The sequence below is a fragment of the Hemiscyllium ocellatum genome, chromosome 9, assembly GCF_020745735.1.
Source record: "Hemiscyllium ocellatum isolate sHemOce1 chromosome 9, sHemOce1.pat.X.cur, whole genome shotgun sequence".
NCBI classification, from domain to species: Eukaryota; Metazoa; Chordata; class Chondrichthyes; order Orectolobiformes; family Hemiscylliidae; genus Hemiscyllium; species Hemiscyllium ocellatum.
The window spans coordinates 48,498,058-48,570,146 of record NC_083409.1 but is presented as its reverse complement, the minus strand read 5'-3'; the positions used below and the strand labels follow the sequence as shown (position 1 = coordinate 48,570,146).

General features: G+C 41.1%; 2 protein-coding genes across 3 annotated transcripts; one reads left to right on the top strand and one right to left on the bottom strand.

The window, feature by feature from the left end:
- Positions 1-24,613: 24,613 nt before the first annotated feature.
- yipf1 (Yip1 domain family, member 1) lies at positions 24,614-59,060 on the bottom strand. Its single transcript, XM_060830262.1, has 10 exons — positions 58,515-59,060; positions 55,851-55,929; positions 42,864-43,027; positions 42,231-42,311; positions 41,425-41,512; positions 40,694-40,810; positions 35,127-35,293; positions 33,442-33,624; positions 27,166-27,275; positions 24,614-24,786 (listed from the first exon to the last, which is right to left on the bottom strand). Exons 2-9 carry the CDS (start codon positions 55,879-55,881, stop codon positions 27,174-27,176), a joined length of 933 nt encoding a protein of 310 aa, XP_060686245.1. The 5' UTR covers positions 55,882-55,929; positions 58,515-59,060; the 3' UTR covers positions 24,614-24,786; positions 27,166-27,173.
- dio1 (iodothyronine deiodinase 1) lies at positions 58,742-71,692 on the top strand. 2 transcript variants are annotated; one of them, XM_060830263.1, is made up of 4 exons: positions 58,747-59,629; positions 61,885-62,028; positions 62,748-62,947; positions 71,360-71,692. In XM_060830263.1, exons 1-4 carry the CDS (start codon positions 59,245-59,247, stop codon positions 71,423-71,425), a joined length of 795 nt encoding a protein of 264 aa, XP_060686246.1. In that variant the 5' UTR covers positions 58,747-59,244; the 3' UTR covers positions 71,426-71,692. The 2 variants fall into 2 exon arrangements, with proteins under 2 accessions (XP_060686247.1, XP_060686246.1); XM_060830264.1 differs by lacking the exon at positions 61,885-62,028 and having other exon boundaries at positions 58,742-59,629.
- The last annotated feature ends 397 nt before the right edge of the window (positions 71,693-72,089 follow it).

The window sequence follows — 72,089 nt, the reverse complement described above, 5'->3', positions numbered from 1 at the left end:
TAAAAAATTTAAAATGCAAATTTTAAAATACCGTGGAGAGAAAAATCACAAGTGGGAGAATGGAGAAACTATGCTCTTCTGGCCCCCACAGCAATCACTGATACAGTGTAAATATCACCTTGTCAACTGGGCAGCCTTTCACTTTTCTGTTAATTGCTTCAATCAGTTCTCACTGCAGCCACTTCCAGTCACCTTTCCATGCATTTTTGGAATGCTGTCCAGACGAAGAGGTTTTACAATATTGAACAGCAGTTTACATTGTGATGCTGCTGCTCCTTTAACAAGGCTATGTTGTCCTTGGTTTTTTTCAAGAGGGGCTGTAAAAGGCAGACGTTCCGATCTGTCATGTTAAAGGGACTTTGCTAATGGCTAACAGATACTGCCTAAGGTAGTAATTGATGCAGAAGGAAGTAATTGATAAATTTCAATAAGATACATTCAGACACACTGGTGATGCCAACGCTTGCACAAGTCGACAGCAGAGTGCCTTTATTATGCCTTATCACAGAATTGTATGTAGATTGGTGTTCTCTAATACTGTTAGCAGTCCATTAACTATTCTTTTCATTGTAAATATTATCTCCCTTTCTGTATTTTTTTCTTTGAAATATGAAGCAGAAGCTTTGGAAAAGTTGTGCCTTTTAAGAAACTCTTCCATGCAGCAATTCAAATTTTGGTATCCCAGTTTGTGATCGGTAAAGAGTTAGAGACAGATTTGCAATATTATTCCCAGGCACAACTGGGGAAAAAGCAGGGGGAAGTATGAAGTGCAGCCAAGAACAAAGTTTATCAAAGGTTAGATCTTGCTTCCAGATGTGTTGCATTGGATTGCATGGAACACCAGAGGGCAATCCTACAGAAGGACATTCCTGGGTATGCACCAACAGTAGTTAGGGGTATTACATAGCTTGCGTAGACGTTCCATAGAATGTCTCCAAGTTTGCAGGTGATTCATTTCAGTATTTCTTCAGTGGCATTACAATCTCTACTGTGCAGTGTGTGGACTGTTCTATGCACTCTGCAGAAAGGATGTCACCAACTCTGGTAACTTTGAATGAAATACAAATAGGTGAGCTGTAACCTCTTAATTTTATCTGACTTCAATGTGGAACACATTGAAATGAACTCTGATGTTAAACAGGTCATTGAACTGAGCTCCTATTAGCACTTGGAAACAAAGGTGGCTCAATGCAAGTTGTATATACCACCTATTTGCAGGATGATGGCACATCTAGTCACATGTCATAAACTGAGCCAGTGCCAGGAATAGTGTACGAAAGGATATTGGATCAGACAGTCCAAGTAGCAGCTTGGACATTGTAGTGTCTGGTTAACTCTGAATTGTTAGAGGAATACCCTGGGTTGTATGGATGAGTGCAACTCAAACAACATTTCACTATCCAGGACAAAACAGCTCAGTAGCACCACATCCACATGCATTCACTCCTTTTTCCACAACATGTAGTAGCAGCATTGTGTACCATTTACAAGATGCCTGACTTAAATTCAGCAAGACTTGGCACTTCCCACAATCGCTACCACCACCTACAACAGATACACTGGAATGACGCTGCTTGTAAGTTCTTTTCCAAACCACTCAGCATCCTGGCTTGAAACTATAATCACTCTTTTCATTGAGTCAAAATCCTGGAAGTCCTTCCCACATGGCATTGTGGATCTACCTACCCCAAATGTACTGTAGCAGTTCACCACCAGCTTCTCTGAGGCAGTCAGGGACCAGCTAGTAATACCCACATCTGCTGAGTGAATAAAATAACTAGCCACAAGCATCTCTAGCACCCTGATGTGAGCATCAGATTTTCATCACTGTGGCTGAAACTACTGAGGGAATCATCTCCTGGAAGCAGTAGATCGGAAGAAGAGAACCATTAAGAGCACAGTAGGGAAATACGTGTGTGAAATTATCCAAAATGCCAGCATGAGAAGGTGTTTAAAACTAATATCGCTAAAAGAGGACAATTGCTTGTATTCAAATTTCACCGTGATATTCAGCCATCAGTTGCAGTCAGCATCAGTGAATTATTGTCAAAATTTGGAGTTCCTTGCAGGATGGAGAGTTAAGATGATTAATGATGAAGGACTGTTTATGTGCATGAAACATGAATTTACTGGTTCTGATTTTACTTTCGTTGAAAGGGCCGGTTCACAAGCTGAGATCTAATGGCTCTGATTGTTTGACCTTATTCCAACGTCTCCTGCCTTCTCTTGTTCATTTTCCTCTGATATTAACTCCTTAAATGCTAGATGTTACATGATGGGATCGTTCAGAATATAAAAAAAAAGCAATAGTCCAAGAGATGCAACAGATTTGTTATTGCAGAAAACTCCCAGATTTTTCAAGGCACTTATTACAACTCACAGATGACTTGCTTGTACTGCCCTAGCACACTTTTGGCTATCATTCTGAACATCTTTCATCTGAGGTTTGAAACTGTCATACAGCTGTCATCAGTCATGGCAATAACAAGTAGTCCTTACCATTTAATAGACATCTGTGAACCTGCTGACCTCTCTCACAAAAGCATGGCAATGTTTGCTGGACTTTTTCAGGATGTAAGTAAAATGGCTACTCTGAGTGTGGTCAAACCAATGTCACATATAATGTAACATTATCATCCTCATTTTTGTTTCGATTCCTCTAGAAATTAACCTCTATGTGTTTTCACACCTTCTCAACTTATGTTGCTACTTGTAGTGATATACCTATAGAACATAGAACATAGAAGGATACAGCGCAGTACAGGCCCTTCGGCCCTCGATGTTGCGCCGACCGAGTCCTACCTAACCTATACTAGCCCAATAACTTCCAAATGCCTATCCAATGCCCGCTTAAATGAACATAAAGAAGGAGAGTTCACCACTGATACGGGCAGGGCATTCCATGAACTCACAACCCGCTGTGTGAAGAATCTACCCCTAACATCTGTCCTATACCTACCACCCCTTAATTTAAAGCTATGTCCCCTAGTAACACCTGACTCCATTAGCGGTAAAAGGTTCTTAGTATCTACCCGATCTAAACCCCTAATCATCTTATACACTTCTATCAGATCTCCCCTAAACCTTCTCTTCTCCAATGAGAACAGCCCCAAGTGCCTCAGCCTTTCCTCATACGATCTTCCTACCATTCCAGGCAACATCCTGGTAAACCTCCTCTGCACTCGTTCTAAAGCTTCCACATCCTTCCTATAGTATGGCGACCAAAACTGCACACAATACTCCAGATGAGGCCTCACCAGAGTCTTATACAACTGCAACATGACCTCAGGACTCCGGAACTCAATTCCTCTGCCAATAAAGCCCAGTACACCATATGCCTTCCTCACAGCACTATTTACCTGGGTGGCAACTTTCAGAGATCTGTGTACATAGACACCAAGATCCCTCTGCTCATCCACACTACCAAGTAGCCTACCATTAGCCCAGTAATCCATCATCTTGTTATTCCTACCAAAGTGAACGACTTCGCACTTAGCTACATTGAATTCCATTTGCCACATTTCCGCCCAGCTCTGCAACTTATCTATATCCCGCTGTAACCTACCACTTCCTTCCTCACTATCCACAACTCCACCGACTTTCGTGTCATCCGCAAACTTGCTTACCCAGCTTTCAAGTCCTTCCTCTAGATCATTTATAAAGATAACAAAAAGCAATGGTCCCAAAACAGATCCTTGTGGTACACCGCTAGTAACTGCGCTCCAAGATGAACATAATCCATCAACTACTACCCTCTGTCTCCTTCCAGCCAGCCAATTCCTAATCCAAACCTCTAATGTATCCTCAATGCCATACCTCCGAAGTTTTAGCATTAGCCTACCATGGGGAACCTTATCGAACGCCTTACTAAAATCCATATACACAACATCTACTGCTTTACCCTCATCCACTTCCTTAGTCACCTTCTCAAAGAACTCAATAAGGTTTGTGAGGCACGACCTGCCCTTCACAAAACCATGCTGGCTATCCCTGATCACGTTATTCCTACCCAGATGTTCATAAATCTTATCCCTTACCATTCTCTCTAAGACTTTGCCCACCACTGAAGTCAGACTCACTGGCCTATAGTTACTAGGGCTATCCCTACTCCCTTTCTTGAACAATGGGACCACATTCGCTATCCTCCAGTCCTCTGGTACTATTCCCGTTGACAATGACGACATAAAAATCCAGGCCAATGGCTCTGCTATCTCCTCCCTAGCTTCCCATAGGATCCTGGGGTAAATGCCATCAGGCCCAGGAGACTTATCTATATTCATCCTTTCCAATATTCCCAAAACCTCTTCCCTGCATATTTCCAGGGCATCCATTCTAATTATTTGTGATTCCATATTCACATCAGCAACAGTGTCCTGTTCCTGAGTGAATACTGATGAAAAGTACTGATTTAATGTCTCTCCAATCTCCTCCGCCTCCACACACCACATCCCACTACTATCCTTGACTGGACCGATACCTACCCTAGTCATCCTTTTATTCTTGACATACCTATAGAAAGCCTTTGGGTTTTCCCTAATCCTACCAGCTAATCCTCCCTATCTGTAGTCGCAGATCACTTTGTTCCTCTCATTGGCTTGCAAGGAATCAGATGACTTCTTTATACGAAAATGAACCATTTTGAATTCAGTGATCAGCCAATCTGCCAACTTGAGTATGTCTTTGTATATTTGCTGCCTTTTCCATGCTGTTAGTTGTATCTCACAGTCCGTTTTAAAGAATTGAAAACCCTGATAATAATCTAATATCTGACATTACGGAAGAATGAAGGAAGTTGCTGAATCCAGAAAGTGAGAAACACTGTGCCAAGACATTTCTCCTTGTGCTTTAGTTCACAGCTCCCAGTACACACAAACAAGTTGGGTTGCCAGTGATCGACAATGTTGTTCTTGACAAAGTGAGCTCAGTCAAACAAATTGTGTAACATTTGAGTCCATTAAAAATAATATATCAGAGCCCAGACTGTGTCCAAGCCAATACAGATTTTAAGAAAGAACCTGATGGATCCAAAACTTTTTAACCAGTGACATGGAAATGCCTAAGCAAATTAAAATTGAATATCTTTTGCACAGATTGGAAGAAATTGTAATAATAACCAGTAATATTGTTTGTGATTGGACTTGTAAGAATACATGCAAACGAGACTTTAAGTACTGTTGTTGTTACAGCATTTGAGCATTATAATGTCAAAACAATGTTTGGTGAAACATGACAAAGGAAAATAAAAAGTTACTTATACTAAGTGATTAAAATGTTTATGATGTTACATTTTGATAAGTTATGGAAAATCATTACCTGGTTATGCATTTTCCCGTTTTAGGTGTGGCGTTGTTACAAGAGTGTGACCTTATAAGTTTTGTTTAAACGATCTTCTGTTAAAAAGAATGTCCTGGATTGGGTGAAGGTAATCGTGCAAAGATCTGCCCAGCAACAGACTTGTGGAATTTGGCTGCATGGGCATATACATGGATCAGTAGAAACGCAAATGCCAACTTCCACATCTTGAGACTAAAGGACAATTGGCCTTGTTGAAGCCAGAACTGCAGTCTCAGCCAGTCTGAGAGACTAAAGGGGAAGACTGTGCCAAGCAGAGGGGATGACAGTATTAGTATTAAACATCAAGCAGAATGCATGTGAAAGCAGATTCCCTGAACAAGGACATGGGGCCTGTGGAGACTTAAAGATCAAGGCGTTGTCAATTTTATTCATTTATGGGATTCAGGCATTGCTGACTGGGCCGGCTTTTATTGCCCATCCCTAAATGCCTAGAGCGCAGCTAAGAGTCAACCACATTTCTGTAGATTTAGAGTCACATGTAGACCAGTGCAAGTATGGATGGCAGTTTCGTTCCCTAAAGGACATTAGTGATGGGTTTTTCCAACAATCGACAATGGATTCAAGGCCATTCATGGCCTTGCTGTTGGAAATGGAGAGTGAGTTAAGAGAATCATGCCTACCCACCTGACCTCCTAAATCTACACCCATCCTGCTGTCTTGAGTGCCTGATCACTTCCCAGGCAAAACGTCTTGTACTTACCTCTCTCTGGCATCCAGGTCACTTCTTCATGGACTGCTGATTACTGAGTTCTGATACTGGGATCAGAATTGCTTGCTTTTGACCACATAGACTCAATAGGTCAAAGGGCCTTTTTCTGTACTGTAGACTTCTATAAATCTGACTCCAAGGGCTGCTGTCCAATCTGGCTGGCATTTCTGAAGGGTATCTCTTCCTTCCACTGACTGGTAGAGGTCTAAACCTGCGTGTTAACTTTAAGGAAATCCTGAACAAAGATTTCCAAGTCCCTTTATACTTCAGATTTCTGAAGCCCTTTCCCTTTTTAGAAAATAGTCAATACCTCTATTCTTCCTTCCAAAATGTAAATCCTCTCACCCTGCCAAACTGTATTCCATCTGTCATTACTTTGCCCACTCACCTAGCATGTCCAAGGCCTTCTGCAGCCACCCTGCTTCCTTAACCTGTCCCTCCATGTACCTTTGCATCAAACTTAGAAAAAATGCCCTCAATTCCTTCATCCAGATCATCGATATATTACGTGAATAGTTGTGCTCCCATCACTGGCTGGCACCCTGAAAAAGACCCTTTTATCCCCACTCTCTGTCTTCTGCCAGTCAGCTAATCCTCTATCCATGCCAGTATCTTGCCCCTAACACCATCAGTTCTTATTATCAGCCTCCTATGCAACATCTTGGCCAAGACATTGTAGGATTGTAAGTACATCATGTCCACTAGCTCTCCATTGTCTAATCTGCTATGTTAGCTCTTCACATTACCTTGTAGAAAGGATCAAAACTTAATTTGTTTTACCCTTTTTAAATATCTGCAGAAACTCTTGACCTCCCAACCCCTGTACTCAATAATCTGACCAATAAAAGAAAGCATACCAAACGCCTTCTTCACGATCCTATCTACCTGCGACTCCACCTTCAAGGAGCTATGAACCTGGGCTCCAAGGTCTCTTTGTTCAGCAACACCCCCTAGGACCTTACCATTCAGTGTACAAGTCCGTATACATACTCAATATTAAGGATCCAATCCTTGTCATCTCAAGCCATATCTCCACAACGACTATCAGATCTTGTTTATTTACTGCAATATGCACAATCAATTTGTTCATGTTGTTATGAAAATGATGTGCATTCAGATACAGAGCCTTCAGATACAGAATCTAATCTTGATTGTTGTAGTTTATCTTGGCTCTTGATTTCATTTTTCATAACTCTTTGTTGATGTTTAAAGTCCTCCCAGTCCTCCAGAGTGCCCCTAACTTTCACAATTAATTGAGAATTACTCAGTTTCTCCCGAAGCATTTGCCACTGTTCAACTGTCCTGCTCTTTAATATTTTTGCCCAGTCCAAACAACCCCTCATCATCATCTTTTTTCGAGGCTACCCATGCCAAATTGACTAATCCAATCAACAGCTGCATGACTCTGTCTCTAATTACCGTTTTGCCTTCTCACAAGGCCTCATTATTTCCTGGTTTATACTATGCCTTACTTTGGAAATACTGTTTGAGCATCTATATATTACTCCTACCAAAGGGCTTTTTCCTTTGCTTTTTACTTTCACCCAGACTGATTCAACGTTTTGGTCCCTAGTGCCAGTATCATTTCTGAATGCAGCCTTGATGCCATCCTTAACCAATAAAGCAACTCCATCTCCTGCTCCTTCTTGACTATCCTTTTGGAATATTGGATGCCTTGAACATTTAACTCCCAGTCCTGATCTTCCTGTAACCACGTTTCAGTAATCCCCACCAGATCATACTCATTTGCTTTTATTTGTGCCGGTTATCAGTTTGTTAGGTATGATCTGAATACTGCTTACATTTAGGCACAACATTTTTAAATAAGTTCTACTGGTTTGTCTTTATCTTTAAATATTTTCTTGGGCACCACCCTTTCTAAATTCTCTATCCTTATTTATTAATCCCCGATGACATTGATCCTCATCTCTAGCATTTTTATTTCAACTTTCAACTCACATTTTGATCTTTTATGATTCCTTCCCTCACCATTGTCATTAGACAGGACCTGCCTGTTTACCATAATAATCGCTACCTTCTGCTCATCATTCGACTTATTGCCTTGGTTCTCATTCACCCTGCCTTATTAGTTTAAATCTCCCAGAGTTGCAACAGCAAATATCCCTCAAGTAACATCACTAAAGCAGGTTATGCAATCACAGCACGTGTCCATGTTGGTCATCAAATGCCAATTCAAACTAACCCCATTTTATAATCATTCGGTTGTTAGTTTTGCATACTTTGCTTTTTTAAGTGTTCACCTAAATCCTTAAATGTTGTGAAGTTCTCACTCTTGCCATCCTTTTAGGCAGGGGGTTCCAGATATCCACAGCCTCTGAATGGAAAGGGTTTTCCTCAAATCTGTCCTAAAGCTCCTTCTCTGAAATCTGCCTTGTCATAACTGCTATGCTCTCAGTGTAACCTTGTAATGTGCATGTGCGACTGCAGCAGTGCTTTGGTGACAGTGACCATAACTCCAGAAGCATTTCATTGGCTGTGAAGCAATTTGGGATGGCTTGAGATCGTGAAAGGCACTATATAAATGCAAGTCCTTTTCCTTTAAAAAAGACTGATTGACACTTATTGGTGGCTAACAGTTGGTTGATATTTAAGATAAATTGATAATTTATTGTAATTGATCATACTTATTGGATACCAAGTGTTGGAAAAGACGAAAATGTGCAGACACGAGATTAGAAATAATTTCATAGCACTCTGTTATAACTTGCTTTTCGTTAAACTAAAAACCAACTACATTTGAAATGTTTCACGCACACAAATCGAAAATTCGCTTTTTTTTCTAAGTACAGGATGGGTTCTGAGTAATCCAAGATGGAGGACGGGAAAAATTTCTGGCTGTAAAAGCTGCTCCTTTTTTTTGAGGTATTTTAGGTGTTGGAGGTGATTTCCTCGAATTCCAGGAGCAGTAATTACTGATTTATATGCTGTTGCATTGGTTTGGAACTTGGGGAAAAAAGGTCAAAACAACAGCAGTTTAAAAGGGAGAAGAACAGACAAAGGAAGCACATGGTGAGGACAGTGCATATGAGAGAGAGAGAGAGAGAAAGAATGAACGAACAAACAAACGAATGAATGAACTTGCACAGTTACCACCTTTGCTGTTTGAATCCGTGTATTGCTGGACATCGGAGTGCATCTGGGAAAATTAACAAATAATGAAATTCACAACTAATCTTGGAGAAGCTGTTGGGCAAAGTTCACACACAGAATCAGATAAGTTAATTGTAGTTTTACATCTGTCCAAGAGGAAGGCTGCAGTAGTGAGTATAGTGGATTCTTTCTTGATTATATATTTTTGGAGATAAGTCTCTTGATTAAACTTAAAATATAAGCCATAGCTATTAATTTAACCTGGGGCATGTTTGTAGAGGAATAAGACAGTGTTATTTTCTGGATCTGTAGATTGTGAAGGAGCAAAAATGGCCTTTGCAGTGATATGTACTTCGTGTCAGATGTGGGAGTTTAAAGAGATTTTAAGGGTTACTGCGGATTATATCTGCCATAAATGCTGTTGGATGCGAATCTTATCAGATCGAGTGGACCGGTTGGAGAGACAGATAGAAGCGATGAGGAATTTTCAATAGCAACAGTATGTGATGGATGGCAGTTATAGGAAGGGGGGAATGTCTCAGATACAGTCACATGGATGGGTTAACTTCAGGAAGGGTGAGAGAGGTAGGCAGCTAGTGCAGGAGTCTTTTGTGGATATACCCATTTCAAGCAGGTATGCTGTTTTGGAAAATGTAGTCATGATTTGGAGATGCCGGTGTTGGACTGGGTTGTACAAAGTTAAAAATCACACAACACCAGGTGCGACGCTCCGAAAGCTAGTGTGCTTCCAATTAAAACTGTTAGACTATAACCTGGTGTTGTGTGATTTTTAACTTGGAATTTGTAGGGGATGATGGATTCTCAGGGGAACATAGCATGAACAGCCAAGTTTCTGGTGTTGAGACTGGCTTAAATGCAACAAGGGGTATGTCGACTTCCAAGAGATCAATTGTGTTAGGGGATTCTGTAGTCCGAGATATAGACAGACGTTTCTGTGGACAGCAGAGAAAAAGTAGAATGGTGTGTTGCTTCCCTGGTGCCAGGATCAAGGATGTCTCAGAGAGGGTGCAGAATGTTCTCACGGGGAAGAGGGGCCAGCAGGTGGTCAATGTCCACATTGGAACCAACAACATTGGAAGGGAAAAAGTTGAGACTCTGAAGGGAGATTACAGAGAGTTAGATAGAAATTTAAAAAGGAGGTCCTCAAAGGTAGTAATATCTGGATTACTCCCAGTGCTACGAGCCAGTGAAGGCAGGAATAGGAGGATAGAGCAGATGAATGCATGGCTGAGGAGCTGGTATATGGAAGAAGGATTCACATTTTTGGATCATTGGAATCTTTTTTGGGGTTGAAGTGACCTGTACATGAAAACCGGACTGCACCTAAATTGGAAGGGAACTAATATACTGGCAGGGAAATTTGCTAGAACTGCTTGGGAGGATTTAAACTAGTAAGGTGGGGGGGATCCCAGGGAGATAGTGAGGAAAGAGATCGATCTGAGACGGGTACAGCTGAGAACAGAAGTGAGTTAAATAATCAGAGCAGGCAGGGACATGGTAAAACTAATAAATTAAACTGCATTTATTTCAATGCAAGGGGCCTAACTGGGAAGGCAGATGAGCTCAGGGCATGGTTAGGAACATGGGACTTGGATATCATAGCAATTACAGAAACATTGCTCAGGGATGGGCAGGACTGGCAGCTTAATGTTCCAGGATACAAATGCTACAGGAAGGATAGAAAGGGAGGCAAGAGAGGAGGGGGAGTGGCATTTTTGATAAGGGATAGCATTACAGCTGTGCTGAGGGAGGATATTCCTGGAAATACATCCAGGGAAGTTATTTGGGTGGAACTGACAAATAAGAAAGTGAGGATCACCTTATTGGAATTGTATTATAGACCTCCCAATAGTCAGAGGGAAATTGAGAAACAAACTTGTTAGTAGATCTCAGCTATCTGTAAGAATAATAGGGTAGTTATTGTAGGGGATTTTAACTTTCCAAACATAGACTGGGACTGCCATAGTGTTAAGGGTTTAGATGGAGAGGAATTTCTTAAGTGTATACAAAACAATTTTCTGATTCATTATGTGGATGTACCTACAAGAGAAGGTGCAAAACATGACCTACTCTTGGGAAGTAAGGCAGGGCAGGTGACTGAGGTGTCAGTGGGGGCGCACTTTGGGGCCAGCGACCATAATTCTATTCATTTTAAAATAGTGATGGAAAAGGATAGACAAGATCTAAATTGGAGAAAGGCCAATTTTGATGGTATTAGGCAAGAACATTCAAAAGCTAATTGGAGGCAGATGTTCGCAGGTAAAGTGATGGCTGGAAAATGGAAAGCCTTCAGAAGTGAGATAACAAGAATCCAGAGAAAGTATATTCCTGTCAGAGTGAAAGGGAAGGCTGGTAGGTATAGGGAATGCTGGATGACTAAAGAAATTGAGGGTTTGGTTGAGAAAAAGAAGGAAGCATATGTCAGGTACAGACAGAATAGATCGAGTGAATCCTTAGTAAAGTATAAAGAAAGTAGGAGTACACTTAAGAGGGAAATCAGGAGGGCAAAGTGGGGACATGAGATAGCTTTGGCTATTAGAATTAAGGAGAATCCAAAGGGTTTTTACAACTATATTAAGGACAAAAGGGTAACGAGGGAGAGAATAGGGTCCCTCAAAGATCAGCAAGGCAGCCTTTGTGTGGAGCCACAGAAAATGGGGGAGATACTAAAAGAGTATTTTGCATCAGTATTTACTATGGAAAAGGATATGGAAGATGTAGATTGTAGCGAATAGATGGTGACATCTTGCAAAATGTCTAGATTACAGAGGAGGATGTCTTGAAAAGATTAAAGGTGGATAAATCCCCAGGACCTGATCAGGTGTAACCGAGAACTCTGTGGGAAGCTAGACAAGTGATTGCTGGGTCTCTTGCTGAGATATTTGTGTCATCGATAGTCACAGGTAAGGTGCCGGAAGACTGGAGGTTGGCAAACGTGGTGTCACTGTTTAAGAAGGGTGGTAAAGTCAAGCCAGGGAACTATAGACCAATGAGCCTGACCTCGGTGGTGGGCAAGTTGTTAGAGGGAATCCTGATGGACAGGATGTACATGCATTTGGAAAGGCAAGGACTGATTCGGGATAGTCAACATGGCTTTGTGCATGGGAAATCATGTCTCACAAACTTGATTGTGTTTTTTGAAAAAGTAACAAAGAAGATTGATGAGGGTAGAGCAGTAGATGTGATCTATATGGACTTCAGTAAGGCGTTCGACAAGGGAGACTGATTAGCAAGGTTAGATCTCATGGAATACAGGGAGAACTAGCCATTAGATACAGAACTAGCACAAAGGTAGAAGACAGAGGGTGGTGTTGGAGGGTTGTTTTTCAGACTGGAGGCCTGTGACCAGTGGAGTGCCACAAGGATTGTTGCTGGGCCCTCTACTTTTTGTCATTTACATAAAATGATTTGGATGTAAGCATAAGAGGTACAGTTAGTAAGTTTGAAAATGACGCCAACATTGGAGGTGTAGTGGACAGTGAAGAGCGTTACCTCAGATTACAACAGGATCTGGACCAGATGGACCAATGGACTGAGAAGTGGCAGATGGAGTTTAATTCAGATAAATGTGAGGTGCTACATTTCGGGAAAGCAAATGTTAGCAGGACTTATACACTTAAAGGTAAGGTCCTAGGCAGTGTTGCTGAACAAAGAGACCTTGGAATGCAGGTTCAAAGCTCCTCGAAAGTGGAGTCGTGGGTAAATAGGATAGTGAAGAAGGCCTTTGGTATGCTTTCCTTTATTGGTCAGAGTATTGAGTACAGGAGTTGGGAGGTCATGTTGCAGCTGTACAGGACATTGGTTAGGCCACTTTTGGAATATTGAGTGCAATTCTGGTCTCCTTCCTATCGGAAAGATGTTGTGAAACTTGAAAGGGTTCAGAAAAGATTTGCAAGGATGTTGCCAGGGTTGGAGGATCTGAGCTGTAGGGAGAGGCTGAACTGGCTGGGGCTGTTTTCCCTGGAGCATCGGAGGCTGAGGGGTGACCTTATAGAGGTTTACAAAATTATTAGGAGCATGGATAGGATAAATAGAAAAAGTCTTTCCTGTGGGGTTGGGGAGTCCAGAACTAGAGGGAATAGGTTTAGGTTGAGAGGGGAAAGATATAAAAGAGACCTCAGGGGCAACTTTTTCATGCAGAGGGTGGTACGTGTATGGAATGAGCTGCCAGAGGATGTGGTGGAGGCTGGTACAATTGCAACATTTAAGAGGCATTTGGATGGGCATATGAATAGGAAGAGTTTGGAGGGATATGGGCCAGGTGCTGGCAGGTGGGACTAGATTGGGTTGGGATATCTGGTCGGCATGGACGGGTTGGACCGAAGGGTCTGTTTCCATGCTGTACATCTCTATGACTCTACTGTACAACGATCTCTCATTGTGGACGGCGGTCTATTGCAAGGTGATTTCTCCTCTCAGTGTTACTGAGAGAATAGTTCTCAGTTTAGGCAAGGTCAGAAATCACACAACACCAGGTTATAGTCTAATAGGTTTCAGAGCCTTGTTCAAAAGCCATCACCCACAGTGTATTCGGGGCTTCGTCTCGCTTGCTCTTGTATTTCTGTAAGAGTTTCCTGACCTGAGACTTGCTCAGCGAGTTTATGTGTGGGATTGAGCCTCTACTCTCCTGCTTTGAGCCGGACATTTCAAACCTGAGGCTGGGACAAACGTAAGTGAACACATTTAACACGCTCCTGTATAAATCTGCCCCTTGTCATTTTTGATCCTGGTTCAAAACAACAGGAATCGCTACTTTTCCCAGATTTGAGCGCCCCTGGTGTGAATAGCTATGATCACAATGTTGCTCTTTCTTGCGTCCAGTTCACCTCCCTGTTTATTTGAACATGATTTGGAGATGCCGGTGTTGGACTGGGGTGGACAAAGTTAAAAATCACACAACACCAGCTTATAGTCCAACAGGTTTAGAACGAGTCTGTGAGAACCAGTCTGACTCAAGACTGGGATACAGACTCTAACCTCACACCTTCAATACATTGTCTGAGCTGAGATGTCACCCTTTTTAAAATAAAACCTTAAATCATCTCAAGAATATGACTTAAAAGAAGTTCTGGGATTTACATGTTAGTGAACCGAAACCTGCAACCCATTCTAAAAGACGTGGAGGAGCCTGTGTTGGACTGGGGTGGACAAAGCTAAAAGTCACAGCACCAGGTTGTAGTCCATCAGGTTTAATTGGAAGCACTAGCTTTTGGAGAGCTCCGAAACCTAGTGCTTCCATATAAACTTGTTGGACTATAACCTGGTGTTGTGTGATTTTTAACATTCTGAAAGATAAAAGACCTAACAGCAATCTAAGTTTGTTCAATATATTGTTTTAAATTGCATGACACTGTGATCTTTTGCAATAAAGTCTGTGTTTTAAGATCCTGCCCCACCAAGTTACCTGATGAAGGAGCAGCATTCTGAAAGCTAGTACGTCCAAATAAACCGGTTGGACTATAACCGGGTGGTGTTGGTACGGCCTGCAGGTGCTGGAGCTCAGAGTGGAGGAGTGTGGTGCTGGAAAAGCACAGCCGGTCAGGCAGCATCCGAGGAGCAGGAGAGTCGACGTTTCGGGCAAAAGCCCTTCATAAACCTCATTCCTGATGAAGGGTTTATGCCCGAAATATCGTTTCGCCTGCAGCTGGGAAGCTGCCTGACCGGCTGTGCTCTTCCAGCGCCACACTCTGGACTTTTCACATGAACCTGTCCGGACTATGAACCTGGCTGTGGTGTGATGTTTGGTCTGGTCCACCCCAGTCCAGCACCATCTCAGTCTGGCGCCACTCGGCAGACGCTGGTTGACGGTTTTGCCGAGGTGTTGCTCCGGGTTTCTTTCGGAATCAGCGACACCCGATCCACAAACTTCTGCCTCATCTTCCCCGCCTGCCGGTGCAGTCCGGGCTGCTCCCCGGTGGCCTCGGGGGGGATTCTCCTCGGAAGGCGCCTGTAAGTGGGGATGGAGGCGATGGTCTGAACGCACTTGTCCAGTGTGTGCCGGGGCTGCTGCTGCTCCTGAAGCAGGGACTCCCTGAGGAGCAGGCGCTCTCTCTCAGCCTCCCCTTGTTCGCACAGCTTTAACACTCGGGCATGTTCACTCGCCAAGCTCTTGAGCTGACTCTGCGCCACTTGCAGGCGATCTTGCAAAACCTTCCGAACACGTCCCGCCTGGACCAGGTCAGCCGCCAGTTGTTCTGTCTGCCGGCTTAAGCGGGCGTTTTCTTGCAGGAGATTTTGGCACCGTTCCGCCCTCTCCTTCAGTTCTGTCAGCACCTCCCTGGTCAGCTTGCTTCTCAGCCGGGGGTTCGCGTCTATCCGCAGCTCGGGTTGGAGCTTACTGATCCTTCTGCTCAGGCTCTTGTTCTCCGAGTTCAGGGAGTTGACCTTCTCCCTCAGCTCCTGGATCCGTGCCCTGGCCGCCGCCTCGATCGCCCGCAGCCTGTCTCTGCTGATCTCCCCTCTCCTGGTCGCCTCGTCCCGCTCGCTCTTGTATTTCTGTAAGAGTTTCCTGACCTGAGACTTGCTCAGCGAGTTTGTGTGTGGGAGTGTGCCTCTGCTCTCCTGCTTTGAGCCGGACATTTCACACCTGAGGCTGGGACAAACATAAGTGAACACATTTAACACGCGTCTTTAAAAATCCGACCCTCGTCATTTTTTGTCCTGATTTAAAACTACAAGGAATTGCTACTTTCCCGGATTTGAGAGCTCCTGGTGTGAATGGCTATGATTACAATGTTGCTGTTTCTCACACCCAGTTCAGCTCTGTGTTCATTTGAACAATAAGGTGCTGATTCAACTGTTTCCAACGGCAGGAAGGGTGTTCTGCAGAAGGCTTGGATTTAAGATATAAAACAACCAGGGGCGAAATTAGAATCGAGAGAAAAATAGCTGTTCAGGTTAACCCAAATAACGGCCCATTTATTACCCACTTCGTTATTCCTTACGAAGATCTTGATTCGTGTTCACTAAGATTAACTATCCAACAATCTGTTTAACATCCAAGTCTGTAACTGGTAAAAATAAAATTGGTAATGGTTCGTGTCCCGAAATGTGTTTCCTCTAAATGATCAAACTCCCGAATACTTCGACCTCCTTAAACGCTTTCCTTGCAGTGAAAAGTGCCCCAGTTTCCGTCAATTTCCTGTGAATGTCTAATCTCTCATCCCCAACACTTTAGCCCGTCTCTTCACCATCTCCCCGGCTTGGACACATGCTCTTAATCTATCCTACTCTTCCCATCTTACCATCAACATTTCAATGGTGGGATTTCTTATCTTTGCTTCCAAAGTGCTTCACAGATTTACGCAATCCAGCGTTGATCCCTATCCCAACAAATTCTTGCAATACCTTATGACAAAGGCTTGGTCGTATTAGAAGAGACATTGTTGGCTATAGACGCAGCCTGGATATATTTTACAATCTCGGATAGCTAGTCCTTTCCTGGTGTTTTACTAAGAACAGTGACGTTTTTCTTAGGGAAAATATATTTAAATAATATTATATTAAATATTTAGGTTAGGAATTCATTCAGGGTGAAAACTGTCCATAATAAATGTTGTGTTCGAAATACGTTGTTCTTTAATAATAGAAGTTTACTCACCATTTTTACAGAAGCTTAATTGCAAATATTTGGTAATTTCCTTTCAAGTTTATGTCCTTAGCGTCTCATTTCGTATTGTCTTTCGTTTCACAATTTTTTATCCCACTTGAAATTCATCTTCGCCCACATAGCTTTAAATTATTCACTTCGAATCATGTAAAATCAGTTTCATGCAAGTGAAAAGAATGATTAGATTCCCGTTAATATGTCTCCACTAGTTGCTCTAAGATCTGTGGCCAGGTAATGTGATTCCACACTGACTGGGTCGGTGTCACCAGAAATCCGATTTAATGCAAGGTAATGCATTGCATGCATGTTCTTCCCTCTCATTGCTGACAGTAAATTTAGGCGCGTTCCCTGCTTGGTGCTCTCCTGCTCGTATCAATTAACAACAGGGAACGTCTCGAAACAGAAATAAATCCTTATGTCTTTCCCTCCTATCATTCTCTTCCTTAAACATTTAAAAGTTAATAGTAGTAAATAGCATTCCACCATCACAACTTAAACAGTCGTGAAATGACATTTTTGAATCAATGGAATTGCTCTGAGTTGTCCTGATGGGTGATTTTTTGAGGGGGTTTATCTATATTCCTGTAGGCCGTCTACTCAATTATTTGGTACAATTTACAGTTCTTCTACCCTCAGTGGAATATCCTCACCGCCGATTGGCTCATAAATCCATGACGCTGATTTACTGCTGTTCTTAAAACGGCGAAAATCATATGAGCGAACACGTTTCCTATTGCTTTTAAAATTGTTTTCCTTAATGTCTAATTCTGTTCCCCTCCCCTTTCTCCCACCCTAAAATACACCGTGCTATCTTCATTAGCAAACTGATTTCCCGTTGGATCCACAGCACAAGTAGCACTATTGAACTTTGGTTGCATTTATGTTCCTAAAGAGCATCCTACCCGATCTCCCCAAAACATTAGCATATTCCTTTCTTCTGTTTTTCGTCCCATGTTTAAAATGCACCAATTCTATTTGCCTCTACTACCCCACTTCGTGTGACTACTATTCTTTGGGTAGCACAACTTCTGCTGAATTCTCGATTGGATTGAATGATGATTACATTACAACCCTAGCTGTTGGACTCCACCATTAGTAGAAACAGTTTTTCCACATCTAGCCCAATAAACTTTCCTTATCTTCTACAGAAAAGAGAAACAGCCTGTTCAGACTTCCAGATAAGTAGACTCTCAGTTCTGCTGTAATTGTAGGCTTTTCAGTGTTTTATGCCTTTTAAAATAATATGGTGTGCAGACCTGCATAAAGCAATCCTTGCTTAATCTTCAAGATTCTAGACAGGCTTTAGTTAATTTCTCTACCTTTCAGGTTTTTTTCCCCTCCTGAAGGTGTGACATTGCAACAAAGTCCACCCCTGTCCTCACCGTTCATACTGCTGCACTTTCAAACTTCTGGCAACTTTTCCCCAGCTCTCTTCCAGTCACCAACTCTGCTTCAGTCACCAAACCAGTATTTTCTATAGTTTAAATTAAAAGTTAGAAAGTTCAGAGCCACAGAGGTCTACTCCACAGAGAAAGTCCATTGCAACCTTGCCAGTCAAAAACAACCACGTAACTATTCTAATCTCATTCTCCAGCAATTGGTCCATAGTCTTAAATACTTTGGCATTGCAAGTGCACATCCAAATACTTGTTAATTGTTAAGAGGGGTTCTGCCTCTACCATCCTTACAGACAGTGAGTTCCAGATTCCCACCATCCTCTGAAAGAAAAGAAATCCTCACAACTCTCCTAAACCTTTTGCCCCTTACCTTAAATCTATGCCCATACTCATTGATTCCTCCACCAAGGGGACATTTTTCTTCCAGGCTATCCTATCGACACCTCTCATAAATTTATATATGTCAATCATGGTCCCTCTCATACTTCTCTGCTCTTAAGAAAAAAACAACCTTAGTCTGTCTGATCTCTTTTCATAACTGAAACTCACTAGCCCAGGCAATGTCCTGGGAAATCTCCTTTACACATTTTCCAGTGTTATTATATCCCTCCTATAATGTGAATTCCAGAACTGCACAGAATACTCGAGCTGTGGCCTAACCAACATTTTATTGCAGTTAAGCATAACCACCCTGCTCTTAAACTCCATGCCTCAGCTAATAAAGGCAAGTGTCTCATTTGCCTCCTTTGTCACTTTATCCACCTGTCCTGATACCTTAAGGGAATGGTGTGCATGCAGAACAAGGTCCCACTGATCTTTGGTACTTCCCAGAGTCCAACTGTTCATCATGTGGTCACTTGGTTTGTTTGTCCTGCCCAAGTCTCACACTCATCCTTAGTGAATTATATTTGCCACTGAACTGCCCATCTGACCAGCCTAGTCTTATCCTCCTATTATCTAAGGCTCTCCTCCTCACTATTTCCCAACCCATCAATTTTTATATCATCTACCAACTTATTGATCCACTTCCCTACATTCAAGTTTAAATCATTTACATAAGCCACAAACAGCAGGGCCTGAAACTGACACCTGTGGGTCCTCACTGAATAGACTTCCAGTTGGAAAAATACCCAACCATCACCTTCTATTTCCTGCCACTCAGCCTCAGCAGGACCGAACAAAACCTTGCTGAAGGTCAAGTAGATCGCATATAATTATAGATATTCTAGCATGAATTGATTGCCAATATTCTGAAATTTTCTCGCATTTAATTGTAATTTCTAAAATATTAGCTTTAAATCTGCACTTCTTTTCCAATTACATTTGAAGTAGTCTTTTTGACAAAATCCTCAAATTCGTAATTTATTGCAATGTGTGCAAAATGAAACTGTAATCACTAGCAAACTGAAAATATTTAAGTACCCTCCATACCTTAATCGAGCTTTTGTTTCATCCAAGATTTGAAAAACGTCTCTCTTGTGAGAGAGGCACTTTGTTTGTGTGGACAGAACCAGTCAGCTTGATTGATTAGTTTTTAAAATTCATTGTCAGTGGAAGATCTGACGTTTGTAGAATTGAGCCGTGTCTAATTACACTCAGGATAACACAAAGCTCACTTTTTTAAAGCCATTAACATATCCAGCTCATTTTACAGTGATTAATTGTCAAGTAGGTAGAGTACACCTCAGATAGGGATATCAAAGCGTAACAGGAGATTCTGGTGTTGCCAGAGCTTTGTGCCAACTGTAAGTTATAAAGTCAAAGCTAGCATTAACTGTTTCATCTTTTGCAATAACTGAGTTTCTCTCCCACCACCACTACAATACCTTCCAATGTCCCCCCAGGTGAGCAGTTTTCTAAGTATCGTTGTTGGTTGGGTAGTGGTAAGGGATCATAGAGCTGTCTAAAATGATAAATCTCAAGCCGACTGCTATTGCATAATCTAATCCCTACAACATTGAGCACAGGTCTGGAGTTCTAATTTAGCTATGAATAATTGTGAATTAAATAATTGTACTCGTTTATGGGTTGACATGAGAAAATTGACCATGAGTGATGCTGTTCTTCCATCAACATACATTATATTCATTTGCTGGTGGGTTAAGAGAATCTGCCAATTGGTCCTCCTTTCTAGAGTGTGGTTTACATGTAACTCCACTATCACACTTGATTTCCTTTTCAATGCTTTCATGTGCTACAAACATCACTGGCAAGGTCAGCACTTATTGTCAACCCCTACTTGCCCTTGAAAAAGTGGTGGTGAACTAGCTTTTTGAATTGCTGCAGTTGTTGTGTTAGAAGTAAACCCACAGTGTTTCAGGTTTTGACCCAGCAACACTGAAAGAATAGTGATCTAGTTTTCACGTCAAGATACTGTGCTGCTGCATGGGAACTTACATTTAGAAGGATTTATCTCGCACTGCTTGCGAGAGTTAATGGATTTAGAAGGTGCTACCAAAAAAAGCTTTATGTTTGCTTCAGTGTGTCTAGTAGACGATACACACTGCTGTCACTGTGTATCGATGATCCAGAATAAATGTTTAAAGTGGTGAGTGTGGAATCAATCAAATAAGTTGTTCCATACTGTTTCTTGAGTATTGTTGAAGCAGTGGTTAGCACTGCTGCCTCACAGCGCCAGAGACCCGAGTTCAATTCCCGACTCAGGTGACTAACTGTGTGGAGTTTGCACGTTCTCCCCGTGTCTGCGTGGGTTTCCTCTGGGTGCTCCGGTTTCCTCCCACAGTCCAAAGATGTGCGGGTCAGGTGAATTGGCTATGCTAAATTGTCCGTAGTGTTAGGTAAGGGGTGAATGTAGGGGTATGGGTGGGTTTCGCTTCAGCCCGTCGGTGTGGACTTGTTGGGCCGAAGGGCCTGTTTCCACACTAAGTAATCTAATCTAATCTAGGCAAGCTGTTATTTTTCCATCACACTCTGGATTCTGTAGATGATGGACAGGCTTTGACAAATCAGATGATGAGATTACTCGACTGCAGAATTCCCAGCTTCTTGCTGTATTTATATTGCTAGTCTAGTCCAGTTAAGTTTCTGGGTCAGTGAGGGGGATATTCAGAAATGAGAATGCCATGAATGTAAAGTGATTATATTTGGTCCTGCTTGAAAGTCAAGGGGAGAATTTTTTTGGAATCAAACGATTTAGTTGTGAAGGCATCTATGAATAGCCAATCAATAAACCTTCCATTAAATTGCATTAATTTCCACGTGTGAACCTGGATAGCTTTAGCAAACTATCTAATCTGGGCATCAGCCTCAAGCCTGCCCTGAACTGCTTTAAGTTTTACAGTAGGACTATTGGGTAGTTACCATGACTAAGAGGTCCAGTTGATTGTATTCTTTGCTAGCCATGGAATGCTGCAGCCAACTGTCAATGGTCGATAGTAGGAATTCATAATTTGAGCAGAAGTCAGACACTGGACATAGCAGACCAAACCGTACAGTTATCAAATGAGGCAGGAGAAATGAAAATAATTGTGTTTATTTAATTTCTTCCATGATTTTAAGATGACCTAAAGAACTTCACAGGCAATAAAGTAATTTTGAACTGAAGTCGCTGTTGTTCAATAAGTAGGACATGTGGCAGTGAAGTTGCACACAGCAAAATCCACAATCTATAGTATGAAAGTCATGTCTTGATTGAGGGATAAGTAATAATGCTGAAGAGAATGCTGTTGATTTTTCTTACATTCAGCTAAGATAGTTTAACATCTGCAATACATCTCCAATAGTGCATCATTCCTACAGTTGTGCACTGGATTGTCAGTCTAGAGTGGGACTTAACCCCACAATGTCACAGTTAACATTTCCTACTTTGAATTTTGAGCAGGATTTCTTCTCTTAAATGTTCCAGTTGCCCAAATAAATATTTAAGCATAAGTAAAACTGAAAACACAAGACACTACTAGCACAATGGAAACAAATGTCAGAAGCAATATGAAGTTCAACTTCTTCAGAAGTTGCCAACCAAGGATAAGTTTAAATTCTAAAACATTTAAGAGGGGTGTGGATCAGGTTCCTTTATCAGCAAGTGTAGATATATGAGACGAGGTCTGAATCAAACTTGCACATCCATCTGGATCACAAGTACAGAATATAGATTTACAAATGAGTGACCTGCACTTTGCTGATTTGCTCCTTCTGGTGGAGTAAACCAATCCCACTACACTATTCAAAAAGCAACACACAAAAACAGGCAAGCTGATTGTTAGCCCATTTATGGGATCTTACTGTATGTAAGTGGCCTGCTATGTTTCGAATCACAGTGAGGTTTGCTTAGAAGTGCGTAATTGCACTGTAACACGTTAGGATATCCTTCATCATAGAGCTTGGAAACAGACCCTTTGGTCCAACCAGTCCACACTGACCATAGTCCCATGTGCCTATGCTTGGCCATATCCCTCCAAATCTTTCCTATTCATGGACTTATCCAAATGCCCTTTAAACTTTGTGATTGTACCTGCATCCACCACTTCCTCTGGCAGTTCATTCCACACATGAACCACATTGTGTAAACAAGTTGCCCCTCATGCCCTTTTTAAATCTTTTCCCTCTCACCTTAAAAATATGCTCCCTAGTTTTGAATTCCCCAACCCTAGGGAAAAGACCCTATATAAACATCAATAAAGTCACCCTCAGCCCCCTGCACTCCAGTGGAAAAAGGTCCCAGCCTTTCCAGTCCATTTTTATATCTCCAACCCTCCACTCGACAACATCCTGGTAAATCTTTTCGTAACCTTCTCGGTTTAATAATACTTCCTACAACAAGGTGACCAGACTGCACACAGTACTCCAGAAGAGGCATCACCAATGTCCTGTACAAACTCAACAGGACGTTCCAACTTCTATACTCAAAGATCTGAACAATGAAAGTAAGGGCGCTAAACGCCTTAAGTACCCTGTCAACCTGTGATAGAAATCTTAAAGAATTATGTACCTTAATCCCATCGGTCTCTGTTCCACAATATTTCCCAGGGCCCTATCATTAATTCTATAAATCCTGTCCTTGTTTGTATTACCAAAATGCAATACCTCTCATTTATCCAAATTAAACTCCATCTGCCATGCCTCAGCCCATTGACCCAATTGATCAAAATCTCTTTGTGATCTTAGATAACCTTCTTCACTGTCTAGTTACCATCAATTTTGGTGTCATTTTGGTAACAATGCGGTCTAGAGATAGAAGAGTAGCAACTAGAAACATTGAAAAGTACTCTATTATTTAGGTTTTCTAACTTCCACTGCCTTCAGCTTGAGCAAAGGCATCACAGAATCCCTACAGTGTGGAAACAGGCCATTTGGCTCAGCAAGTCCATACGGATTCTCCAAAGAGCATCCCACCCAGACTCACCCCCTACCTTTCCCAAAGCTGATCCACTTAACTTACACATCCCTGGATACTGTGGGTAATTTAGTATGGCTAATCCACCTAACTCGCACATCTTTGTGGAAGGAAACCCACACAGACATGGGAAGAACATAAAAACTCCACACAGACAGTCACCCCAAGGCTGGAATTCAACCTGGGTCCCTGGAGTTGTGAGGCAGCAGTACTAACTAACCACTAACTGTATCACCTGCAACTTTGAAAACAAAAAATTGTTTTCTTCAAAGATGAACAGTCTACATTTTCATTTGTTTCTTAGCATGTATTCTTACCCCATCTATTTTATTAATCCTTTGTTTCCTTTTGTTTTGCTCCAGGAGTTGTCCAGTGATGAGCATACTCATTATACAATGAAATAAAAGTAGCTCCTGTTCCTTGAGTCATGATTGGTTTTTGTTCATGGGTCCAGTGATGGTGGACTGTGATTGGGGAAATATATATTGTTAGCTCTGGAAGCCGGAATCGGGTCTGGAGCTATAAGAAGAGGTGGACATTTTATAATTGGTTTGAAGCTAGTTAAGATTTCATAGATGATTAAGGGAACAGTTGAAGGACCTTGTCCCTAACACACAGCCTGTAATCTTACTGAACAGCCTCCTGTGCAGCACCTTGTAAAGACCTTCTGGAAATGTGAACAGATCACATCCACTGGTTCTCCTCTGTCTAATTTATATCTGAATTTAATCACCCTTTGTGAAATTCTATTTAAAATCTTGGAATATTATTATTCATTTAATTAATGTACATTCATGAAGATTAGCACTGAGTTTTGGATAAAGTTAGCTTTACAAAAATGTACTAATTAGCTAATATACAAATTTAGCACTAGATAAATCTCTATATTGACGTTCAGTAATAGAGCACTGGATTTCTTTGCTAAGAAAGTAAACAATCCATCAAAATTTTTACCAAAATAATTACTGAAGTATAAGAGAAAATCACTTACAATCAGTAACAAGTACATCTTTCATAAAATCATGAAAACATAGAACAGATAATCCAAGCAGCCACAATGAGAATAATCCCAAAATTTAATTGAGTCAATTTGGATCTTTGCAACAATCAAGTGTCCCAGTGTCTGTTGAATAACGTCTTTGAAGTTTTTTTCTTTAATTATGTAACCCAAGTTGCAATGATTGGGAAGGCTCTTCAGACTGAATAATTGCCGAGACATCAGTAAAATAATCTGCAAGCAAGCACAAGGAGTTTTTCACAAAGAATGCAGAGTGCTAACTTTTGAAGTTTTGAAGATTATGAATGAAATGATTGTAAGTTGATTTAGGTTCATTTTCACAATGCCAAAGTGGGGAGGTCAGTTAATAATTTTTGAGTATGGGAACAAAAAATATCTTGAGGTTAAGTAATTAGAGATAGGTTGATTTTTATATGAAGGATAAAAGACTTGTAGAATATTTTAACAGACAAAGCCATTGCAACTGACTGCATTAATAGGTTAAATTATTTAAGTTAAGAAACATTTAGAAAAGTTTCTACAGAGAAATGTAATTGAGGGATATGGTAAGAAATCAATGTTAGCAATTAAAATAAGATGAACTCATTAAGATGAAAACCGTTTTCTGTTTCTAACAAGTCAGATTGCACCACAATAAACTCATTTAAATACCAAATGCTTCCATTAATAAAACTTTCTTTACTTCCTTTGTTTTTTTTTGAAATTAATCAAATGAAAGAATGCATTATCATGGAATAAAAGAGAAACAACTTCTAAATGTTGCTGTTTTCCTTGTGTGTCACTGTCTCACCAAAACTGAAGAGTAAGGGTTGCTAAACAAACACAGACAACATTTATAAATGAACAAAGATTAAAACGTTTACAGGAGAAAACATCTTACAAAATAAATAACACTTCTGTAAATAACATTTTCGTAATGACAAACAAAATTTCATAATTTCTGACCACACTAAAAAACCCAGCTATTAAATTTCCAAACAGAGACAAGAATCTATTTATCTTAAAACTTTCCTGCCCTCACTTTACACTCAAAGGTCTGATCACTCACCTGAAGCTCTGCACACAATTTTGAAACAATTGATATACAAACTATGTCATTTGCAAATATTTTAAATATAATGTATTTTAAGTCTAGGTTAGGGGCATAAGGGATTTTTCGGTTTCTGAAATTAATAATGATCTTGGATGTATTTCTGTAACCATGGCAAATTATTTTACATCAATTTGTCACCTACTTTGGCAGCCCTAATGGGTTGTTATTTACTTTAAAGTATTTATGACCATTATGCTTTATGGTCTATTAGAAATTTCTATAGTCAGGATTTTTTAAAGCTTGGGGGGAAAATACACATAACTTAGAAGGAGACACTTTTTAAAAAAGTTTTATTTTGGTTTGGGCAATTCTGTGAATGGATGGAGTTTGCACAAAGCAGTGCACCTGAGACGGGGAATATATGGTAAAACTAGATTACCTTTCAGGAAGAAGTTACTAACAGTCCCAAACCAGAAGTGTTAGGAGAAACCCATGAAGAGATTAATTGAAGCTGAGTACATTATAAGTGAACAGTATGGTTTATTCTATAATTTGTTTTGGTGAATAAATTTCTGTTTTATTGCTAAATCAAAATCTGCAACATTGAGAGACCACCTGACTAAAACAAAATCAAAATAAATCAGTTCAGGTTTCCATCTAGCATCTGCTGGAAAAGCTCAGTAGGTCTGGCAGCATCTGTAAAGAGAAATCAAAGTTAACATGCTTAAATGTCAACTGATTTCTCTTCACAGATGCTGCCAGGCCTGCTGAGCTTTTTCAGCAACTTCTGTTCTTGTTTCTGATTTACAACATCCACAGTTCTTTGTTTTTATTCAGTCTAGGACCTGACCTGTTTAGTAATAACATCAGCTGGGATCATAACATCATTGTAAAAGTTTAACTTAAAGAGAAAGAAAATAACTTTTGAGAAGTTACTTGCTTTTAAAAAAACTGAAGACACTGGTTAGTTTTAGAATGTAAACATGCGGTCCATGTAGAAAATCAAACTAACGACGTTGAGACAACCATTTCTGTTTCAGGTTTTGTACTGTCCGGTAAGTGCTGAGGTAGATTCATAGAGAACTAAATATCAACAGCTATTTCACTTTTGGGTGCATCAGATCAAAGCCCAATCCTGTCATTCTCTGACATTCACTGGAGCATACCTTCCATAATGCATCACTGCCAAAGTTTATGGTCAGAAACTCTCACTGATATTTTTTCCACTTCTCTAATCCAAAAACATTGAAGCCAATTAAATAGGATCTGCTAATTTCCTAGATGAAGCAGCTAAACCAGCACAGACATGGGTTCTTCTGTTGTGCATGAATCAATAAAACAGTGCCGGCTTTAGTTAATCATTAAGTCATTAGACAGCATATTTTATTACTTTTCTTCTAGATTAGTAATTACTAGCATTAAGGCAGAAATCTATCTGAAATGTGCTTAAAGTTAAAACAATTGCAATCAAATTAAAATGTCGGAATGATGCTTTTGGGCCTGAGAATTACACAGTCTTAACCTCTTATCCCAGGGTCAGAGACTATGGAAACACTCACCTGGCAGATTATGTTCTGTTGGAAGCCAAGGTAGTCCCATTTATAGTAACAGGGGTGGTTGTGGATATAAATGTAGTTTTGACTTGTTCCGGAGGATCAAAGAAATAGGCCTGAGGGACAGCAAGAAAACCATTTAAAATTACAGAAATTTAATTTTTTTGAAGTGACGTTCACTGAGGCCTACTTTGCATTAGGAAGGAAAAATGTTTCAGCAGTTCTTTTACTGACTGCCTGACATTCCAAGGTCAGAAATTACACAACACCAGGTGACAGTCCAACAGGTTTATTTGACATCCTAAGCTTTTGGAGTGCTGACCCTGAAGAAAAGCGTACAGGCACAGAATGTATAGGCAGAGAGATCAAAAGATCGTACAAATGGTGAGTGGATTGTCAACAGGGTGAATAAGAAGTCTCTACTGGTGATCAAAAGTGTCAGTGTGAGTCAAGTGTCAATAGCTGAATAGAAAGTGAAGGGGATGACTTATAGAGCAGAGATAAAATATAAAAAATTAAAAATAAGGTGGTGCTGGAGACACACCGAATGGATGGAATAACACGACAAGCATAAAAGTTGGTTGCCGAGCATATGATCAAAGTACCAGGTAATTCAAAATTGTACAGATTAATTAAGGCAGAGGGGTCTTAACAAGTTATTATGGTGATGGTGTTAAACCAGAAAGTATGTTGGGGTTATATGTAACGCAACATGAATCCAAGATCACAGTTGAGCAGCCCTGGCTGTCAGCTCCTGCTCAGCGATTTTGTGTATCTCAAAGGCAGCCTTAGAGGACACTTACCCAAACATCGGAGGCTAATCGTCTTTGACCACTGACATGTTCTCCAACTGGGGAGGAACATTCTTGTCTGGCCATTGTTGTGCAGTGTCCATTATCCACTGTCGTAACGATTCTTGGTCTAGCTGATACACCATGCCTCAGGGCATTCTTGCCTGCAGTGTATGAGGTAGACAACATCGGCTAAGTTACATGAGTATCTGCCATGTACATGGCGGGTGGTATTCCCATGTGTGGTGGTACTTTCCACATTGATGATTTGACATGCCTTGCAGAGGTTGCTGTGGCAGGGCCGTGTGGTGTTGCGGTTGATGTTGTCCTGAAGGCTGTGTAGCTTGCTGCAAACCATGGTCTGTTTAAAGGTGAAAGGCGGTTATTTGAAGGTGAAAAGTGAGGGCATAGGGATGTCCCAGGCGAGATGTTTGATGTCAGTGATAACATTGTAAAGGCTGCGAAGAACTGGATGCCAAAGGGTATTCTCCTGGTCATGTCTAGCGTCTGTCTTCTTAGTAGGATGTTGCGACGACAACACCACACAGCCCTGCCACGACAACCACTGCAAGACATGTCAGAGCATTGACATGGATACTACATCACACATGGGAACACCTCCCACCATGTACATGCAGATACTCATGTGCCTCAGCCAATGCTGTCTATAACTTCTGTGCCTGAATGCTGTTCTTCACTTCACCTGACAAATGGGCAGCACGCCGAAAGTTTGTAATTTCAAATAAATTTGTTGGGACTATAACCTGGTATCACGTAACTTCTGACCTTGCCCATCCTGTCCAAACTGGCACCTCCCATCATGACATTTCAAAGCATTCTCCACCTATTAACTACATTTTGAAGTGTAGTTACAGCTGTAATGACAGGAAACAGACCGTAATTTGCAGACCGTAAACTCACACAACAATCAATATGATAATGACAAGGTAATCTGGTAATGTGATGTTGACTCTGGGATAAACATTGGCCAGGATACTGGGGCTAATTAGGCAAAGGTGAGGACTGCAGATGCTGGAGATCAGAGTCTGGATTTGAGTGGTGCTGGAAAAACAACAGGTCATGCAGCATCCGAGGAGCAGGAAAATTGATGTTTCCAGCAAAAGGCCTTCATCCAGCATCTAATCTAGACTGGGTCTAATTATTCAGCTCTTCAAAACAGTGCCATGAGATGTTTTAAATAACCCAAGAGCAGAAAGAGACCCAATTTAACAGGTAATCCAAAAGATGATACCTCCAACAGTGAAGTAATCCCTCAACTGTACTGAGGAGTACCAGCTTTAAAATTTATACTCTAACTGCTGAATGGAAATTGAAATCACAACCATTTAGAGGCAAGATGGCTACAAACTGAACCACAGTTGACACATATATTGCATTCTTTAGAAAATGGAACAAAAGTATGAAAATAAAAACAGGCAAATTCTGAAAATAAGAAATGAAAATAATACAGGATGAATGAGTTGTCATGCAGTCCGAGCATTTGAAAAAAATTGTAACTTCCATTTCGAAACAGTATAAGCTTCCCCTTTGATGCAAGTCAGCTGGTACTGTGATATTAAAGAGTTAACTTGCTCTGCTGACCTGCAGGAAATTGGACGTCCCGAGGCTAGCATGGAACTTAGATAGATTGTAAGAAATTAAATTATCATCTCTTATTATCCAGAGCCATTTACATGGCCATTTCCTTGCCATTCAAAGCTATTTACATTTCATCCCTATTCAGAAATCAATAAGGACATTATAGTTGGAATTCTGACTAGTCCCTTTGGTTAAAAAAATACAATTCACACCAGATTTGACAATTAAGAGATGATTTACATTTCATGGTTTCTAAGGATGAAGTGGTCACTGCACTGTGTCTTGAGTGGCACGTAACTGTGGGTGGATGGCTGAGTGTTGTCTTGTGGGTATTACATCTGTGATGTAAAGATTTGGTAAAAAGGAAGGACTGTTTTCTTTGCTTGGGGAGAGCCTTTGCCATGACCCTGTAAGCCCTGTGAGGTGTGTATTAAAGGTTCCTCCAGAAAGTTTGTACTGTACTTTGTTGCTCACAGAAGTTGGTGTATTGCAGTTGCATCAAGTGTGTAAGAATGTCAGGAAAAAGAACTTCAACAATTGGTGACAGCAGTGGGATTCCAACTTGCACAGAGCTTCCAGGTGGATTGATTAAGCGATCGTCTGAGTGTTGGTAGCGTGAGACGAATGGGCCCACAAGGTAAGATTCACCTAAACGTAACACTCAGTCGATCCCTCGTCTCCTGGGTCTCGGTGGTGATGGAATCTTTGAGGTGACTCGCACACTTGCCCACCGAGTCGCTTTGCACAAGTCCTGGGTTTTAATGGGGGTTAGAGTCCCCTGGGTTTTAATAGGGGTTACAGTCCCCTGGGTTTTAATTGGGGCAAAAGGAGTTTGGAGTCCGACAAACGCGAGGTTTGAGGCTCCAGAGCATTAAAAAAAAACTAGAAACCAGGAACTTCAAAGAAAAACATCAAAACAAAATTTGATACTTCTTAAAGTTATCGCCTTTATCCTCCTCACCTCCCCTTAGAAGTACTTTTAGGATAATGTGGCATCACTGGGAAAAGGGGGAGAAATTGGAGCTGGTCCACCCGGATCCTGACAGTAAAGTACACTGACTGCTAGGGAAACTTTGCCTGGGTTTTTGTTGGGAGAGTCTCAGTTTCTGGGCTGTGGACTCGACTCAGCGAGTCTTTCTTCTGGGGAAGGGAGTGGAATGGACTGCAGCATAGTGTGGTCCAATGAGAGCGTGTTTTTTTTACAAGTGTAATTTCATCAAGAGGATGCAAAAAATACGAGAAATGCTGAAATTAAGGTTGTACTAATACTTGGGTCGAAAAAGGAAGTTTCAATATAAATTATGCCATACTGAAAGTGTTTGATATTTAAACATTTTGGTTTGTTAAAATACTCATTCAGAAAATCCTTTTAAGCAACTGTTTTACCTTATTTGAATTAAGATCTCAATTTGTGTTTTGTGAGCTATGTAATAGGGCAGATTGTGTTTTTATATTAATATACAACATTATGTCCTTTTTAAAATTATCAAACACATAACCTTAAAACAAACTGATTGAAGACCTTGAGCCCCTGATTTGTTTGAAATTCTCCAATACCTGTTTCAAAAAATAATTGTGTCAGTGGTGGTCATGCTTTAACCAGATGAGAGTATTGTATTATAATATATCTTTGTTGCTGTGTTTTTAATGCACAGTGTTCAAAAAAGAAGACTGCATTTTAATTTTGATGTTTTTGTTAAGATTTTAGAGAATATTGGAACTTGAGGTTGAGCTGTCAATTACTGTTAAGAGTTCATTGACCCCCTTCATATTGCAAATTCAAAGAATGTTGATCTCTACCAAAGTTGCCACTGTATTTCTGGTTATTTATTTGGGAAGTTTCATTTGGAGAACATATTTTAATATATTCTGCATTTGTTTCTCACGAATATTTGAGATTTAAATCTAAACTGAAACTTCCTCTTCAATAGCTAAAGCACATTTTGTTGTTTTCTTGCTGTTCTTACTTTTCCTGACAGCTTTCACATTAGCCAAGTATTAATTTGTCAAAGGAAATAATTTCTGAATGACCTGAATGGGGTCCCCGAATGTTTGATTTTAGGACCATTAATTGTTGTTTAATGACTGAACTGATTGGACAATAAAATTTAGAAGTTTATGGATTGGCTAAGACTTGATTAGGTCATAAATAGTGAACAGAGTAACAGACTTCAAGACCACTGAGAATGCTGAAATAGGCAGACACAATTTAGTGTACTTAAATGTGTGACTGATAACCACCTTGGCCAGGAAGGGATGAGAGAGGAAATGCAAAGATATTTTCAGCAGCTAACATCTTCTCTAGAGTTTCTCCATTCACAGGTAAAGCATACCTTTAGACCACCGCCAACATCTCCACAACCTGATCCAATGGATTCAATCAGCTGCCCAGTCATGAGCATGAAAAGTGAAGAAGCTAACAACAGTGAAGAGGAGGTCGGTACACTTTTTGTCAGTGGCCTTCCTACGGACATTAAACCAACGAGCTTCATCTTCTCTTTCCATCTTTTAAGGGATATGATGGTTCACTGATGAAACTAACATCAAAGCTGCCAACTGACTTTGTTACATTTGACAGCAGAATGGGAGCAGAAGCAGCAAAGAGTGCTGCATTGACCTAACCTGCTGCACTGGTATTCTTCATCTTAAGCATCTCCACAAGGATGGAGATCTCATCAGTTTTGTTAAGTAGTTAACTATCCTTATCCAAGAATTCAGATTTCTCCACGAAGTGGTGTGCAAGGACAGACTGAATTTTGTTTTCAGGTTGGTCTTTACTGAAGGAGAATTTGGATAACTGTCTTGTTTCCACTCGACTTGGAGGGGATGGAGTGGTCACTGAGGACTGTGGCTTTAAGAAGTTTACTGGTGAACACTTTTTCAACAAGGGGAGATCCTGCAGATTCTATCTGCTGAATGGACTAGTAATCTTTTCTTGTTATAATAATTGTATGCTGGTATCAATAACTTGCTTAAGTAATGGCAGTATGAAAGCTGGTCGTACCACCTAGTTATCATGGAATGATAAAAGGAGGGAATGTGATATTAAAGAGTTAACTTGCTCTGCCAATCTGCAGGAAATTGGACATCCCAGTACTAGTGTGGAACTTACAGATAGATTGTAAGAAATTAAATCATCATCTCCTATTATCCAGAGCCATTTACATGGCCATTTCCTTGCCATTCAAAGCTATTTACATTTCATCCCCTATTCAGAAATGAATAAGAACATTATGGCTGGAATTCTGACTACTCCCTGTGGTTAAAAAAAATCACACTAAATCTGGCCATTAAGGGATGATTTGCATTACATTGTTTCTGAGGATGAAGTGGTCACTGCATTGTGTCTTGAATGACATGTGACTGTGGTGGATGGCTGGGTGTTGTCTTGTGGGTATTACTGACTGTGATGTAAAGATTTTGTATAAAGGAAGGGCTGTTTCCTTTACTCAGGGAGAGCTTTTGCCAAGACTCTGTAAGCCCTGTGAGGTGTGACTTAAAGGTTCCTCCAGAAAGTTTGCACTGTACTCTGCTTAATAAAATGTGGTAGTTGTTCACAGAAGTTGGTGTGTTGCAGTTGCATTAAGTGTGTAAGAACCTCAGGAAAAATAACTTAACTGTACAAGATACGTATTCTCTCTAGAGACTAAAACTGTGGCACTGAAAAAGCACAGCTGGTCAGGCAGCATCCAAGGAACAGGAGAGTCGACGTTTCAAGCATAAGCTCTTCATCAGGAATAAAAAACACTAGAAATAATCCTAATTTACAATTTTACTGTCTTAATGTGAAACCGAATTTTAAAAAAGCACTATACAAAGCTTGACTTCAGGTTTCATAACAATTTTTGTTTTAGAAATATGAACATTTATTATTCAGTAGAACAACTCGTACCTTACAGCCAACTGCAAGCAGGGCATGAAGGATCAGAATTACTGCAATGGTGGCTATGGCAATTCTCTGGTTATCATCACGGACAGCTGGCCAAAAGGTCATCAATAGCACGGTGCCTGAGAGGCACATGGCAAGTACAATTGTGATCCAACGAACTACTTCGTTAGGAATAATCCACAGCACCTACAACGCAGGGAGAAGTTATTTGCTCACATCAGAACTGTCTTGAATCAATCACAAATTTACTTCTTTCTTCCTCTTTGTTACAGTTGATTAGATTTCTGAAACATTCATTCCAATTAAATAGTTTGTAGCAAAAACCAATATGAATCTAATTTTAAAAATCCTGGCCTTACATGCTGAATTGGGCAACGTGCCATTTGGTCTGACTTCTACCCACGCAACTCCCATGTGGTGTTAAAATTCATAAAGTTATTCAGATTCACAGACCTCCTCATTTGCAAAATCCTTTAGGGCAAAAAATTCTAACTTGGAGTAATTCAGAAATGCATTGACCTTCAAGAGATCCTCTGATCTATTTCCCACCTATTATCGATGCCAGCCTTTCGATCTTTCCTTTGATCTGTGCTGCTCTGAGGTTATGATTTCAGTTTGAAGTTTAAGTTCGAAGCCCGCATTAAAACAATGATCAGTTTTAATACACACATTAAACATACTTAGCCCATGTTCAGTTTTTCCAAGAGTCTTTAAATTCTTCAACTATTGTTTAATACAGAACCTCAAGTTATACATAACAGTCCAATATTAGGGGACATAGTATCTTAAATCCAGCCAGCCCAAAACCACTGAGGTATCTAGCTGTTAAAATGTGCACAAGATCATCTAATACCGACATTTGTACTTCTCTTTCTGATCTGCCGTTCCTTCACCTTTCTGTTCCTCCCTTGCAGGTAATTTAATATAAACAGCTTCCAATGCTGAAGATTATAGTTAAAACCAGACAATTCGACTATTTCACAGGACCCTAAACCCTCATGTCAATAGCTTCCTTGCGTTTGTACTTTTATTTATATAATTTCCACACCTTTAAGTATTTCTTTCCTATTCTTTTGAAGTTTCAAAGGAAAGATATAATTTCATTGGAGGCAGTTCAGAGAAGGTTCACTAGGATGATCCCTGGTATGGAGGGGTTGTCTTATGAGCAAAGGCTAAAGAGGTTTGGACTCAATTCACTGGAGTTTAGAAAAACGAAAGATGATCTCACTGAAATATACAGTATTCCTGAGGGGTAAATGCTGAGAGAATGTTTCCACTTGTGGGAGAGTATAGGACCATTAGGCATATCTCAGAATTAAGGGTGTCAACTTAAGATCAACATGAGGAATTTCTTCTCTCAGATGGTTGCGAGTCTTTAAAACTCCTTCCCTTAGAGAGAACTATGGGGTCACAGGCCTTTTGTACACTTAAGACTGAGAAGATTGATTCTTCATCTGTTAGGGAATCAAGGTTTATAGGGAAAACTCAGCAAAGTGGACATGAGGAATGTTGGATCATTCATGATCCTATTGAACTGCACAGCAGGCTCGAGGGCTCAATGACTTACTCCTGCACCTATTTGTTATGGTCATATGTGTCAATCCATACATACTTATGTGTTCACACCCAGACTTATCTCCTATTTCCCAACTGAACTTCCTCTTTCATAGGAGGAAAGACACACTTACCGCAGTGGGAATGTAAATAAACAGCGAGTATCCATAAACGCACACTATCTCCAGGAATGAATATGACACGATATTCATCACTTTGTTATTTCTCCACATTAGAAAGCCCCAAAGGGCGAGAGGAATAAGCCAGGCATAGGTATAGATAGCTGTAGCTGCTATAGAAACTACAAAGAGAAGTGTAGTTACATTGTAACATTTACAAATTTATTATACCATTTACTATTTACTGAAATCCAGAAGAGAAATTAATGCAACTCTTTGAAAACACTAATAGTGACTTCACAAACTTTAGTTCTTGTTTTCTGCTTTTGCCATGTTGTGAATTTGATCTGAATTGAAGTAAAACTGAGTAACCAAGGAAAAACAAATGTGCAATTCTGTGGCTTTGTCTAATCTGTGACCTGGAATGAATGCCTTCTTATAAAAAATAATCACATCATATAATGGAGATTCCATATTTTATGACTGGGGAACACAGTTTGTATTAAACAATGAAACGTGTTTCACAATACATATTGGTTAAAAAAGAAAAAAAAAATGTATAGATTATTCATATTTTTAATTTCACAATAGCAGACTACTTTAATTTTGCTTCATAATAATGGAATTTAGGGATTTTTGGAAGAGGAGATTATGGATTTGTGCTCAGTTGGGTCTGGACAAAGCTTGCTCAGTGTTATTCCATTTAGGATTCTTACAGAGTACACAACTGAACTGGAACAGAACACTAACACTACATCACGCAGTGTCATGCAGCTTACTTAATAGGCAAGACTGTTTTGCAGGAAAAGGTCAGGCAGCATCCGAGGAGCAGGAGAATCCCCCCCCCCCCACCCCCCACCCCCTTCCCATTCATCTCGCAGCCCCGGACACAAGCCTCATTCCTGATAAACAGCTTATGTGTTTTGGACATGGGGCAGAGAGACGAATGGGAAGGGGGTGGTGGGTGGGGGAGTTTTCTGAGAAAGCGATAGGTGGATGAAGGCGGGCGATAAGGTGATAGGTCAGAAGGAGGAAGTGCTGGACAGGTCTAGAGGGCGGTGCCAAGTTGGAGGCTTGAGACTGGGATAATGTGAGGGGAGGGTAAATGAGGAAGCTATTGAAATCCACATTTATCCCGTGTGGTTGCAGGATTCCAAGATGGAATATGAGGCATTCTTCCTCCATGCGTCAGTTGGTAACGGTTTGGTGATGGAGGCGGCCCAGGACCTGCATGTCCTTGATGAAGTGAGAGGGGGAGTTGGTATTCAGCCATGGGGCGGTGGGGTTGGTGGGTGCGGGTGTCCCAGAGATGTTCTCTGAAACAATCCGCAAGAAGACGTCCCGTCTCCCGGATGTAGAGGAGACTACACTGGGTGCAACAGATGCAGTAAATGACATTGGAAGAGGTGCAGGTAAATTTCTGGCGGGTGTGGAAGGATCTCTTGGGGCCTTGGACGGAGGTGAGGAGAGTGGTGTGGGTGCAGATTTTACACTTTCTGCGGTGGCAGGGAAAGGTGCCAGGAGTGGGGTGTGGGCTGGTGGGGTGGGAGCGTGGACCTGACGAGGGAGTCAAGGAGGGAATAGTCTTTCCGTAATGCTGATATGGGTAGGGAGGAAAATATATCTTTGAAAGTGGAGTCCGTTCGGGGCCCACACCACACTCCAGGCACCTTTCCCTGGCACTGCAGGAAGGGTAAAACCTGTGTCCACACCACTCTCCTCACCTCCGTCCAAGGCCCCAAGGGATCCTTCCACATCTGCCAGAAATTTACCTGTACCTCTATCGATTTCATCTACCGTATGCGTTGCATCCAGTGTGGTCTCCTCTACACCAGGGAGGCAGGATGTCTTCGTGTGGATTGTTTCAGAGGACATCTCTGGGACACCCGCATCCACCAACTCCACCGCTCCGTCGCTGAACACTTCAACTCCCCCTCCTACTCCGTCAAGGACATGCAGGTACTGGGCCTCCTCCACCGCCAAACTGTTACCACCTGACGTCTGGAGGAAAAACACCTCATATTCTGCCCTGCAACCACATGGGATAAATGTGGATTTCAACAGCTTCCTCATTTACCTCCCCCCCCACACATTATCCCAGTCCCAAGCCTCCACCTCGGCACCACAAACTGGACTTGTCCATCACTTCCCCTGTCACCTATCTGACCTATCATCCTCTCCCTCACCTTCATCCACCTTTCGCTTTCTCAGCTACCTTACCCCAAATCCCACCTCCCCTCCCATTTATCTCTCAGCCCGGCCCAAAAGCCTCATTCCTGATGAAGAGCTTACATCCAAACGTCGATTCTCCTGCTCCTCAGATGCTGCCTGACCTGCTGTGCTTTTCCAGCAACACACTCTCGACTCTGATCTCCAGCATTGCAGTTCTCACTTGCTCCTAGATTATTTAATAGTATTGACAAGTTGAAGATGAGTTCAGATTATATTTTTTCTTTTCCCATGGCATATTTGAAAATGTTCTAGGAAAAAGTGAGGACTGCAGATGCTGGAGATCAGAGCTGAAAATGTGTTGCTGGAAAAGCACAGCAGGTCAGGTAGCATCCTGAAGAAGGGCTCATGCCCAAAACGTCGATTCTCCTGCTGCCTTGGATGCTGCCTGACCTGCTGAGCTTTTCCAGCAACACATTTTCAGCATAATGGGCGGCACGGTGGCACAGTGGTTAGCACTGCTGCCTCACAGCGCCTGAAGACCCGGGTTCAATTCCCGACTCAGGCGACTGACTGTGTGGAGTTTGCACGTTCTCCCCGTGTCTGCGTGGGTTTCCTCCGGGTGCTCCGGTTTCCTCCCACAGTCCAAAGATGTGCGGGTCAGGTGAATTGGCCATGCTAAATTGCCCGTAGTGTTAGGTAAGGGGTAATGTAGGGGTATGGGTGGGTTTCGCTTCGGCGGGTCGGTGTGGACTTGTTGGGCCGAATGTTTCCACACTGTAAGTCTAATCTAATCATATTTGAAAATGTGTTAGGTTAACATTTTTATGTTAACTATTCTGGTATACATTACAGGCAGAAAACTGCATGAATACACCCTTCACTGTTAAGTATATTTTATTGTTTATTTCTTTTACAGTAATTGGTAAGTAGGTCATCCACATTTGTAGATCAGCCATCTGTTACACAACTGAATGTAATAGAAGAGGAATTACATACCTACAATTAAACGGATGTACCCTTTCTTCCAGCTAGCTTTAAATCTTGTTGAAAACAAAACTCTAAATTTATGAAACTTCTGCAGGAATCAACTTGTGGAGGACAGTATTTTTCTGTTAGTTTCAGCCAGTAGTCCCTTTATTCACAATTTCTGTCATGATGATTGCAAATGGAAATCGAATTGTTTTGATTTTTAGTCCTCTTTCTTATCAGAAGAATTAACAGATGTGAGGGGCACAGTTCTACCTCAATTAACAGGGATTTGTCAATTCTGGAGATTCCTTCAGGGTAATGAAAGTTCAGGCCAGGTCTTTCTGACTAACAACAAGGGTTAAAAGAGGTAGGTGGACATATGGAGTTGAAGTTATAATGAAGAGCAGAGCTAACTTGGGGGACCGAATAGCCTATGGCCTACTCCGGTTCTTAATTACTATGTTCGTAATCTTAGAAGAGCAATACAGCTTTAACCATTTAAGCGTTTGTTTCCTGTTATTTTTGAAAATAAAATGTAGAGGTTTACACCAAAGAAAACAGTCAATAAAGTAATTGCACTTGGCTTGCTCACTGAAAACCTATCAGTTAGCTCCAGCCCTCTACTCTTTCTCCTCGTGAGGCCTCTTCTGGAGTACTGTGTACAGTTCTGGTGGCCCTGCTGTGGTAGGATATTATGAAACTGGAGAGAGTTCAGAAAGGATTTACCAGGATGTTGCCAGGAATGGAGGGTTTCAGTTATAAAGATTGGCTAGGACTCTTTTCATTGGAGCATAGGAGGTTGAGGGGTGACCTTATAGAGATTTATAAGATCATAAGGGGCATAGATAAGATGAATCGCAAAGGTCTTTCCCCTCAGGTAGAGGAGTTCAAAACTAGGGGGCATTTTTTTTAAAGTGAGAGGAGAAAGATTTTTTTTAAAAAAGACACAACGGGAAACCTTTTTATACAGAGAGTAGTGTGTGTGTGTGGAATTAACTGCCAAAGGAAGTGGTGGATGCAGGTAGTTACACAATTTAAAAAGACATCTGATAAGTACATGAATTGGTAAGATTTGGAAGGATATTGGCCAAACACAACCAAGTGAGACGAGTTTGGTTTGGGAATATGGTCAGCATGGACTAGTTAGACTGAAGGGTCTGCTTCCATGTTGTATGACTCTATGTGTCCATACATCTCCAGATATCAATCCAAATCCCTGTTAAAAGCTGTTGGTGATTCTACTTTCACTGATAAGACATTTCATTTCTTACAGCACTCTATAGTGATAATCTTAAATTTATAGTCTCAAGCTGCAGATTCATATATCAATGCAAATTCTATTTACCTATTTATCTTAACAAATGTGCACAGACAGCTTTACCACCAAGTGTTCCAATAATATCCTTCAGATATTACTCGCTTAATTGCCCTACATTTCAGCAGTAATCACATATCAAAAAGTACTGAGAAGAGTGGAGGAGTCAATCCACTATCCTCACCAATATTTATCCCTCAATCAATAAAATGACAGTGTCTTGTCAATATCACACTGCTGGGAGTTTGAAGTGTACAAATTGACTGCCTGCCATGTGTTCTACATTACAACAGTGACTCTACTTCATGGTCTGTAAAGTTCTTTGAGATGTCTGATGGTTGTGAAAGGTATGGTATATTGTAAATGCAAATCTTTAGAATTGACTCTGATATGCTGTCAGACATCCTCAGATTGAAACCAAAGTCCACAGTCAGGATATTGTCAGCACTGGAAAACAGTGCAAAGGATTAGGAAATCATTAAGTAGTGGGTGGATTTTAAAAGCACGTAGATTGTAGAAAGTCTGAAGATGGTAGAGCATTCCAAAGGTTCTTTGTGTACTGAGATTTATTTTCATTAAAAGAGTGAAGATGCCAGAGGAGGGACAAGCATGCAGTACAGCACATGAGGCCTCACTTCCAGAAACAGAGCAGCCTTACCCCATCAGTTACTGCACTTGCCTCATGGTGATTTCAAAATGGAATTGGCAGTTGACAGAGATTGAGGAGCTGTCATCTGCTCATGCTCTTAGCAGGAGATGCAGCTTGATGTATATGATCAGATAAAGAACTTTGCAAACAATTTTGTCACTACCACAACAAAGTTCTTTATCTCATCATGTGCATCAAGCTCCATCTCCTGCAAACAATGCGAGTATACAACAGCTCCTCATCGTCTACCGATTCCATTTTGAAATCATCATCAGGAAAGTGCACTAACTGCTTGGGTGAGGTTGCTCCCTTGCCGGAAGAAATTCAGTCCTACCCCAATGTGGAATCGTAGAGTTGGGGAATTAAAAGCACACAACAATGCTCGTTATCCAATAATTTGCCGATGTGTGCAGTGTAAATAACATTCCTCAATTAAATTATATTTTTATATGATTTAAGAAAGAATTTTCCATTTACCTTTATGGAACTCAGGTACATAGCGGTAACCACGCTGACCATGGTGAGTCAAGAAATTTGCAAGATTGCCACTTATTGCTATTGCAAACACAAGTGTGGCACATATCCAGAAGGGACCTAATTAAGACATTTCAAAAACAAACTGTTATATCAAAAAATGGGACAACACCTTTATACAGTCAAATGTGCTCTTCCATTTTTCTTAATCATAAATATTACAAAAGAACAATTCCCTTTAGATTTGAAACTTTCACAAACTGAATATTCATGAGCTTTGCTCCTCCTGTTGGTTATCTCAGTGCAAATACATTTTCAATTTCAGAATTTCCTGTTGGGAGGTTTAGGCAAAAGACATGATAAAATAAACCAAAACAACTTGAAAATGAACTTAGTTTTTGGTCATGATTTCTACTTTTCATGAAGTCATCCATGGATTTATCCTTCTTACTTCATCTAACTATATAAAGTTCTATTCTGTTCTTTTGAGCCTCTCTAATTTCCTTCCAAGAAGTGCAGAAATGTTCTTGCATCTGTGTTTTAATTTTATTTCCATAAAATACACTGAGATGTGTAGAACCCATATACATCCTTCATTCAAATTTAGCATCTAAAACTTCTGCTTACACATTGTATATGATAGGGAGATGAGATAGGTTTATTTTGAAAGTAGTAACAGGACATTCCATATTCATGTGAATTGTTTTCTAATAACAATTATAATTCATACTTACCATAAAGATCTGGATTACTCCGAATATACAACCTCACAAAATTTTTGCCAGGCAATGGTAAAAGGGAACCTTTTATTCTGTCCAACACCTGTTATGCAGAGAATAAAATGACCAATTCAACCTCCAGAAGTAGAAGACATTCATCCTAAAACCAACTGACATGTGTGGAGCTTCTAAGTGGCTGTGCAGCTACGCAGCTTAAATGGGATATTGGACATCACCAGTTGCAAGTTTCCTTCCAAGTTATTCCAGACTGGGAAATAAACTGCCATTCCTTCAGTGTCACTGGGTCAAAATCCTCAAAGTCCCTCACCAGTGGCACTGTGGGATTACCAATACCAAATGGACTGTAAGGGCTCAAGAAGGCAGTTCAGTACAACCACCTTCTGAATGTCAACTAGTGATAGGCAATAAATGCTGGCTCATCCAGCAATGCCCCCATTCCATAACTGAAATTAAAAATAGTTGATGCAAAGCATTTGGACTTAGTACTCTATGCAAGATTAAGGAACAAAAGATGCTAAGATTTCCTTCCCCAATCACTGCCTGTTTGAATGTGGACAGTAAGTAGGATGAAATAAGACTGTTCTGTCACCAAACAACATTCTGCTGTCACTCACTGAGTGAAGATGGTAATTTTGAGAATGCACCAGAAAGTTGTTAACACCCATAGAACCAGCAACAATACAAATCAGTGCTTACATTGGGCAGAATGGGAGAACAGGATGACAGAATGTATGAGTTAAGATGTTGCCAATTTTTTTTATTATTAAAAGCACCTGCTGGAGAAACCAAAATGCAACTACCTGGTAGGTGTCTACATCAAAAAATGTTTGATAATAATCAAATGTCCAAAATGGTGCACTCTTCTTTTGTCCTGCAAGCAACTGTATATAAAAAAAAGTAAAGACAAACTTGGTCACAAAGATTCTAATACATTATTGTCAGATTTTCTTTGCAAAATAAAACTCAGACAATTTAGTTCTGAGAAATGGCACGTTTTTTCAAGTAAATGCAAATAGAGGAGCATATAGGAACACAGCTGTAGTCAGAACTTAAATTACATTTACCATTAATATCAATAAACAATATCATGATTCTTCTCAAAAAACTAAAAACAACCATGATTCATTTCTAATGTAATATTACAAGTAAACAAATCAAACAGTGAGATGGATAGGTAAAGTGAAAGAAGACCACTAGGAAGCATTAAGAAGCATACAGGATAGTTGCATGCATTTCTGGAGTAAGATTGCACAGATATTAAGGTGTACACATGAAGTGATCAGTGAAAGGTTTTAAGGTATTTTAGGCCCAATATACTTGTTCTAAAATTCAAGTGTCTTTACCTTACAGCCATTAGAATATAACCATTTCATATTTTGAGATCCACAACATGAATTTAATTTTTGTATATTTGCCGTTACAAAGTTACTCACCTCTGCTTTATCAGAGTCTTCATTCCCGAGCAAATCTTCATCCTCATCTCTGCCCAATTTGCCTGGTGGGCCTCTCTGATTTTTAGGTTTATCATTGGTGTCCGTTATGCTTATTGTGGTAGCATCTGGATTTGCTGCCAGCAGATTTGTGGCATCATCAAACTCTGTTCATTATAAACCAATTGGAAAATTAGACAATGATAAAGGCACAATACAATGCAAGATGATGTTGTAAATTAATTAAGAGGTTCTATTACTTTTGAATTAATAAAGTTAGGAACATTGGGCTCTCCAAAAGTAAACACTGAATCAACAGAGGGAACCATTAGTGAATTTTTTTTCTTCACTGTCACTGTTCCATGCCTTAGAGTTTCCAACTTTCACCCATTTCACTAATAGCTGTCATAAACATGTAGTCCTGTTATGGATTTCGTAACACACTCTAATCTTCTTTTAAAAATGAACGTGGCTCCAAAGAAGGATCATGTCCACAGAGATGAACAGAATCGCTACACAGCACAGAAGCAGAAATGGGCTATTTAGCCCATCAAGTCTGCTTTACAATTCAATGTGATCATGGCTCATTTATCAATCCTCAAATCCACTCTCTTGCCCTTTTCCCCATAATGCTTGATTTCCTTCCTAATTAAAAGTTTGCTTATTTTGGCCTTGAATATAATGACCCACCCTGAACAGCCCTCTGTGGTAAGGAATTCCACAGATTCACTATCCTCAAAAAGAAAAAAAATTCCTCCTCATCTCTGACTTAAATATGTGACCCTTTAGACTATGCCCTCTGGTTCTAGACTTGTCCACAAGGGGGAGCAACCAATCCCGTCAAGTCCCCAAAGAATCCTACAGGTTTTAAAAAGGCCACCTATCATTCTGCTCTATTCCAACAGGTACAGGCATGGCCTATTCAACCTCTCCTCTTAAGACAGTCCCTCCACACCTGGTGAACCTCCTCTAGACTGTCTGCAATGCTCGTACATCTTTTCACAGATAAGGAGCCCAAAACTGTTCACAGTATTCCAGTTGTGGTCAGAGTAGTGACTTGGTAAAAACAGTGACTGCAGATGCTGGAAACCCGATTCTAGATTAGAGTGGTGCTGGAAAAGCAGTTCAGGCAGCATCCAAGGAGCAAGAAAATCGATGTTTCGGCAAAAGCCCTTCATCAGGCAGAGTGCCTGCAGAGGCAGAGTGCCTGCAGGGTGGAGAGATAAATGAGAGGAGTGTGGGGGTGGGGAGAAAGTAGCATAGGGTACAATAGGTGAATGGGGGTGGGGATGGCGGTGATATGTCAGAGAGGAGGGTGGAGTGGATAAGTGAAAAGGAAGTTAGGCAGGTAGGACATATCATGGGGACGGTGCTGAGCTGGAAGTTTGGAACTGGGGTGAGGTGGGGGAAGGGGAAATGAGGAAACTGGTGAAGTCCACATTGATGCCCTGGGATTGAAGTGTTCCGAAGTGGAAGATGAGGCGTTCTTCCTCCAGGCGTCGGGTGGTGAGGGAGCAGCGGTGAAGGAGGCCCAGGACCTCCATGTTCTTGTCTGAGTGGGAGGGGGAGTTGAAATGTTGGGCCACAGGGCAGTGTGTTTGATTGGTGTGGGTGTCCCAGAGATGTTCCCTAAAGTGTTCTGCCAGGAGGCGTCCAGTCTCCCCAATGTAGAGGAGACCGCATCGGGAGCAACGGATACAATAAATGATATGAGTGGATGTGCAGGTAAAACTCTGATGGATGTGGAAGGCTCCTTTGGGGCCTTAGATGGAGGTGAGGGAGGAGGTGTGGGCGCAGGTTTTGCAATTCCTGTGGTGGCAGGGGAAGGTGCCAGGACAGGAGGGTGGATTGTTGAGGCGTGGACCTGACCATGTAGTCATGGTGGGAATGGTCTTTGTGGAAGGCAGAAAGGGGTGGGGTCCGTTTGGTGGTGGCAGAAATGTCGTTGGATGATTTGGATTATGCGAAGGTTGGTAGGGTGGAAGGTGAGCCCTGCGGGGGGGGGGGTCTGTCCTTGTTACGGTTGGAGGGGTGGGGTCCGAGGGCAGAGGTGTTGGGTGTGGACGAGATGCGTTGGAGGGCAACTTTAACCACGAGGGAAGGGAAATTGCAGTCTCTGAAGAAAGCGGCCATCTGGTGTGTTCTGTGGTGGAAATGGTCCTCCTGGGAGTAGATATGACGGAGGCAGAGGAATTGGGAATACGGGATGGCATTTTTGCAGGAGATAGGGTGGGACATGGAGAGGTCCAGGAAGGGGAGGGAGGTGTCAGAGATGGTCCAGGTAAATTTAAGGTCAGGGTGGAATGTGTTGGTGAAGTTGATGAATTGCTCAACCTCCTTGCGGGAGCATGAGGTGGTGCTAGTGCAGTCATCAATGTAGCGGAGGAAGAGGTGGGGAGTAGTGCCGGTGTAACTACGGAAGATCAACTGTTCAACATAGCCAACAAACAGACAGGCATAGCTGGGGCCCATATGGGTGCCTATGGCTACCCCTTTGGTCTGGAGGAAGTGGGAGGATTCGAAGGAGAAATTGTTAAGGGTGAGGACTAGTTCAGCCAAACAAATGAGTGTGGCGGTGGAAGGGTACTGTTGGGGACGTTGGGAGAGGAAGAAACGGAGGGCTTGGAAGCCCTGGTCATGGCGGATGGAGGTGTAGAGGGATTGGATATCCATGGTGAAGATGAAGCGTTGGGGGCCGGGGAAACGGAAGTCTTGGAGGAGATGGAGGGCATGGGTGGTGTTTTGAACGTATGTGGGGAGTTCCTGGACTAGGAGGAATAGGACAGTGTCAAGGTAGGTAGAGATGAGTTCAGTGGGGCAGGAGCATGCTGAGACAATGGGTCGGCCAGGGTGGTCAGGCTTGTGGATTTTGGGAAGGAGGTAGAACCGGGCAGTGCGGGGTTCCCGGACTATGAGGTTGGAAGCTGTGGGTGGGAGATCTCCTGAGGTGATGAGGTTCTGTATAGTCTGGGAGATGATGGTTTGGTGATGGGGGGGTGGGGGTCATGGTCGAGGGGACGGTAGGAGAAGGTGTCTTCGAGTTGGCGTCTGGCTTCAGCGCTGCAGAGGTCAGTGCGCCAGACTACCACTGCACCCCCTTTATCCGCTGGCTTGACATTGTTTTTCCCTTACAGAATAGTGACTTATACAGTTTTAGCAAAATCTTCCTACTTTTACACTCCATTCCCTTTAAATGGCCAACATTCCATTTGCTTCCTAATTACCCACTGAATTTGGATGCTAGCTTTTTGAGATTCATGGACAAGGACTCCAAAATCCCTCTGTTTAGTAGCTTTCTGCAGTCCTTCTCTATTTACATATTCTCTTCCTGTATTACTCCGGCCAAAATGCAAGACCTCACATTGCCTCATACTATATTCCATCTGCCAAATTTTGTCCATTTGCCTCATTAACAATAGCCTTTCTGGAGTTGTGTATAGCTCTTCCCTGTCATTAATGGGAACCATTCAAGTTCATGATTGAGTCAGTTTGTCTAAAAACGTACGTGGAACTACACCAAGATCCAGGCTAATCCAATATTTAATATGGAATTTACTGAGAAGAGCAGCCATTTTTGGTTTTGAACTATATTAAAGTCTGACTGGGAACATCCATTGTGTGCAAGATCTGAGGTTTCAGAGATCTGAGATCTCCAGGCCCTACACTCAGCTGAACTACTATGAACAGCATGTGGGAGTTGAATTTTCTCTCTGACATTGAAAGTTATACAGGGCTGACCATAAATTCTCTTTGTTTTACTGAAAAGGGACTGGCAGACCAGTAAAGAAAGGTATTTCCATATGCTCTGTAAACTGCTCCACCCACTGAGTTCATTACAAAGGCAATATTCAACTTCACAAGCCACCATAGCTGTTGAACGCAACTTCTTATTCCAAACAATCAAGACTTCAATTGAGAGTTGCCACCTGCAACATCCTAACACATGACATGAATTTCATATTTATAAATATATTTTATCCTCAGCTCCATTTCAATCTTGTACATATTTACCAAGTAATTTTATTACTTGTACTTAAGTAACGAACAACAATATTTTCCAATAAATTCACTTTCATCTTAAGACTAAAACTTTTTTAGAATTGAGTCACTCATAAATTAAACAGTTGGGCAGCAGTACTATAAGGTCAATAACATTCTCTGCTGCACCAGCACAAGTGCCACACTCTTCTCTCCTCACTCACTCCATTTCTGCTACTCCATCTATCCTGATTAAGGCTAATGTTCTGCCACTTTCACTGTTGCCTGCAACATCTTCTCTCACCCGTTCTCCCACACCACTAAAGCAGGCCCTCTGTGCTTCCTACTCAGTCTATCAGAACTCCTCATTACCTTACCGCCACCTTCATTAGCACTAACAGTTGTACTGTCACTTGCACCTCACTAACACCACCCTTATTACCACTCTTATTACAGAAGATAATCCATAATAGGGCAGAAAGGAGGGATGAAATACACCATGCAAGAGAATTGTGGCCCATACAGAAGACCAGGACTTCTCCTGCATTGATACAGGACATGCATGTTTCCACTGCAACTCCCTGCTATCAGTGTCATCCATTGCACGTGGACTTCTAACCATTTGCTGCAACTCCTCCTCTCTCTTTTGTCTTGCAGGTACTGCCAACATGTCCACCATCTCCACGATGAGATGGGCTGGCTCCCCCGACAGCCATGATCTGACCTCTGAGAACAAGAGCTTGAAGGCCTCAAAGAAAACATTGTCAAGGCGGTCTTTTGTACTCCCAACCAGTGTAGATACTGACATTTCAGAGCGATCACTAGACTTAGGAAGAACTGAACCATAATCAGGTAAGCACCTCACCAGCGATAGTTCTGCGGGGGTTGGGAGGGCAGGGTGGCTTTGGAGGGGGGCAGGCAGGGGATCATGTGTGGTGCGCTACCACCTAGTCTCCTGAATGGGGAGCAGACTTCACAGAAAATCGATTAACCAAATAATCAATTATCCGAAATAAATAGCACTTGCCCATCGCATTCAGATAATTGAAATTTCCCTGTAATAGGTTTGAGTCTGGGAAATGTACAGAATATGTTTCCAAATTAAAAGCAGCAATCAAGTATGTATATGTCTGTCAGATTCATTCTTCATTCTTTTCAGCTCTGAATGATAAAAAAGCTACTGATAGAGAGTCCAGTAAATTTCCAAACTCTGGAAAAAAAATGGGAATCTTCCAATAAAACCTAATGGGAAGATGCAATGCATCAACTATCTGTGCATGTCTATGGAGAAAAAAAATCTTGTATATTTATTCTCTTCTGTTTCCACAAAACCTTTCTGTAAAGCAAAATCTTCAGTTCCTGAAAGGTGGGAGGTCACAAAAATGTAGTTAAAATTTTACAAATTTCTAATGTACTGCAATTTCCTTCTAAAAATTAACAGCAAGGGAACTTTAAAGTCATCTGACTTTTCTTGTGGATTCAATTATGGTTAGAACCACTCTGAACTTATCTCCAGAAGGATTGAAGATATTTGAAATTTAATAAGTATTTCAATAGGGTTGAATGAAAACTCAATTGCAGTGAATTCCCTGAAGGTATGTCTAGTTCTTTATTACTTCACCCAACCTGGGAAGATTGCGAACCATTCAAGTTGATGACAAAGATAGTTAATTAAAAAAAACTTCTTCAGCTAAAATTAATAGATGGGAATATGCTCCAAACCTGGGCTAAACCAATAACTGATTTGATTTAAACTAATAACTGATCTGGACGCATGGCTTGACAGTTTAGGATAGCAACCACGGGGAAATTTGAATGTCTGGCTGGGAACAGATATTTTATATAGAGATCTCAGGAGAACTTGTGAAGATAACTCCATCCATTGTTCTGAGTTAAGCATCCATGAGAGTTGGACTTTCTTCTTGACACCACAAATTACAGAAGAAGGTATTCAGAAAACCAGGCAGTTTTCAAATATTTGTGCCGGTGGAATCACTAAAGAAAAGGTACTTCACTCGGCACTGAAAATGCTCCACCTAAGGAGTCCAAAGGCAAACTCTTGACTTGGGAAGCCATCTCAGCTCCTGAACACAACTTTTGAATTTCACCCCCACTTCAGAAAACTAATACTCCAACTGTAAGCAATGAGCCTGAACAATATCTTAATGGAGTGAACTGAATGTCATAACTTAGTGTTATTCTCATCTTCATTTCATCATGTATTTAGTTAGTAATTTATTAGTTTTATTTGCAACAATATTTTGTATTAAACTAATCTTTAACTTTTTCATGATTGAAGCCTGGTTTTTCGTTAAAGTCACTCACAAATCAAATGGGCTATACGTTCACACTCAAACTCTTAGCTCACTGACAAATTTGAGGCAGTGCCTTGCATGTTATGCATTAATAGTTAAATTCCTGGAGGATCCAAGATGGCGGCGACCCAGCAAGACTGAGTCCACAGTGCTCTACCCAAAACTTGGGCAAAGTGGATCACCCACCCCCACCACACTCACTAAACCATTTATAATAGTTGTTAACCTTAAATAGTTACCTATTAGTACATTTAAATAGTCTAATACTAGCTGGAAAATGAGTAAAGGGAAGGGAACAGGCAGCTCTAAGAAAGCAGGGACCTCTCCCCCACCCTCTCCCTCTTCAGCTGCAACAAAGGTGTCTTCAGCCACTTCAGGAGAGTTACCAATGAAGATGAGCTTTGAGGAGATGTTTGCCAGGTGGGAGGCGAAGATTGATGCTTTTATCGATGAGTCTCGGCAGAGCAGAGAAGCACTATCAGCCGAGCTGCAGAAGCAGGGCAGAGACATTCAGGAATTGGGGTGCCGAGTCAGAGAGGTGGAGTCGAAGGCCGCAGCCTCAGAGACTGCGATAAAATCGGCAGCCGACCACATCCGTTTTCTCGAGAATCGAGTCCAGAACCTAGAAAACCACATTGATGACCTCGAAAATCGATGTCGTAGAAAAAATATTCGGTTGTTGGGCCTGCCCGAGCAGGAAGAGGGAGGCAAGCTCACAGCATTCTTAGAGCATTGGCTGCCACAACTTTTAAATCTGCCTGCTGGATCAGGCCAGGTAAGGGCAGAATGGGCCTACCGGGTCACAGTACGTGGGCCCGGCTCAACCCAGCGCCCACGCCCGGTCCTGTTCCAGCTGCAGAGCTATAGGGAGAGGCAGATGCTCCTGGAAGCCTCAAGAAATCTGGGAAAAGATCCCCAAGCTATGACCCACAAAGGATCCAGGATCATGCTGTTCCAGGACTTCTCCCCAGCTTTGGTCCGAAAGAGGAAGGCATTCGATGAGGCGAAGAAGCGTTTAAGGGACTTAAATATCCAGTACTCCTTACGATATCCAGCGACGCTACGCCTTAGCCACGAAGGATCCATATATAACTTCGGATCACCGGAGAAGGCTAAGGAATTCTTGGACTCTCTTAAATAAACTGTAAGAGATTGTGGACGTTGGTCTGCCTTTCCCATTATTTTGGTTTACATCCCTTCATCTTTTCCTATCTTTCCCCCTGTGTGTGTATGTGTGTGTATATATATATATATATATATATATATATATATATATGTATGTTGGGGCGTTTGGTTAATGTTGGTGAGGAGAGGTGGTTACCTTATTCTATTTTACTTCTGTTTTTAGGAGTGGGGTTGTTTTTCTTTCCCCTGTTATTTTGTGGTATTATATTTAAGTATTACATGTTGAGATTGTAATCTTATAGTTATATATGGTATTAATATTCCCAAATATATTTAGGTGTGGGTGGGGGTGGGGTGTTCACTGTTAACTCTAGCTTTATATTATATTTGAATTCTCCTCATTTTATTGAGGAACACCTGGGTCAAGGGTGGGGCACTGGTTGGAAGAGGGTAAGATGGACTGTGGGAGAGGAAGTGACGGTCTCTGGGAACAAGGGAGAAAATCTCCAATTCGGAATGTTTTATATCTTTTATACTTAGAAAGAGTTTTTTGTCATATTGTTTTGAGTGTATCAGAGAGTCTTTACTTTTGTAAATCTTGTATGCTCCATGCTCGGGATGTTCTAGATAGGGTTTCCCCTCCCGAGGGGTCTCGGATCTGTCCAGACGATTATGGCTGAACAGTCGGTTAAGTGGTGCACCTGGAATGTCAGGGGGAGTAATTCGCCAGTTAAAAGGAAGAAAATATTATCAAATCTTAAGAAGGAGAGAGTTGATATAGCTCTCCTACAGGAGACACACCTGTCGGATAAAGAACACTTAAAATTACGACAGGGCGGATTTGATCAGGCCTTTTTTTCCTCTTTTAATTCAAAAAGCAGGGGAGTCGTTATCCTTGTCTGGAAGAACTTCCCTTTGAAAATTCTAAATCAGATAAAAGATGAATCTGGACGATATATTTTGATTAAAGCCCTCATAAATGGAGAGGAATATGGGATCTTAAATGTGTACTGCCCCCCGGCACACCCCTTTAAATTCATAACGGAAGCTTTTTCAAAACTGATGGCCTTTGGTGCCCGTCATACAATTATAGGGGGAGACTTTAATTGTATTATGGATCCGGAAATAGACAGGATTCCCAAGAGTGCCGCTGGAGTATCTCCCAGATCTAGACAACTGGCGGACCTGAATAAAGAATTAGAATTGGTAGATGTATGGAGATGTCTCCATCCACAGGGTAGAGATTTTTCTTTCTACTCTAATCCACATAAATGTCACACAAGAATTGATATGTTTTTTGCCCCATCGATTTTTCTAAATTCTATAGCAACCTGTAAAATAGGTACTATAGCAATCTCTGACCATGCCGCTGTATACATGGAAACTAAGGTAAAGAACAATGGGACATCCGCTCGGCATTGGCGTATGGACCCCTTCCTGATAAAAGATAGCAAATTTTTAAAGTACTTCTCCCAAGAACTTAAAACTTTTTTAGAAATTAATACTGGTACGGCTAGCAATCCGTCAATGATGTGGGAGACCATCAAAGCTTATGCACGAGGTTTGATCATCTCCTATTCAGCGACCCAGAGGAAAATGAAGGGAGAGCAACAGCGTCTGCTCGAAGCTCGCCTAAAAGCAGCCGAAACAGCATACGCTGATAGACCTTCTATCACAAAATTGCAGAGGATTACAGCTCTTAGGACAGCTTTAAACACCGCGCTTACTCAAACGGCTAAAAGGGAAATATTATTTGCGAAACAAAGATTATATGAATATGGCGACAAACCGGGTAGATACTTAGCATTTCTTGCAAAGAAAAAGAAAGCCCCTCAAACTATTCCGACCATCAAGGAAAGTACAGGTACCCTGACTCATGATCATAAAAAGATCAATGCGACCTTTAAAGAATTTTATTCTGAACTATATAGATCGCAGGATTGTGAAGATAGGATTAGGAGGATGCAGTCATTTTTAAAAAATTTGACCTTCCCGGACCTGACTCCGGAACAGGTGTCGGCCCTAAATACCCCTTTAACAGTCCAAGAAATACTTGAGGCAATTAGGCAACTTCAGAGCGGAAAAGCACCGGGCCCGGATGGTTTTCAAGCTGAATTCTATAAAGAATTTACAGGAATATTGGTTGACCCACTTATGGATATGTATAATTTTGAGCATAGTCAGGTCTGTCTCCCACCCACGCTGAAAGAAGCAAATATTTCTCTTATCCTCAAAAAAGGAAAAGACCCAGAAGATTGTGCATCTTACAGACCAATATCCTTACTAAATGTAGACTTTAAAATTCTCTCAAAAATGTTAGCACTAAGACTAGAAAGGGTACTGCCATATATTATAAAGGAGGACCAGACGGGATTTATTAAGGGCCGCAGATCATCCAATAATATCAGAAGGGTCTTGAATATGATCCAAGCCTGTCATCAGGGAAAGATACCAGGAGTAGTAATTTCATTGGATGCGGAAAAGGAATTTGACAGGGTTGAATGGTCATATTTATTTTACACATTGGAAAGGTTTGGCGTTGGACAGGTGTTTACCAAATGGGTTTCAACATTGTATAATGACCCCAAAGCAGCTGTTATTACTAATGGGTTAAGATCGGATGGCTTCAGTGTGGGTAGGGGCTGCCGTCAAGGATGTCCTCTCTCACCATTGTTGGTTACACTGATAATCGAACCATTAGCAGAAGCCATCCGGACTGATCCTAATATAACGGCCCCGAGGATTGGTACAGGTAAACACAAAATTACCCTCTATGCAGATGACGTTCTCTTATTCCTCAGTAATCCTTTAATGTCAGTGCCTCGTCTAATTCAAGTTATTAATACATTTAGTGCATTCTCAGGCTATAAAATTAATTTTTCAAAATCGGAAGCCATGCCAATGGGTGGTCTGGCTATGATACCCCACTTAATGGACGGATCCCCTTTTCCCTTCCGTTGGTCCCTGGAGGGCTTCTTATATTTAGGTATTTTTATCACGCCAGTATTTGATCAGCTGTATAGGGCTAATTTTGTACAATTAATGGAAAGGATAAGGCAGGACCTCCAGCGATGGAGAGACCTTCCGACTTCCTGGCTAGGGAGAATAGCATTAATTAAAATGAATGTTCTGCCCCGTCTCTTATATCCTATGAGAATGCTCCCGCTGATGCTGCCAAGGCTAGCCCTACATAAATTATATGGCTGGTTGGGCTCCTTTATTTGGAACCATAGACGGCCCCTTATTAAGCTGAAGAAGCTACAGCTTCCACAGGCAAGGGGAGGACTGGACTTCCCAGACTTTAGGAAATATCAGTTAAGCTCCCTACTAAGTTACATAGCTGATTGGGTTTCATCTGATCCACAATCAATTTGGCTGGATATCGAAGCCTCCCAAGTAAAATACCCACTTATTAACCTTTTATTTTCAGATAAGAGGAAAATCATTACAGACCACTGTAAAAATCCCATAATATTAAACACAATTAAGGCCTGGAATATAATGCGGCAAAATGAGGGTAACTCACATAAAACATCCCCCCATGCACCAATAGTAGGCGCATGGGGATTCCAACCGGGGATTACAGATGCCACCTTTAAACTCTGGAGATCCAGGGGCATCTCATGCTTAGGGGACCTATTTAAAGATGGGATCCTGATGTCCTTTGAGCAGCTGCGTCTGAAATTCGGAATACCTAATGGGGATCTCTTTCGATACTTCCAAGTTCGAGATTATATACAGAGGAAGACTACATTAATAGATAGTCTTTATAAATCAGACAGAGAACGTAATGTCTTACGACCAGCGGGGGCATCCTCCGTTAGTACTATATACCATTTGCTACATGATGGAGTCTCAGGAGACATGGATGACCTGCTTAAAACATGGGAGCAGGACTTGGGGCTAGAAATCTCTGAGGATATGTGGAATGACATTTGGGAAAATGCTAGAAGAATTGCTATCTGTAACAGAACTCAGGCTATCCAACTAAAGATACTTCATAGGGCCCATATAGCTCCGGCTCGACTGGCAAAATTTAAGGCAGGAGCATCTCCAATGTGTCCCAAATGCAAAATAGAGATGGGTACTCTTGCACATTGTCTGTGGACTTGTCAGAAAATCCGCAGATACTGGACTAAAGTGGCAAATACCCTGACAGAAATTTTAGGAACGGAAATTAGGGTGGACCCTGTATCTCTCCTTTTGGGCTTTTCGAACCTCTCATCTCTGGATATGCATGGGAAGAGACTATTTTCTATTCTCTCTTTCTGTGCAAGGAAAAAAATTTCGTGAACTGGGTGGCTGAGGGCCCCCCTGGACTTTCAAATTGGCACAGATTAATTATGGAATATATCCCCCTTGACTTCCTCACAAATATGGTGCACCGAAAGACTGAATTATTTTATAAAATATGGCAGCCCTTTTTGAATTATATAAATGCAGATATTTCGGCTATCCTAACAAGGGCTTTTATTTAGTGAAGATTTCAGACCGGGCTGCTCCGGGGCCCCTTGGGAGAGGAATCCTGCGCGAATACGGGTTTTATTATATTTGATGTTTATACATTCCGAGCATGTAAGAGACTTAGGTATACACTCTGGTTAGTTATAGGTTAGATTAGTAGAAAGTTGAGTTTTTTTTCTTTTTTCGTTTTTTTTTTTCTCTTTTTGTTTTCTTTCTTTCTCTTTTCTTTGTTAAATGACTATTGTATATATGATTTAATTGTACATCAATGTTTGTATTTGAGAGTTTTGTTTATTTTTGTAAATTTGCAAAAATGTTAAATTTCAATAAAAATATCTACAAAAAAAAAGTTAAATTCCTATTTCTCTTTAATATTTAGATGGATCAAACACAATGCATTTATCAACAATGAACATAAGTTAAGAAACCACAGGTTCCAATATTGAGCTAAAAATAGAGCTTAATCCATCTAAATACTAAATAGAAACAGGAATTTAACTACTTGTGAACAATATGAAAAGTTAAAGATAGGAAGGGAAATTGATTACACTATGCCTGAAATCAGGTGGTCAAAAATGAATTAAGTGACTACCAAAAAAATGGGTTAAGAGGTTTCCAGTTCTGCCCATCATTAAGTGAGCATCCCAAAAGTCAATATTCCCTATTAGAAATATTTATGTATCAACTTATGCTTTAATTTACTTTAATCAATTCATAAACATTATTGTTAAAAGCTGGATTGGAAAATTGTCATTAAAAAACTAAATGTTTGTGTTGAAGAAGAATCATATAAATGCACATGTTTGGAATTGTTATTAATACAACACTGCAGTATTCTCCATTAATTCAGATGCTTTCAAGAAGAATTAAGAAGTTTGATAATGTTGATTCATACCATCTTCTGATCTTGATGAAAGTTCTAAAAGTAACAAACTTAATTTTAAAAACTAGGAGTAAGGAAGGAGGAAAAGTAAAACTGTTTCCATGAAGAATAAACATACATAGCTTCAGAAGATAATCATAAATGTGTAAGAGGTATTATCATACAATGGTAAAAATCTGAAGCAAATATCATTGCATTCAAAACTCAATCATAAAGTTCAATTACCTTGAAATTGTAAATCATCTGCAGCTGCCATTTACTTGATTGACAGAACAATGAAATGATCAACACAAAGACTTTTTGTCTGAAAAATAAAAATAGTTCCAGTCCAATAATAGATGACATCACATTCAAGCCCTTATAAAATTTACCCTGTAACACAAAGTATGGGAATATTTTGATATAAAATGTCCAAATTAATATGCATCAAAATCAAAAAGAAACATCACAAATTTTAAGTTAATACAAAAATTGATTTAGGCTCAACTGAATTGATCAAAACATCCCTTGTTCTAACCTTTCATGGTGTCAGGTTAAGCAATCTGACAGCAGAGTGATGTTATGGTTCTTTTTATCACCTCTAGTTTGGGAAAGGTAAATGTTTCCACCAGTGACCCTTACTAGAACTGTATGTACCTGAGATAGCAGATGAAATAAAGGTGCAACTGAGGTGTGATGTCCTGATTGTCAAATAGCCTTCCAATCTGAATTTATACCTTAATCACACATAATGAGCAAAATCATGGATAAGCCATGAATGCAAGTGGAACCAATGGATTGTACTCCTGGCAAATGAGTCAAGACCCTTTCGAAAGCAAGGAAATTAAGGTACTATTCAATACAAGAGGCCACCAGAATCTATCTATTCTAAGTTGATTACATTTTCCTATACCTTTTGAAACATTACTCTGGTTGGTACTACGACAATGACATAATAATTTTAGGACACAAAAGCTTGATTTAAATTTTTTATGGAAAAATAATATTAAGTTAGGCTTCCAATCTACTAAAACATTATAGTTAGTTAAGATTTAAGGGAAATCTGTAATGTAACTGATACCTGCTTATTTTTGGTATTGTTACTCTGCTTATATCTGATAAATTTTAGTATCTTCAATGGAGAAGCTATCCTTTCATGATGTGCAGAGTCATGATTTGAAGGTTAGAATGTTAAGTTACTTAAGGCAAGGATGATAAATCAACAATATGTTATGAACGACAGCAGTGGGTCTTTTTTGATACTACTGCAGATTGTCTCCTCATCAAGTCCGTTGGTTTCAAATTATTAGCTCCACTGGGATGACCTGATCTTGAATGTACCTTAAACTGATGGTCCTATCCCAGGGAAGTTACAAATTATTAGCTGTGTGTAGATTGCATCTTATCCAGATGCATCATAGCTTGGTATAGCAATTGCTCTTCTCAAAACTGCACAAAGTTACAGAAAGTTCCCTCCACTGATTCCATTTACACTTTCCATCACCTTGGGAAAGCAGCCCACCCAGTTATATTCTCTTCCACTGGGCAGAAGACACGAAGGTTTGAAAACATGTATCAGATTTATGAACAGACCTCTCATATATTAGAGTTGTGCTTTCTCTGTAGCTGTAACACCTACGTTCTGCATTGTGTTCTATTTCCCAGCATACATACATAAGGTATGATTTATCTGGTTAGCACACAAAACACCAGTTATCACTGTATCCCAGTACATGTGACAATAAATCTTTTTTTTAAAAAAGGTGCTGCTGTTGGGAGAACCGAATTTTGAGGGAATTAACAATAGTCAATGCTGAAGAAACTTGGCAGATCTGGCAGCATCTGTGGTGACTGAAACAGAGGTAACATTTCGAGTCTGATAGGACTCTTCCGCAGTGGCTACCAAACTTGTGGGGTTACTCCAGCATTTTGGCAAATATATTTTTAAATGTCAGATTTCCAAGCAGCGTAGCATTTAGCTCTTGGTAGACAAGCAGGAAGTGGAAGAACAGCATGCCAGGCAGCATCAGGAGGTGGAGAAGTCAACATTTCAGGTGTAGCCCTTCTTCAGGACTGGGGATGAGTGTGAGGGGAGGTGCAGATAACAAGTGGGGGTGGGGGCAGGATGGTGAGGTGGAGATAGGTGAACACAGGCAAAAGTGAGGACTGCAGATGCTGGAGATCAGAGTCGAGATTAGAGTGGTGCTGGAAAAGCACAGGTCAGGCAGCATCCGAGGAGCAGGAAAATTGACGTTTCAGGCAAAAGCCCTTCATCAGGAAGGTAGAGGGCACGACATGATTGGTCGATGGAAGGCATGAATCTGGTTGACAGTTGGAAAGCAGGGTCAATGAGAGGAAAGGAAGGGAGAAAGTCGGGTTATAGGGAAGGAGGTTATATGAAATTGGAGAACTCAGTGTTGAGTCCTCTGGGCTGTAGGCTGCCCAGGCGGAAGATGAGATGTTGTTTCTCCAATTTGCGATTTGGTTCCTTGTGGCAAAGGAGGATGGTCATATCGGAAAGGGAGTGGGAAGGGGAATCAAACAGCCCTTACAGATTTTAAAGGAGCGGTTACTACGGTGGTAATTTACTCACTTCCCCTCTGTTTATAATCACGGGAATGGTAAGGTTCCACTGTGTTGACATGGAGGGGGCACGCCCAGACCACCCCCACTCCAGTGTTTACATCCGCCGTTTAAACCCGGATCCAGGATGAGGGACCTAGTCCGGATCGGATTCGGAGCCACACTGACCTTTCTTAAAGACACTGTCAGTCCTCACCGACAGATTTTTTTAAAGGACTATGCGACCCTCTCCATCACTCTCTGCTGAGTGTTTTACTGTTGTTTTAACTTGGTCAATGGAAGCTGACGGCTCGACTACAAATATATAATGTGTACAGTTTTACTCACTTCAGTTGTGTTTGGAACTCCACTCAATACATTGCCTTTATTTTTGTTTTCTCTGGGTCGGATGATTTTGAGTTTTCATCCCTTTTATACCCGAGGAGGCCCTCCCCGCCGACGCTTCCACCTCCTGAGGAAATGATGTAATTTGAGGGTCTCACTGCCAGAGGAGGCGGCGCACGCGCAACAAGTGGAGGAAGGGGGGGGTTGAAGCAGACTCGCGCAGGCGCAGCAAGTGGAGAGAGGGAGCGAACAGACTCGCGCAGGCGCAGCAAGTGGAGCGAGGGAGCGAGCAGACTCGCGCAAGCGCAGCAAGTGGAGGGTGAGCAGACTTGCGCAAGCGCAGCAAGGGGATGGTGAGCAGGCTCGCGTAAGCGCAGCAAGAGAGAGGGAGCAGAAACGCAGGCGGAACAAGTTGAGGGGAAGCAGATACGCGTAGGCGCAACGAGAGGAGGGACAGACGCGCAGGCGCAACGTGAGGAGGGAGCAGGCACGCGCAGGCGCAACAAGAGGAGGGACAGACACGCACTGGCGCAACAAGAGGAGGGAGCAGACACGCGCAGGCGCAACAAGAGGAGGGAGCAGACACGCGCAGGCGCAACAAGAGGAGGGCTGGGTGATGGAGAAGAAAGAAGGGGAGGGTGCTGAGAGTCGGTAGAGCACACTCGTGTTGTAAGTGGAGGAGGAGCTCAGTGCAGGTCTATCGCGAGAAAGCAAGAGTAATAACAGGAGAGGGATGGAGAGCAGGAGCAGTAGTTCCTCCGCAGTCATGGAGAAGCTAGCTGTGTATTTGTGGAAAGTGGTTAGCTGCCTGGCGTCATTGGTCCTGCTGCTTGTGGCTTGTCTTTATGTGTCCGTCGGCACAATCTTGGTGCACCTCTTCCCCGAGATGGTGAAGAAGTTCGTGCTGAAAATGGGGTTGAAAACCACCATGTCACAAAACCCCAAGTTCAAATATGAAGACTGGGGGCCAACGTTCTTCAGCTTTCGCTTTCTCAAAGCCGCAATGCAAAACGTAATCATGAGTTGTGGCGATGATGCTTTCAAAGGTTATCCCGCTCCCAACACACGGGTCATCGATTTGGAGAATAAAGAGCATAAACTACTTGATTTCGCGAAAGGTACGTACGCTATTAATTAAACTGTTAACACTCGGGCAACGGTAAGAATTAAAATCCTTCGTTGGTAAATCTCGAGATGATTGTGAGGAAATCCGAAAATCTTTACGATATCTTTGGGATACTTGCTTTAACGAACTTCTAGTTAAAATTTAAGCCAAGTCAATTGACCGAACGTAACTTGTGTGTTCCATTGTTCCTTCTGAAGGATTTAGTTTTGGGCAGACTCTACATGCAATACATGTTAAGGTAAATGTCGAATTTCTAAAATCAAAATTGCTAATCAAGTAGCAAGGCTGAACATTTTACACGTCGAGAATGTGTTTCTGCAAAAGTATAAGCCGAGTAATTCAGTTAGTTTCTCAAGGAACTATCTAATGATTTTAATTGACCACTTTTGCAACTACACCCCTTAAAACCAACATATGTTAGGCACTCCTCTGTTTGCATATTTATTTTTGGATATTCGCCTAAGTTGTAGAGAGAGCTTTCTCCAATCTCTAAAGATCTCCTTTTGATACTTTGTGCAGCAAATAGAGAATTCAATGGTTTGTCTTGTTTGCAAGCTCAAGGACTTTAAATTTGAACTGGACTGTGTGGCTGTTGTTCTGACTTGATGCTATGTTGCTCTGTTAATGAGATACCAGAGGGTTACTGACCATTACATTAGATTAGATTACTTACAGCTTGGGAACAGGTCCTTTGGCCCAACAAGTCCACACTGACCCACCGAAGCGCAACCCACCCAGACTCATTCCCTTACGTTTACTCTTTCACCAAACACGACGGACAAATTAGCATGGCCAATTCACCTAACCTGCACATTTTTTGGATTGTGGGAGGAAACCATAGCACCCGGAGGAAACCCACGCAGATATGGGGAGAATGTGCAAACTCCATACAGACAGTCGCCCGAGGCGGGAATTGAATCCGGGTCCATTCTATTACGCTGGTGTGCACAGATGAGGAGCTGAACAATTGCCTTCAATGGTGTTTTTCTGATTCTATCAAGTAGGTTTGCACTAGGTGAATTTGATTTCAGCGGTGAGTAGGCGACACGTACAAAGTTTGGATTTATTTGCTAAAAGTTATGGTCACTCTACTTGATTTGTTTTTATGGCTGAAGTTTGCATGAGATATATAAGGTAAATAGTTCACACAAGTGTGCCCCTCCCTATCTTCTATCTTGGGTAATAAGGTGGCACTGCCTTTGAGGAATGTCATTTGTAATAACACTAACATTGGGCAATTATGCCAATAAACAGGGTGAAATGTTTCACTGGCACTGAATGATCAAGCATGTAATGCTATATATAGGGAGGCAGCATGTTCAACTTCATTGTCCTCCTAATGGCCCCCTGCTTTGTATATGATTACGACAAGCTGTGCATAGGTCACAGTACACAAACACCTAGTGTTGCTGTTTGCAAAGGGCTGCTTGAAAGGTCTGTCCCCACTGTTGAACAGGATGCTCTAATCTGCAGGATCATGTTGTACCATCTGTCCCTTGTGGAAATGGTTATGCAGAAGAACGCCTTTGATTGCAAGTGGTCTGTACATAACATTTTAGAAGCTCTGAGAAATGGACACGGTGGATCCTGTCAAATTATTCCTTGAGCAGTCTGTCAAAAGTCATTTTGGCAGATGGATTGATAACCATATCTATAAAACAGACTGTATGTCTGGAATCTTAACCCTCTTGCCCTTGGTGGCTGTGCTGGGGACAATAACTGTCATCCATTTCTAGGAATGTGCCTTTTGCAAAGCATATCCAGGAAAAGACAGTGATTTTTGCCAAGGTTCATCCCAAGTCATGCATGACTCTGCAGCATGAACTGTTCTGAGGGGCTCAGATAAATATTAGCTGACCTGGAGAACCATCAACTAGGTGAATGACCAAAGATGTTCTTTGGTCTGCCTGATGCTTGTTAATCTTTCACTGCCTATTGCATTGCATGGTAAATGTTTGTGCATAATTCTGAGTATCCATCAGTAAATGTTTATCCACATGGACAGTCTTTGTTTAGTGTACCTCAGCAACCTCTCTGTCACTAACCTTGGAACATGCTAAATGACCACTATATTTTTGTCAGAAACCGCACGAGACCAGGTTATAGTCCAACACACTTATTTGAAATCATAAGCTTTTGGAGTGCTACTCCATCAGGTTAAGGAACAGTTTATATTCTTGCTAAGTTGAACTTTAACTCTATCCATTGTATATATCAACACTCAGATTTTATTTTCTTTGTCTCTAGACAACAGACCACTGATCTTGAATTTTGGCAGCTGCTCCTGACCCCCATTTCTTTTCAAGTTTGCTGAGTTCAAGCAGCTTGTTGAAGATTTTACATCTGTAGCTGATTTCCTTATTGTCTACATACCGGAGGCTCATGCCACAGGTACAAAAAAACTTGTGAATTTGCTAATCCTTATCAAATTTTGATCTTCCATATTTACCCAAAACTAGGTAGTAAATGATTCTACAATGTCCCAGGTTCCAGTCCCAGACTGCTGGCTAGCCCATCCCAGCTGAAGCTGGTTTATGTAAGTCAGTCACCTATGACGAGATAGCATAGTAGGATTTTCCATCTGATTTAATAACAATTGAACCAGTTGGAAATTGCAAGTGTTAGATGTGTAAGGTTAGCTGTGACTTCCTATTGAGTAAATACAGCACACGAGAGATGAATTCAGTGAGAACATATAAAGCAAAGCCTGGTGTTACCTGTACCACTGCTTTCTTAATTGCTTTATAGACCCTTCGGTCCATGCCTCCCATAATCCCAAGTTAAAGTACTCCCACCTGCCTGTACTTGGCCCATATCCTTCCAAATATTTCTTATTCATGTATTTATCCAGATGTCTTTTGACACTATCAATCATTCTGTTTTCCAGTGGAATGTACTCAGGCCTTTACCTATATTTTAAAAATCAGATTAAATGTAATCTGTTTTGCTTTCTCTTTATGTAAATAGTCTGGTGTTTTGTTTTCTGTCGAGCTTGACTAGTTCTACTCATTCCCAATTTGAAAAGTTGCAGTTTTCCATTTACAGCAAAATGATAGGTATGATACAATCTTTTCAATTTTTGCCCAAGTTTCTGTTTTTTTAAATTCTAGATGGCTGGGCTTTCAAAAACAACGTGGATATCAAACAGCATCAGAATTTAAGTGAGCGATTGGATTCAGCAAGGCTATTGCTAAACGAGAAGGCGCAATGTCCAGTGGTAGTGGACACTATGGATAATACAACTTGTATCAAATATGCAGCTATGCCAGAAAGATTGTATGTGGTGCTCAATGGCAAAGTCATTTACAAGGTATCTGGTATTTTGACATTCATGATGAAATCAATGTCTATTTAAACATTTCACCTCATTTCTCTATTTTGAATTCATATTCTTTTTACTGAAACCTTGGAACACAATGATTAATTTGACTTTCAGCCATCTGCTTTTTCCGAAGAAGCCTATCCCAACTGGGTTACAATTCTGTGTGTGCATGGTTCTCTAATAATTCAGTTCAAAGCTGCTTTAATGTAATTACTGTATTCTGGTCTTGCTATGCTTTCAGTCTCTCTCTCTCTCCCTCAATCATAGCATTATTTTCAATCTTTTTAAAAGAAATAGTATGCTCATAATGGTGTTTATTTACCTAACTCCCAGGACATTTTTTTTAAAAAAAAACAGCTTGGGACCTGGCTTATTCTTTGCACCTATTGCTTGAATCAAGTATCATGTATTCAGACAAATGAGTTATATTTACAATAATATGTAGTAAATGAATTAACAGAACAAATAAATGTTCGTGGTATGATATTCTCACCATTATGAAGACATATTACAAGGAGCGCAAAGCTGGTAATTAAATATTCTGGAGTGTGTGACTTTTTTAAAAATTCAGGAAGGAAAGAATGATGGGGTAGATTTGTTAGTATAGAATTGAATAAGTATGCTAGCAAGAAATGATCTTGTACAGATTCTGTAATTTACTTTCCGAGTGGAAATGAAAAATAAGGGGAAGAATGCAGTGCTGGCAGTGCTGCAGTAGATCTACTGTTAGACAGAGAAAATAAATCTGAAGGTAGTGAAGACATGTGAAAAAGATGTACATTAATCCTGGGTGATCTTTCATGTGGATTGTGAAAATCAAACTGGCAGGGATAGTTATAAGGAAACATCCAGTGTGTTCAGGAGAGTTTCTTAGAGTAACATGTTGTGAATCCAACCAGAATCAGGTCATTTTGGGTCTGGTAATATGTAACAAAGCAAATGTCGTAAATTACCTCAGAATAAAAGATCTCTTAGGAAACAGTGACCATAACATGGTAAAGTTTTGCATTCAGTTTGAGTGAGAAACTTTTGGAAACAACTGTGGTAAACTTAATTTCAAAGGAATGAAGGCAGAGATTTAACAGAAAAGATGCTTGATGAATAATAGCAGATATTTAAGAAAACAGTTTGACTCTCAGTAAAGAGAAATCCCATTTAAGAAAAATAATACTAGGGAGGGAATAAACCAATTGAGGTTAGACATGTCGATGGACAGATAGTGTTGAGGAAGTGGGGATGCAACAGAGGGGTTAACAAGCTAGGAGAGCAAAGAAGTGAAAAATGTAATACAATGTAAGAAAGTGTGAAGTTATGCACTTTGTCTACACTTCTATTTTTCCTATCAATGTCTAAATTGGGAAAAGCTTTGGAAATCCGAAGCACAAAGGGTCTTGGGTTACTCGATCAGGATTCTCAAGATTAACATGCAGGTTCACATGGCAATTCAGAAAACAAATGCCATGTTAACATTCATTTTTGAGTGCGCTAGAATACAAGAGCAGTGTTGTACTGCTGAGACTGTATAAGGCTGTGTACGACCTGTATTTAGAATATTCTTTTGGGTCACCAGTCTAAGGAAGGACGTGTAGCGTTGGGGGTCCAGAGTTGGGTTTCAAGAATGAAGGGCTTGTCCTAGAGGATAAATCTGAACTCTATGGAGTTTCGAAGGATGAGGGGAGGTCTCATTGAATTTTACAGAATAAGACCTGGATAGAGTGGACATGGAAAAGATGTTTTCACTAGTAGAAGACTCTAGAACCCAAGGGCACAACCTCAGCATGAAGAGCTGACCCTTCAAACTGACATGAGGAGAAATCTCTACAGCCAGAAAGTGGTGAATCTGTGGAACACATTGCTGAAGGTTGTGGAGGCCAAGTTGTTTAAGACAGATTCTTCATTAGTAAATGCTCTGCTATTACATTCTTTATAATTGGTCATTGGAAAAATGTTAAAACCAATGTCAAGGAGATACAGTCTACTAGATTAGATGGAATTGCAGTTGACAAAGAGGAAGTTTTAGCAATTTTGTAAGATCTGACAACACAAGACCCCTAGGCCGGATGGGATTTATCCTCTACTTCTCTGGGATGCCAGGGAGGAGATTGCAGAGCCTTTGACTTTGATTTTAATCTCGTGCCAAAAGACTGGAGGATAGCAAATGTTCCCTTGTTCAAGAAGGGGAGTCGGGACAACCTTGGTAATTATAAGCCAGTGTGCCTTACTTCAGTTGTGGGTAAGGTATTGGAAAAGGTTGTGAGAGAGAGGATGTATAATCATCTCAAGGAATAACTTGATTAGGGATAGTCAACAGGGTTTTGTGAAGGGTAGGTCGTGCCTAACTAATCTTTTGAGCTTTGAGAAGGTGACAAAACAGGTTGAAGGTAAAGTGGTTGATGTGGTGTATATGGACTTTGGTAAGATGTTTGATAAGGTTCTGCATGGTAGGCTATTGCACAAAATAGAGTTTCGTAATTGAAGGTGACTTAGCGAATTGGATCAGAAATTGGCTAACTGAAAGGAGACTGGGTGGTGGTTGAGAAGTGTTCACCCTGGACCTCACTTACCAGTGGTGTGCGGCAAGGATCTGTTTTGGGGCTACTGCTGTTTGTCATTTTTATAAATGATCTGGATGTTGACGTAGAAGGGTGTGTTAATAAATTTGCGGATGACACTAAACTAGGCAGCGTTGTGGATAGTGCCAAAGGATGTTGTGGGTTACAGAGGGACATAGATAATATGCAGAGCTGGCAAATGGGGTTTAATGCGGCAAAGTGAGGTAGTTCACTTCGGAAGAAGCAACAGGAATGCAGATTACTAGACTAATGGTAAAATTCTTGGCAGTATAGATGAACAGAGATCTGTGTCCAGGTGCATAAATCCCTGAAATTTGCCACCAAGGTTGATAGAAGTGTGTTGGTGTTTATCAGTAGGGGGATTGAGTTTCGGAGGCAAATGGTCATGCTTCAGCTGTAGAAGACATTGGTAAGGCTACATCTGGAGTATTGTGTACAGTTCTTGTCACCACATCATAAGAAGGATATGGAAGCGTTGGGAAGGGTTAAGAGGCGACTCACTAGGATGTCGCCTGGTATGAAAGGAATGTCTTACGAGGAAAGACTGCAGGAACTGAGACTGTTTTTCTTGGAGAGAAGATGGTTGAGAGGTAACTTAATCAAGACGTATAAGATAATCAGAGGGTTAGATTGGGTGGACATCAGAGCCTTTTTCTTTGGATGGTGAAGGCTAATGTGAAAGACTGTAGCTTTAAATTGAGGGGTGCTAGATTTAGGACAGATATCAAGGGTAGTTTCTTTACTCAGGGAATAGTAGGGGAATAGAAAAGCCTGCCTACAACAGTTGTAGACTCGCCGACGTTAAGGGTATTTAAATGGGCATTGGACATACATATATGGATAGTAATGAAACTGTGTTGGCTGGATGGGCATCAGATTAGTTTCACAGGTCGGCGCAACATGGAAGGCCAAATCAAGAGAGATGGCAGGAGAATGAAGGTGAGAAACATACCAGCCATGGTGGAGCAGGCCTAATTCTGCTCTTATATCTTATGGTCTTCTAGTTAACCAAGAAAGTTAAAGATTGTATCAAATTGAAAGGAAAAAAAATTAATGTTACAAAAGAATATCGATAAACTAGAGAAATGGGAAAATTTTAAAAACCAACAAAAGATCGTCAAAAAAGGGAGAATGTAAACAGGGCAAACGAAATAGTAACAAAAACACAGTAAGAGCTGCTTCAATTAGATAGAAAGGAAGAGAGATGCCAAAGTAAACAAAGGCTCCGAAGAAAAGGTGGTTGGGGAAATAATGGGGAACCAAAAAAACGACAAGTTGAATAGATAGCTTTTGCATCAGTCTTCATGATGGAGGATACCAACATCATTCAAAAAATACTAACTCAAGGGGAAAAATGTGGAGAAAATTACTATCGGTGAGGAAAAGTGCTGGGCAACCTAATAGGGCTAAACGCCCATGTCCCTTGGATATCCTAGAATACTGAAGGCAATAGCTAAAGATTACATGCCTTTATTACTGTATACACTTTCTTCTTCACTTGCCTTCCCATTTATTTTTGTCATCTACAGGCTTGACAAAACATTCATTTTCCCTCATTCATGGAGAGGAACCTCAATTATCTGAATTTCAGATAATCGGAAGATCTCAGGATCCCAATAGAGACATTATATCAGAGAGGTGTTAGCAACACTGATCGCATCTTTTGTTTACAATGATTAAAAGTGAATTTGGCTTACTGAACTGCTGCCAAGAACAGTCCTGGACATTGATGGGAGCCCAGGCACCATCTCCAAATGGCTGATCTCCTGCCCCCACCCTCTTGTGGGGGTGGGGGGGTGCTGGGGGTGGATGGCAGGGTGCTGTTGCACTATGTGCTGCCGTCTAGTCTCCTGAATGGAGAGCGGACTTGGTAAGTGCTCACTCTGTCAATCCCCATTGAAGTGAAGTAACAGCAGGGAGAGACTTCAGCAACACTGCGAGTCCCTTACAAACAAGTGTCTGCTCAGAAACAAACCTTGAGACAGAGAGGGGGAGCAAGGCAGACAGCGAGAGGAAAAAGGAACCTTCAGAAAACTCCAAGCCCCAGAGGAGAGCCATTGAATCAGTTATCCGAATAATCAATTATCAGAACTAAATACTGCCTGCCCATCTGTCTCGGATAATAGAGGTTCCTCTGCATATTGTAACGCTACAGTGACATTGAATGCATTAGTAATCTTCTAAGAATCCTTAGATTCTACAGAGTCCTAGAGATTTGGAAAATTGGCAATGTAACTTCTTCATTCAAGAACTAAGACAAAAGGAAAGTACAGGCCAGTCAGCTTAATATCTGTCATTGGGAAAATTTTAAGAGTCTGTTATAAAGTGTGTAATAGAAATGCATCATAAACAAGCAGCCGTCATATTTCATGAAGGGTCAAAGTGTAGCGCTGGAAAAATAGCAGGTCAGGCAGCATCCAAGGAGCAGGAGAGTCAACATTTCGAGCAACAGCCCTTCATCAGGAATGTGGAGGGAGGAAGGGGGTTAAGAGATAAATAGGAGGACGGGGATAAGGGTCGGGCAAGGTAGCTGGAATGGCGATAAGTAAATGCAGATGGGGGGGTGATAACTATAGTTTGGAGGGGAGGATGAAGCAGACAAGTCAGACAGTTCAAGAGGGTGGTGCCAAGTTGGAGGGTTGGATCTGGAATGAGGAGGGGTGCTGTGTGGTTGGAGGGTGCCAAGGTTGAAGATGGAGGTGTTCTTCTTCCAGTGGTTTTGTGGCTTGGATTTGGCAGTGGCGGAGGCCCAGGTCTTGCCTGTCCTTGGCGAACTGCGACGAGGAGTTGAAGTTGTCAGCCACAGGGTGGTGGGATTATTTGGTGCATATGTCCCAGAGATGTTTCCTGGAATATTCATGAAGGGAAAATAATACATGACAAATGTATTAGAATTCTTTGAGGAGGTAGCATTCAGGATTAATAAGGGTGAACTATTTGACCTAATATATTTAGATTCCCAAAAGGGATTCAGTAGGGTACCGCATATAAGGATACATAAGATGAAGGTCCATGGTGTTGGTGTTGGCATGGACAGAGGATAGGCAAAGTAATAGAAAAGAGAATTATGATAAGTGGGTATTATCATAATGGCAACTTGGAACTAAAGGGTTTGCTAAATGGATCTATGCTGGGACAATTACTTACTATACACACGAGGGAAACTAATGTCCTATTATTTTTGTCAGACGTAAATGGGGAGGCGAGTGGTGAGGAGAAGAAGGTAGGGATGAAGACAAATTGAGTGAGTGGACAAAAACTTGGCAGATGGATTCTAATGTAGAAATATGTGAAATTATGCGCCTTGGTAACAAGATGAGAAGAGTGAGTATTATTTAAATGGAGAAAGCAGAGATATGGGATCCATCATGTAGGAATCACAAAGTTAGACATGTTTACAATGCAACAGGGCAGGCAAATGGAATGTTGGCCATTATTTCAAAGGGAGCAGAGTTTAAAAATAGGGAAGTCTTGCTCAAATTATACAAAATACTTAGTCAGTCCATACCTGGGATACTGTGATCAGTTTTGGTTAATTTTAGCTAAGGAAATGGAATTGGAAATAATCTAGAGATGTCCACTAGGTTAATCCTAGGTTTGGAAGAATTTTCTTGCATTAGGTTGGGCGTGTCCTATTTGGACTTGGAATGAGCGCTGACCTAAGATACTTAGGGGTGTTGACTAGGTAAGTGTGGTGAGGTTGCTTTCACCTTTATAGGAGTCTAAGACTAGAGGGTACAGTCTCGGAGTTGTCTGTTCTAGGACCAATGAAGAATTTTTTTTCTTGAGTTGTAATATGTGGAATTCTTTACCAGAGAACTATTGAAATTTGGTTATTAAGAATATTCAAAGCAGAGATAGACATTTTTTGAAATTAGTCAGGGTGTGGTGCTGGAAAAGCAGCAGGTCAGGCAGCATCCAAGGAGCAGGATAATTGATGATCTGGGCATAAGTTTCCTGATGAAGGGCTTATACGCAAAACATCGATTCTCCTGCTTCTTGGATGCTGCCTGACCTGTGCTTTTCCAGCACCCCACACTCAACTCTGATCTCCAGCATCTGCAGTCCTCACTTCCTCCTAGATGTTTAATTAGCAAGGCAATCCGAGGTTATGATAGGAAAGTGAAGTTGAGTGTATCGGATGAGTAATGATCCCATTGAATTGTGGAACAGACTTGATGGGCCAAAAGGCCTATTTCTGCACCTATATCAATGGTCTTAACTTGATTCCTGCTTTTTAAAATATCTAACCAATCAGGAGAAGATGTACAGAATGCCAGAGATGCTCATGAGGCCTGATGGATTTTGAGCTATGTAGATCAAAGCTGTTGGAATAATTTGAAGATGACTTGGGTAAATTTATAAGCAAATTTGTGGGTTTAATTTTCTGAATTCTTGAATATTGTGCTAGAGATAATTCTGAAGAATTAATGTTTGAAGTAAGGTAGAAATTTTGTTTCTTGTCTGAAGAGAAATTGAAATGGGGCAGCATGGTGGCTCAGTGGTTAGCACTGCTGCTTCAGCGCCAGGCACCCGGGTTAGATTTTAGCCTCCGGCGACTGTGCAAACTCCACACAGACTTTCTCCCTGTCTCTGCATGTGTTTCCTCCTACTATCCAAAGATGTGTAGGTTAGGTGAATTGGCCATGCTAAATTGCCCATAGTGTTCAGAATGTGTAGGCTATGTTCAATAGTCGGGAGTAAATGTCGAGTAATAGGGTAGGGGAATGGCTTTGGGTGGGATACTGTTTGGAGGGTCGGTGTGGACTTGTTGGGCCAAAGGGAATCTAAGAATGTGGTGCAGAATTGTATATTTTGTTAAAAATTTGTTTCTACTCAGTTCATTTCTCAATCAATGGTTAAAAAAGAATCAGCTCAACAGTTGCAACACAGATGAGAAACAGTGGAGATTTTATTGTAAAATTTTCCATTAAGTTGGCAGAAGGAAATCTATCGCCCTTGCTTGCTCTACATGCACCTGCAGACCCACAACAATGTGGTTGACTCTCAACTGCCCTATTGCCAATTTAGGAATGGTCCTTAAATGCTGATACAGTACTTAATGCAGCATTTATAAATAGTAAGGGGGGGGGGAGGGAGGGAGGGAGAGAAGAGGGGGCGGGGAGAAGAGAATAAAAAGGATGGTCACGTTGCTGTTCCTGAAGGCAAGTACATGATTCATTGCTGATTTGATTTTTGATCCATTTTGTGGTTTTTTTCCTCTTTTTTTTTCAGTAGTGGTTTATAAGTGCCTTCCACTCCTTTGGCAGGATAAGGAAGTAGGTCCCAAATCGAGCTCTAGCCGAATGCAATTAAACCCTTGTTGTTAATGTTATTGTATTCTGAAACACATGCTAGCCATCAATCTAATGTGGCCCAACATAAGGACTGACCAGAACTAACCAAATTTATGAATATCATTTGTTTTGATCATTTTTAATTTAAAATTTTATTATGAAGGATAACATAAGCTTGAAGGAACGAGGGGGGAACAAAAACACAAGCAGTATTTTGGTTTGTGTTTTATAGGAGAAAGTGAGGACTGCAAATGGGCTTATGCCTGAAACGTCGATTCTCCTGCTCCTCGGATGCTGCCTGGCCTGCTGTGTTTTTCCAGCACCACACTTTTCAACTTTGTATTTTATACTCCTGACTCTGAATGGAGCAGAATAATCGCAGTTGTACAATCTCATGGATGAGAAAGTTAGAAAGGGAGTAGAGTTTGTTAAATCTGGGTCACAAACAAAGTTGATGTATCATCGTCTTTGGCAGAGATTCTGTTAATTCATCCATCTAACTAATTTTCTTTCTTTTTTTTGTTTTTCAGGGTGGAAGGGGGCCTTGGGGATATCGATTTGAAGAAATACGATTACTTTTACAAAATCTAAATTAAAACTCTGGTGGAACCACACTCAGCAGGAAGCTTTGAGATGGTTTTCATTGGCACTCTTAAATGCAAACAAATGATATAATACAAGCAAATCAAATAAAGGTCTTTCCATATTTATAATTTTCTTAACTCGCAACACCAGGTTATAGTCCAACAGGTTTAATCGGAAGCACTAGCTTTCGGAGTGCCGCTCCTTCAGATGGTTGTGGAGGACACAATTGTAAGACAGAATGTATAGCAAAAGTTTACAGTGTGATGTAACTAAAATTATACATTGAAAAATACCTTGATTGTTTGTTAAGTTTCTCACCTGTTAGAATGACCATGATTATTTCACTTCTTTCATATGTAAATAGCACAAATTTTTAAAAAGTTACATTCTCAGGTTAGCTGTAACAGTTGCTGTCAGCCAAATGAGATGTTGAAGGTGTTAGCCCCCTGTGTTCAGTTGTCTGTGCCATAATGTTTAGACTGATTCTAATCTAAGAAGAGTTAAGTGTCTTACATGGATTCATGCAGTTTTTGAGCAAAGCATAATGTAACTTTGCAAGTACAAATTCACCCCACAAACGTACGTGGGTGGGTGGGTGGGATTGAGTGTCTGTGAGGAGAGAGTATATGTGTGTAAGTGTAAAGGGGTCTAAATCGTGTGTGTGTGTGTGTGTGT

Bases quoted from the DNA above. Each gene is read 5' to 3' on its own strand.
- yipf1 (XM_060830262.1), bottom strand. From the start codon at position 55,881: ATGGCAGCTGCAGATGATTTACAATTTCAAG. The intron at 33,625-35,126 runs GTAAGTGTGTCT...CCTGCGTTGTAG, and splicing joins TTATTTACATTCCCACTGCG to GTGCTGTGGATTATTCCTAA. The intron at 27,276-33,441 runs GTACGAGTTGTT...GCTGTCCCTCAG, and splicing joins TGCTTGCAGTTGGCTGTAAG to GCCTATTTCTTTGATCCTCC.
- dio1 (XM_060830264.1), top strand. From the start codon at position 59,245: ATGGAGAGCAGGAGCAGTAGTTCCTCCGCAGTCATGGAGAAGCTAGCT. The intron at 59,630-62,747 runs GTACGTACGCTA...TTTAAATTCTAG, and splicing joins ACTACTTGATTTCGCGAAAG to ATGGCTGGGCTTTCAAAAAC. The intron at 62,948-71,359 runs GTATCTGGTATT...TTTGTTTTTCAG, and splicing joins ATGGCAAAGTCATTTACAAG to GGTGGAAGGGGGCCTTGGGG.